The sequence below is a fragment of the Triturus cristatus genome, chromosome 7 (genome assembly GCF_964204655.1).
Source record: "Triturus cristatus chromosome 7, aTriCri1.1, whole genome shotgun sequence".
Lineage (NCBI taxonomy): Eukaryota > Metazoa > Chordata > Amphibia > Caudata > Salamandridae > Triturus > Triturus cristatus.
In genome coordinates, this window is record NC_140590.1 from 1,379,361,171 (window position 1) to 1,379,433,259 (window position 72,089).

Consider the following 72,089-nt stretch of genomic DNA (forward strand, 5'->3'; position numbering starts at 1 on the left):
ATGTATTATTATGTTTGAAATTGTGTTGCCTAGTGCAACAAGCTGTAACTATTGCATTCAAATGTCAATTGCCTATTGTAAAGTATTTAACCTCTTCAATGCCTATGACGAGCTGGTCTCGTCATGGGCCGCGGTTGCGCTGTGCCCATGACAAGACCAGCTCGTCATAAACCCCGCCCGCTAATACAACGGCCGGCACAGGGCGGGGAAAGGGGCAGGCACTGAAGGGGTTAACTAAAGCATCTCATTCTGAGAAAGTATATTTTGATACCTATTGTTGGTTCTAAAATAAAACAACCATATATTTTTATATACGATCCATTGGCCATTGGCCTAGAGTTCAGTTCTTTAGTTCATTTGCTGACTGAGTGTGTACAACTAATGCTTTACACTGTTCTCTGATACTGCCTTACTGCTCGACCAAGCTACCACTTTAGAGAGTAAGGTTATATCTAACTTTAGCCTCTGCCAAACCTCTGGGGACTGTGAACTCTGTGCACACTGTACCTATTTGGGAACAGTATATACAGAGCCACTTTCCTACAGAACCGCTGTAGCTGCTCTTCTTTTTAAAAGAATGAATAGGCAAGGTTTGCATTTCAAGAAGCTTGCAAAGTTCTTTTTTGAAGAAATTGTAATGTTGCAAGTCAAAGGAATTTGCAACATTCCACATCCATAGGTTGAATCTGGAAACTTTATTTCAGTGTTGTTCACTTAGACTATACCCTGGTCTACTTATTTTGCCACAAGCACACCGTTTATGGCCACTAATCCTCATATAAAATTGTTCTAGGTAAATATGGACAGTGGCAATGTGTTTCATAGAGGGGTTCCAAGTGACAGCATGAACAAGCGTGAAGAGGGAGTTGCCTATATAGTACATTTGTATGTATCCTCACTTTTGTGTCCATTCCTCACCGCCCTTACCTGTCATTGTGGGCTTTGCAAAGTAGCAACTGAAAAAAGGTATCCTTGGAAACTTTATATGGCATAAAAGTGTCACAGGGGTTCTGCTAGTAAAGCAGAACTGTGCCTTGGGATGACAGGACGTCAGAATGTTGGAAATGAGTCTCTCTACAAATCCAGTATCTGTCGGCCTAAATACTTGTTAGCTTACAGTGCCTTACTTGAACTCCTAACCTTCCCAGTGTAGCACGTAATTTTGGCAACCTGGAACATGACCCTCTAGACCCCAAGTAAACCGTGGAAACACACCCTCACCTTTCGTCACTTACTTATACACGGTGTTTGTAAGCATAAGAAAGACATAAAGAACGTTTACAATACAGTTATTGAAACCATCATAGTCTATTTTGAAGCATATGTGCAGCAATCATTAGGCAGATAAATCCAAACTAAGTGATTAGCATTACTATCAGCCTGTATAAAATAAACATCCTCACCATGGCAAATTATCTATCTGTCTAGGCCTATCCTTACTGTGAGGACACATGGATATATAATTGGTCTCTGGGATTGGCAAAAGACCCCGTACCTGATGTATGTAGCTAGGTGGTCCCATCATGAGTGCGAACTCGGTTTACGCTAGGCTGCATGTCAGGCTCTGCATGCGTTCCTTCCAGGACAGGTCTCTCTACTGGATTTCTCCTCTCTGCCCCCAAGGGGATGAGACACAGTTTGTATGATAAAACTACTGTGATGGAAAGCTGCAGTTGTGCTACTGTGTTATGTCTAAACTGTTAGGAGCTGTTGCTAACTAGAGCAAAGAAAACAGTACACCGTGTTGTTTTGTATTCCAGATAACCTTGCACAAAATGTGCAGACTGACTACCGAGAGGAATCACTGAATAACAAATAACATGTACAGCATATTCCTCAAATAATGTCATGAAAATGAATGTGTTATGTGTGGCTGTGCAGAGCACAGGCAGCCTAAAACATCTAATACGCAAAACTATGTTTTATATAATAAACTACTGTGTTGGAAAGCTGCAGCTGTGCTACGGTGTTATGCCTAAAACGTTTGGAGCTGTTGCTGACTAAAGCAAATAAAACAGTACACCATGTTGTTATGTATTCCAGGCAAATGTTTACAAAATGTGCAGACTGACTCCCTGAATAAGAAATTACATGTACAGAGTATTCCTAAAATGATATCACAAAAACAAATGTGCTATATGTGGCTATGCATAGCAAAGGCAGCCTAAAACATCTAGGGCCTCATGTAGGTAAATACATTTTACCGGTTCTTAAATACCGAGCCGTACCGAATCGGTAAATTAGAATCGGTAAGTTATATGTAGGTAAAAATTCGGTAACAGTTACCGATTCGGTAACATTCGGTAAATACGAATCGGAATTCACCGATTCGGTAAATACCGAGGTGATAATTACCGATTCGGAAAATACCGAGGTGGAATCTACCGAATCGGAAAATACCGAGGTGGTATCTACCGAATCGGAAAATACCGAATCGGTACGTACGGATTCGGTAAATAACATCACATGACTTGACGAAACAGCTAATCCTGTGCAACGACAGCCCACCCAACCAGGAACTGCCCACACCCAGGCAGGTGTACACAATTAGCCGAAGTGGCCACACCCAGGCAGGTGTACATAATTAGCCGACCCTGGAGAGGCTCGGAGTGCAGAGGAGAGGCAGGGAGCAGTTGCATGTGCGAGCGGGAAACGAACAGCATGTCCAGCCAGAGAACACAGAAAGACGGAGGGGAAAGGAGGAGGAAGCTCAAATTCAGCCCCAAGGAACTCCAGGTGCTGGTGGAGGAGGTGGTGAAGCAGCACCAGAAGCTGTTTGGGAGGCAATCCCTGCAAGTGCCTGAGGCCGAAAAGCGCAACATATGGCTGGCCATCCAGGCGCAGGTCAATGCTGTGGGAGTGACCCACAGGGACATTGAGGTCCTCAAAAAGCGCTGGTATGACCTGAGGATTGTGACCAAGAGGAAGATGGGCGACATCCAGAAGGAGGCCAGCCAGACCGGAGGTGGAACCAACAGGGCACCTGCCCTCACCGAACTGGAGGAGCTGGTGGCGGCCACACTCGAGCAAGAGAGCGTCGTGGGTCTTGGGGACGCCGACAGCTCTGCCAGAGCCGCAACACAGCAAGGTAAGACGAAAGCACAGCAATGTAGCCGCCCCTACCCCTATCCCACATCCCCCATTGTGAAACAAGAATCACACTGCAGTCCACAAGTGTCAGTGCAGACAGGCAATGCATTCCGGGAGATGTAGTCAGGGCAACACTAACCATGACGTAAATGTCACAGGGCAACAAGGCATGTCACGCACTCGAGGCACAAGGAGACAGAGGACAGATTGGAATGTGAAATGATTTATTGTGACGCTTGCAATGCAGCCCTTCGGGGACACTGAGCCAATGTTGTTTTTCTGTCCACAGATGTGACATCATGCAGTACAGGGCATGCTGCAGGGGAGACGGCACACCGGCCACAAAAATCCCCTCTAGCCAGCACGAGTTCAGACCAGGGAGCAGGCCCACTTGCAGCCGCACCACCTACGCAGCCAGCCTCGCCGCACACAGAGCCAGCATCACCTCACCGAGAGCCAGCATCACCACCACCAGAGCCAGCATCGCCACTCATGTTCGATTCACCGGCCACATCTCCGCTTGCAGGTGTGAGAATGAGGAGGCGTCCAGCAGCCAGGCTACGAGCCTTAGACACCTCGTCAGACGACAGCATGGGCCCAGAAGACCGCACCGGGCCCCAGGAAGGGAGCCATCCCACTGTGCCCCACACCTCACAGGCAGCACAGACGGGAGCAAGAGGGCGCCGCAGGTCGCGTGTCCAGAGTCCACCAGCACCCACTGACGGCCATGGTGTCTTCTTGGGGCTCGAGGGCCAAATGTTGAAGCAACAGCGCCTGCAATCAAAGGCAGTAATGTCAGTCCAGAGGCACATGCGGGTGATGAGGACAAGCTTAGTCAACATGGACACAAACATTGGCGGCATGGCTGCGGGCATTCGGGACATGTCCCAGTCAATCCAGCAGTTGTGCAGCAAATTAGATGCTGACATCGAAGCACGGCGCCGGGAACGCCAGAGAAGGGACACTACCAGCAGGGCACTCAACCGTCTGGCAACTGCGACTTCCCTACTTTGCCGGCGCTCTGTGACGATGCAGGAGGGCCTAACACAGTGCTGCAGCGACCTGTCTCGGGGGATGGTGCAGGTGACAAGTGCACTAGGGGTGCTATTGACTAGTCAGGCGTCGACAACTGCTGCAGGGGATGCTGCGGAGAGCATCGACACCAGCAGCAGCATCACACCCCCCGTCCCAGAAGCACGCAGGAGCAGCAGGCGGCTTGGGGTTGGCTCTAGTGAGGATGCACAGGCCGTGCAATCCACCACTGCAGCGCGTATGCGCAAACATTGATGTGGCCCTGCTTATCCACTTGCCATTGGGTGACGTAACCCTGGACATACTCATTGTATAGATGGCATATTGCCAGATTGGCCTGTTCATGTGTTCATGGCGTGGTGCCACATTAAACTACGTCATGACTTCTCACAACTCGCTGTGTCCCCTCACTTACTCAGAAATAGTTGCATGTGATCTCTGCCCGTCTCTCTCTCCCATCGATTGCAGTTGGCACTCTAGCTGCGCTGCCCTCTGGCTGGCCTGACTCATCCTCGTTGTCCTCAAAATATGTTAGTTCCACATCTGTACCTTTTTTCGTGGCAAGGTTGTGCAGCATTGCACAAGTGGCAATTATCTTGCAGCAGGTGATGGGTTTGTACTGGCGTGCGCCTCCGCTCTTGTGGAGGCAGCGGAACCTGCTCTTCAGCAGTCCAAACGTGCGCTCCACCACATTGCGTGTAGATTTGTGGGCCACGTTGTATCGTCTCTCACTCTGGGTTGCTGGGTGTAGGTAGGGAGTGAGGATGAATGAACGGCATGCATATGCACTGTCGCCTGGATGAGTAAAAGGGAACCATCAGTTACATGCCTCTATACACTCTGATTTGCAGGTTTCAAGGGGCGTCACTGTTACTTACCCAGCAGGTATCCCTCTCCGAATTCTCCGGCTCTCAGTCGTGTGTAGATCCCACTATTCTGGAAGATGTAAGAGTCGTGGGTGCTCCCAGGAAACTTTGCAACAATATCTGTGATGATGTTCCCTGCATCACAGATCACCTGCACATTGATGGAGTGGGTGGACTTCCTGTTCCTGTAGATGTGCTCTGTCTCAGCTGGTGGACAGATTGGGATGTGTGTACCATCAATACAGCCGATGACATGGGGGAACTGTGCCATGTGATAAAAGTCTGTTTTTGTTTTCTGCAGTGCAGCCTGTGTGTTTGGGAAGCTTATGTAGTGGTGCATTCTCTGCATCATGGCATCCAGGAACTTCCTGAAGAAACGTGACAGGCAACTCTGGGATACCCCACCCACCGCAGCTATCACCACCTGATAACTGCCGGATGCCAACAGATGTAGGCTGCAGAGCACCTACACATGTGGGGGTATGGCGTGCGCCCTTCTTATTGGCTGGTCCAGGAGTGGGTGAAGGTCCCTGATTAAGTCCATGATGGTTTCGGGGTGTAGCCTGTACCTCTCATGTATCTCTGCATCAGTCAGCTGTAATAGTGTGATGCGCTGTCTGTAGATTTGTTCCTCCCGTCGCCACACCCTCAGTCCTGCTGCCTGTAGACGTAGGCGCCTTGCAATGACGTACATGGCGGCCATGTTGTCCACGCTGTTGCATTTTGGGATTGCTTATGTGCATTGTTGATGGTTACCACCTGCTTTCCATCCGTGTTAATTACCGACTCTTATTTACCGATTTTCCTGGATTTCTTAATTACCGACTGCTCCTACATGTCATTTTAAATTTTTACCACTTCATATTTACCACTTCATATTTACCGATTCGTTAATAATGTATTCGGTAAATATGAATCGGTATTTTAGAATTCGGTAACTATGAATCGGTATTTACCGCCTCATATTTACCGAAAAGTGGTTTTTGGACTCCTACATCTCACTTGTCTGAATACCGGTCGGTAACGGCATATTTACCGAAAATCGGCCGTTACCGACCGGTATTTGGCTACCTACATGAGGCCCCTAGTGTGCAAAACTAAGGGAAAACTAAAGTGGGCCCAAAAGAGAAATCACTACAAAAGCACCTCCTCCTCATGTTACCGTCACAAACCATGTTAATACCTTCTTTCAAGCTTTAGACAAGTAACACCTGGTCTCATTCCACCTTTGATCACCATACCCAAATAATGACCTTGAGTGAATCTCTATAAGTGCATATATCACAAGTGCAAATGCAACAAAGTATGAGTAAGTGAAAAGATATTGAAAACATATTTGTAAGATTGTCTGTGTCTAGAAAATAAATAAAGTCAAATGAAGAGTTGAAGAAGGACACTGTGCTATGGTTACCAACGTTGAGCTCCAGAGGTGACTTGTAGGTTAAATTAAAGCTCAAATGTGGGAGCTGAACTCCAAACATTTCTGAATCCCAATATTTATGCACCCTGAGTTTTCCCTAGGGCAGTTCAACTCCGAGATCTGCTGGTAATCTCGCGTTAAGAAACTGACCAAAGTCCTCATCAAGACAAGCATTAATTTAGCAGATTAAAGTCAAAACAGAAACAAGGACTATTAATAACTGAGTTCTGGTGCCACAAAAGGAAAGGCTCATTAGCCCTACAGGGTTCCATTGGATTTTTTTATTTGATGCAGTGACCTATGGGCACTGTTGCTAACTAAAGTTCTAAATGCTCAGAGTTCTCTTTGAGGAAGTCATAATCGTCCTGATTTTTTAGAAGGGAAATAAAGGAAACCTTGTTATCGGCCTCTCTTGCTTCTGGATCCCTTGCTTAATTTGGCATGATTGATACTTTTTGCTAGACTAGACACATATCCATTGGAAAACAAAGCTATCTCCACTGTTCAGTACAGTTTGAGGAAAGGAATTGGGATGGCAGAACGATGTCTCAAATTGGCATTAATGATTGATAAGTATATGGTAGCCAAGCAGAAGACATTGTATCTGTCTTTTATGGACCTTTCATCCACTTTTGATTTAGTCAACTGTTCATTGTTATGGGACCTATTATTAGATCTCAGGGTGGATTCTGATAGTATTTATTTTATCCCTAAGTTTTATTCAGCGAGGATGTAGCCTTGGTATGTTATGTCCCTAATAGACAATGCTCAGAGCACTTTAGAGTGGGTAGGAGGGTCATGCAGGAATACATACTGGTGCCCTTTCTATTTTTTCTATATATTAATGGTATTCATACATTTCTGATAGATCAATTTTTGGATGCCCCATAGGCTCTCGCTCAGTACCCATTTTTTTTTAATGTAAACAACATCATTTTCATGGCACGTACTGGTAACTCACTGACATTCATGAAGGGCTTAGGGCTAAAAGTCAACAGCGGTAAAACTTTTCTTATGTCAATAGGGCATGGCAAGAAAATGGGCAGGTCCTTCTTTATTCATGGGGAAATAAATTAAGTAGGCAGACAATTTATTTTATTTGGGGGTCACCTTTAAAACTGTTAAACCATTTGTCTAAGCATGTGGCCAATAGGAAATTGTATTTTGAAATAACATTACACTTGTTGGATAGGTGTGTTGCAAGACTGGGGCAGCAGCCAGTCAGAGAAATTCTGAATCTCTTCGAGAGTAAAGCAGTATCTGGTGTTTGTTATGGTGCAGGGTTGTGGAGCCATGTTGGCACGTTACAACTCCAAGTAATGGAAAACAAATTTCTTAAGAGATTACTTGCCATTCGACCCATAACTGTAAATTATATCTGTCACAGGGAGTTGGGAATACCTTTTATTGAGGATTTAGTCTCAATTGCCACTCTTACTGTGGCATGCTGTCCGGTCTAAAGCAGTAGCCGAGTTATACCATGATCTAATTAGAGATTGTTTGTCCCTGAGTGATGTGGTACACATACCTTGTTTTAATTACATTAAGACTCTCAGTATGAAGGCCGGCAAGCACAAAAATATTTTATTAACACATAAGGTCTGCAGAAAATTGTAAGGAAAGCTGTGAGGCTGTCCTTGCTTGAGTTCAGAGAGACTGATCGGGCGAAGGTATGAAATGAATAAAGAAACAGTTTGTTCACTTGTTTGTTTATCGACCCATCCCGGACTCCAACAGTATCCATGTTGGTTGAACAACATGGTTCAACATTTAATGTTGACTTGATTTAATTTAAACCCAATCTGTTTGTGTGTAGCTTTTTATGGATGGAGAAGGAACTTTTTAACTTACCAATGTGTCTCTGACATTTCTGAGCAATCAGTTTAATATCTTGTATTTTTTTGTAATTGTCTTCATGCATCAAAGAATAAGTATATTTTACTCCTGTTGAAGGTCTTACCCTTTGTCTAATGCAGAACAGCTTTAGTATATTGACAGTAGCATCACTCAGACTTTATATGTTTTACTGTAGCAAGTTTTTTAATGTGTGCCTTTAGAACAAGGAAATGCATCTGGTGGGTATTCATATGTAACAGTATCTGAATTACTCTTTTGAGCTCAGATTGTCAACTGATTTATTGTCATGCATTCTGTGTCTATTTGACCTATTTTATTAAATGTTCTAATTTTTTACAATGTGTTGTGTATATACAGTATTTCGGTATCTTTTATACAGTCATGTATACTCCAAATAAAGATTATTCTTGAAATGAAATTACATGAGTTCTAGATCAAAAATAGAGTTAAAAGGGTTTATTACAAAATAATTAATAAAAACGATACAGAGAAATAGATGAATTGCCATAAAGGCTCAGACACAGAATATAGAATCCCAAATCATGGCAATTAAATCTCTCTAAATTGTAGGTCTCAAACTCACAATGTGTACTGACAGAATCTGATGGAGGAAAATAAAGTCTCAAAATAGTCAGTGTCTCAGGAGGAAAACAAAACCCGCCCCTAATCTTTCATAACCAGCGTTTTTTATATCCAAATTATGCATAACAATTAATACTGCAGATTCAGCATGGTATAATCATGATAAAGTCGCATTGGCATAGAAAAAAAACATATGCAATTCTAAAGTTTTTTAACCCATTTCTTAAGGTGAGAGAAATCTTCCCCTTGCTTCCTCAGCAACTGCACTCCAGAGATGTACAACATAATATAAAACATTTCTTAATCCATAGCTCATCGAATTATGTTCTTTTGAACAGCTGCATGGGAACTTTCAGTGGCAATCCTTCAAAATCATACATTAGGTACATGATGGAAAGTTTAATTCATAATACACACTTTCTAATACAATTGCGTCATATGGTTCCTTGCTCTGCGGAAACTGTGGGGAGAGAGGAGTTGCAGGACACTGATTGGGAGGAGGGAAAAAGCTTGAGCAAGATAAGCTAAACTCCAAAAACCGATCCATTTTAAAACAATGGTATCTCTCACAAAAATGTGCCATAACTATACTGCATTCATCACATTTCTAAACAAAATAATCAAGTCGTTTTAACTGCAACATTATCAGTTCATCCCTTAAGACTATCTGCATCAATAGTGTTATTAATTCACACTAATGAATTGTCCCCCAAAATTGCACAGCAGAAAAAAACTTCAACCCGAGCACCAACTGCAGTGTCGCTCAAGGGAGGCCTAGAGAATACCCAACAAAACGAAAACAGTAGAAGGAAAAGAAGGGGGAAACTGCACAACAAGAGGGAGGAATCACTGAAATATGGCACACTATCTTTACAAAGTGAAAGGAAACTCAGGGGCATATTATCAAGACAGGCGATAAAATTATCGTCACTTTAGTGGCAGAAAACTGCAACTAAAATGGCGATAATGTGCTTGATAATATGCTCTATGGAATTCCAATTGAAGCCCATGTTAGATGTGAAGGACATCTAACATGGGCTTCAATTGGAATTCCATAGAGCATATTATCAAGCCCATTATCGACGCTTTAGCGGCAGTTTTCTGCCACGAAACGGCGATAATTTTATCGCCTGTCTTGATAATATGCCCCTAGGTATTTTAGATTTCTTCGAACTGCTAAAAGCAAGATTCAAAACAAATACACTCTTTTGTGCACTCAATAGCTCAAGATAATTATCATTCACATACTTTAAATGCACAATTAATTATGAAAAAATCAAACCTGTAACATAACAGCCTTCCAGTCCTCAGCAGCATATGGGATCTGCTGCTTTCCTTCGTTTCTGTGCATAAGAGGGACTAACCAACTGATCTCACAGACACAAGGACAATATCCAGTCACAAGCATGCGGTTTTGCATGTGTTAGAGAAGTAAAGCCACACATTGACTTTGCCAATGCTTGTGAATTTTGGAATCTGGTTACATGAACACGGACATATTTGTAATAGTCGTAACACCATGATTTTTAGGGGGATTGTGAGGTTGTTTAAGCTCTGTGTAGAGCACTAGTGGTGCTATCGATCTGAAGGTTTAGTGTGCACAGAGCACACAAGGAGGTGACTCAAACAGGTGGTGCTCGGTTCAACCTTCACAGGGTCGTATCCTCATGGAACTGCAAAGCAAATGTACTCAACCAACCTAACCACTATTCCTCTGAGCAGAGGGTGTCTGCCAATTCTGTCGCTCAAGCTGTCACACTGAGAATATAAAGTCCCTAATCCAGAGGCTAGAACAGTTCAACATGGACTGCAGTTGAGGAACAGGTATTGCGTTAGATTTCACTTGCACAATACAAATTGTACCTAGGCCTAGTCGTATTGTTCTGCAAAGAAAGATGGCAGTTTTGTTATGTTATGTTATGTAGGTTTATAACGCTCACAGCTACTCAAAGAGTGTTCTGGCGCGAGTCCAAAGTGGAAATAGCTAAAGGGAGAAGAAACCAGCAAAGCTAAGGAGAGAAGGCTTAATTGAAAAGAAAAAATGTAAGTTTCTTTTTAAAATTTCTGGGATTCTGAAGACTGCATAAGTCAAACGGGAGCATGTTCCAGGCCGCCACCGCCACCGTATAGGCCAGGGAGCTGCCACCTGTCCTTTTAAGGTGGAATCGGGAGGTGCTCGCCCTCAGCATTGTAGACAGATGAAGTTGCCTGGTGGAGGCATAGAACTGAAAGCGTTTCATTAAGTACACCATACGACGCCCATAAAGGGCGGCATGTGCCATTTCCAGGAACTTGAATTCAACCCGAACTTTCACAGCTAGCCAGTGCAGGTTCCAAAGGTGCTGCCTAACGCTGATCCACTTAGGGATGTTAAGGAGAATTCTGGCATGGCGTTGTGGACAACCTGCAATTTATCTAGTAGATAGCCTGGCAGACCGGCATACAGTGCATTGGCATAGTCAATACGAGAGGTGATGAGCGCTCAAGTGACCATTTCCCTTGCAGGTAACGGGAGTAAAGGCAGGAACTTTTTTTGTTTTCATTTACCTAAGCATATTTCATTCAGTTTATTAATCTGGATACCGAAACTTAAATTTCCATTGAAACCAGATCCCTAGCTTCTTGACAGGTTGGCCCCGTGGGGTAGGCACGGGAGGCTCATCTGGCCAGAAAGCATGCCAGTACTGAGGAGTAAAGTTACAGAAGAATAAAATCTCGGTTTTATCCTCGTTGCTTTTAACCTGGGCGGCTGTGAGCCAATCAAACACTGCTGTAAGACAGGTTTTAACACGGGAAGATGGAATCTCATGTTTTTTCCAGGTGAAAACAAGCTGAGTGTCATCAGCATATGTGATGACTTTTGCGCCCAAGCCTTCAGCCATCCAGATGAGGGGTGAGATATAGATGTTGAACAGCAGGGGGTTCAAGACAGACCCCTGGGAACACAGGTCAGGAGATTCTGAGTGTTAGACGCAAAGGGGGGGATCCAGACTTGCTGAGTTCTGCCCTCAAGGAAGAATTTCAGCCACGCCCATTCAGAGCCTGTAATGCCGAGCTCCTAAAGACAAGCCAGGAGCAGGGTGTGCAGCACAGTGTCAAACGCGGCTGATAAGTCCAAGAGGACCAGTGCCGCCCTGTCCCCCGCATCTAATGTTTCACATATGAATTCCGAGGTTTCCACCAGTGTTGATTCCGCACTGTAGGAGTCTCTAAAACCGGATTGAGCTGGATGCAGGTCATGCTGTTCCACAAAAGCGGACAGCTGTTTGATGACCAATTTCTCACAGACCTATGCCACGGCAGGTAGCAGAGAAATAGGGCGATAACTGGCAGAAAGATTGGGATCCAGTGAGAATTTTTCTAGTAAGGGGATAAACATTGCTTGCTTCCAAGGAGAGGGAAATGTAGCTGATGCTAGAGATGCATTAATCAGCGAGTCCATGCATGGATTAATCACAACCGATGCCCGGGTCAAGAGTTTGGTTTGACACGGGTCACTGGGAGAGACAGATTTAAGGGTGGTAAGAGCAGCCAGAGAATCCGCCATCGAGATGTGTTCAAAGGTAATAAGTTTGACCTGTGTGGAAGGTAGTGCCAGTCGGGGGATGCCGCAGCTGCCAGTAGGCTGTCGCAGTCGCCAAAGTGGGATTGCAGCAACTGGACATTGTTTATAAAAAAATTGGAAAGTTTCTTGCACCATCAGAGAGATGGGCTGTGGCTGTTAGTTTCTGCTTTAGCCGTAACAAAGCTTTGTACAATATTAAAAATGTCTTTGCCGTTATTGCCGGATAGGGCAATACGCTCAGCAGAGTAGGTGCTTTTAGCTTGAACAATGGTGGGATAGAAGGCCTTTTGAGCCCTTTTAAGAGAGGCTTTGGCCCGAGTACAATAATCCTGTCTCCATTTCCGTTCCATCTTTTTGCATTGCTGTTTCTGCATTCTCAAGAAGATAGAGAACCAAGGCTTAGAAAGGGAACTTTTAGAGCGTCTTGGCCATGACTCAGGGGTAAGGTGCACCACCGCCTTCTCAATCTAATTATTAAAATTGACCAGTGCGGTATTCAGGTCGTCAACAATCTCAGGCTGAGATTCAGCTAGAGCGAGACTGAGGGCCACTGGATCAATTCTATGAACAGCATTACCCTGAGATGATTCTCTGTGAGCCCGAGATGGCGAAATCTGTTTTGGGTTTGCCATGAGAAGTGAATCAGAAAATGGTCTGACCACGTTACTGGCAGAGTGGCAGCCACCGCGAGTGGGCAGCTCAAGCAAATTACATCCAGTATATGGCCCCTGCGATGCGTAGGTGAGGTTACATATTGTTGAATTGGGCAGACTGCAGAGAGTTAAGAAAATCCCAAGAGTCCGCCAACTCAGCATTATGAACATGGATTTTTAAATCTCCAAGGAGCATAAAGTGAGAGTAGCGGAGTACCCTAGGAGTGATCACCTCGTAGAGTGATTTAAGGAAAAGTCCCATGGGACCAGGGGGTCTATATAGCAGAAAACCCCCCAGAGAGTATTGAGGGGCGACTCCGATGTAAAAATCAAGGGCTTCAACATCTGGTAGCTCCTCAAGTTCATTACACTGACACTCCCATTCTCCTCTCACCACCACAGCTACACCACCATCTGTCCAGATTTCCGATCTACTCTAAAGATTTTAAAGCCATCAGGGATGGGTATCTCGATCACAGAGCTAGAGTGCTCCTTTAGCCAGGTTTTAGTGAGGAAGAGCAGATCAAAGGACTCATCAGTTAGTATGTCAAAAATGTCTTGGGAGTGTTTTGCAACCGAGCGGGCATTAATAATGGCCGCGTTAATCGTAAGTGCCTCACGCCTGCTTCTGGGCATATTAAAACATGGGAGGGGCTCTGGAGATAGACAGAACTTACATTTGTCACAGAAGATAACTATGTTATCAGCCCAGTCCCATCTAGCGATTCCACCACAATTCCAGGTGTTTAATGATAAGGGCTCCTCCCTGCTGTAAGGAATAAGTAGGGACTTACAAAATGAAGTGCAACCAGCAGGGTGGCTAGCGCTGGCTGCTTTTGGGATGCTGACGGGCACAGACGGGCTTGACTAAGGCGTGCCAGTGGCACATCCGCGCAACGCGTATTTTAAAGTAAAATCCCCTTGCACGACTAGAGCATGCACCCACCAAAAATGGCGTTTCTAGTCATTCCAGCAGATAGGGGAGCTGGAGGGAAAACAGTGGAGAAACAGGCTCACACTCTGCCCCGCGAGCTGGATGCGGTAATTCAAATTCAAATACAGATTCGAGGATCGGTAAGAGCAGTATAGCTGACACAAGATAAAACGATTTAAAAAAAAAAGAAAATTAAAAGCAACAGCGTGTGGAAAGTGCAAAGTGCAAGGTTACAAACCACTCAAGACGGCCACCAAGGAGGCTAAATAATACTGCATTGCTAAGAGCCAGACTGTAAGGCCCCGTATTTCAAAAAGGAGAAGCAGATGAAGAGGGCTGATTCATGGAACATTGTTTGTTCCCGACCTAATCTTCTGTTATTTCTAACCTTGGAACCGCAAATGTTTATTCCTTTCAACTTCTCTTCCATGCAAAAGTGGCAAACAGTCACAGTGCAGAAATGTTACTGACTTTTACATCCATAGATTTATTGCATTGTGTGACAATACTGTTCACCTTGCATTTGCAAGACGTGATTTGTTTTGTTATTCAAAATACGCCATCTACTAGTATTCATTTAAGTGTGTGTCAGTGTGGCATGAACCCCAATTCTTGTCTGCTCCCGGAATCAAACTGTCTGCCTGTATTTAAAATTCTCATTTTAAGCATAATAACGTTCACATTTCTAAAGGTATCATGGCCGACCTTCTGAATCACGTGTCTGTATGTTCACGACATTTCACATGGACAGGTTGACTGAAAAGAGAACGGTGCAGACAAGAGAGATAAAATTGTGCGGGGGTTTGGGTCGGGGGGGGGGGGACTTTGAGTCATCACTTGGCTAGGCTGTGAAACTGATTGCGTGCTGAGTAGGGAACACAGATTCTGGTATGAACGGCCTTTTAAAACACCAAAACAGGCTACGTTTACCAAGTGGACAGGTGCAAGGGGGGGGGGGGATGTTGGTGAGTGTTATTTCTTCTGTTTGCTGTGATTTTACAGCCCAAAGGAAATCTGCAGACACTATCGCCTCCCTGCAGTCAATGAGCTGAAATAAGACACACACACACACACACACCTTCGCCACAGTTTGGCCGCATAAAAGGCGTCGGGGGTGGGCGCTCAGAGGTATATATTGGACAAAGCAGTGCTATAGCAATAAAGGACTGACAAGATATGTATGGGGCAGCCTCCAATTAGATTCCATTTGCTGCATTCTAATGGATCCCGTGTGCAGGCGGGCAGAAATCCAGTACACATCTGCAGAGCATACATTTGTCCCAGGAGTCATGCACAAGTGGAAGCAAATACCATGACTTGGAGCCGCATCACGTAAACAATCTGCCGCTCTGCCAAGAGAACAGTAGTTAAGGAGTGCGGGGGTGTTGTTGGTGGATCACAGCATACCCCCATCACATGCCGCCTCCACACACCCTTCATTCCGTCTTGCAATCTCATGCGGGACTGCTGCTCCCGTCAATTTACCGCGTGCATGCTCACATGCCGCAGACTCGTGGCCCAAATGGGAAAAACACCCAGCGTACATCAGTATATATCAATTTACTTAATTCCAAGAGCTCTTCACGAACTCGCAGTAATTGCAAATAGCTATTGAATGTGTGCGCTGTGCAAGTCCCACATTTTGACACTTAAGGATCAGGCCTTCTTTGATACCAGTGAAATTAGGTTGCTTTTTCCTTCATTAGTTCCAAGCAGTACATTTGAATCGTATTATTTATTAACGGAGGTTGTGTTTCAGCGAACATCACTCTTTTCCTTTAATGAACATTTTTTTTCCATAAAGTTATTAAACAACTGTTCTGTTTAGGAGTCACAGTGTGACGGCCATTCTTTATGTATTTGCAAGCTCCTGAATTATAACGTGTTAATGATTTATTTCGATTGCCAGTTGTGTCGAACACTTTCAAAAAGGTTAGAAAAATTCATCAAATCTTTAATCAAGATTGTCTGTAGGCCTGGGCTAAAATTTTGTTCCGTTCGCGGAAATTGCGATAATTTGACATTTTCGGCCTCCGCGGAAAGCGCGAAAATGTCAAACTTTCCGCATTCCGCAGCTTAGCGATAATTTGGTTATTGCTCGCGCTGTAAAATAATACATTCTCTCGCGCGCGCGATCGCCTTACCTGAGTCCCTGCGTTCGCCGACAAGTTTTCTTGATCTGGTCGCGTTCTCCATGAGATGTTGTATTGTTTTTAGCCATTTGCGCTGTCTCACGACAGTTCGCGCCCGCAGTGACGTCATGCATCGCGCGATCACATCTTTCTTCTTGCGATCATGCACCGCGAGACAACTGAAAACAAGATGGCCGCGCCCGCGAGCAACCGCATGGGTAAGTTGGCGAGCCGCAACCATGCAGAAAATCTCGCGAACATGCGTGAAAAAAACTTCCGCATCTTCGCGATATTTCCGCGTGTTTGCGATAATTTTTAACATTTTCGCGATAATTTGCGAAAGTGGATTTCGCAAATTCCGCCCACCCCTAATTGTCTGTCCAGAATAAGGAGCCAAGAGTCATCTCTCCATCGACCTGAACCTGCTTCTTAAACATGGGTCCTTACAAAATCTGTTATACAATAGCTGTCTCTGCAAATATCGGATCTGTATCATTATTACTGTTTTTATCATCATCATTGTGTTTTCTTATTGTCTATTATTATTACTGTGTTTATTTACTCATCTGTTCATTTTTGAAAAATTAAATACAAATGACTTGGAAAACAAAAATGAAAAAAACATTGTGATACACACTGGCATTATAACAGTAACCCCAAAAATACTGGCATATTCTTACTATGAATAATATTACGCCACTGTACAAGTGGGAACACTGAAGACCTGCTTGAGGACCGCACTAAGGAACTCATTTTGAACGCTTCAGTCAAAAGATGTGATGTTGCCCCCTGCAGAAGACCCCGGCTGGAATTTAGGGGTCGGTGTTGGGTGTGGGGGAAGTTAACTGTTGCACATCTCGTCCACTACTCTCCGGTCCACCGCTACCTAGCTGTTTGAGTGGAGGGGTTGCCAGCTTCTGAAGAGTAATTAGCACTCACACTTCCTGCTCTGCATACCGCACCTCCATTTTGGCAGTGGTCTAGTTGTTCTTCTGGCAACTATTTAAGCTGCATGCAGAAGCGCAGGGGACCCTGGTTCCCTACAACAAGAATCAGTACATTTTCCCGCATTGGTTTTAAAAAGAATTTTTCAAAAATATGACTGATACTTTTTATTTGGTGTTTTGGGTGTGTGTTAAGTGGGGGGAAGTTAACTGTTGGACATTTCTACCACTACCCTCTGGTCCACTGCAGCTACATAGTTGCTTTAGTGGAGAGGTGTGAGAAGATGGCTTGGTATATGCTGTCCACTAGTTAAAGTGGGCACCCTGTACCAATCCACACAGCAATTATGATGTATGAGGTCAAAGATAACCTTTATGAAAGCTATCCCAGTGGTAGCTATGGAGAGCAGCCTTCAGGCTTAATCTTGAAGGAATGTAAAGCAGCTTGTTTTACCAGAATATCACCTCCTGGATGACTAAATGAAGGAGAACCACACAGTAGGTCTACAAAAATATATATTTATTAATATAACACTCTCTACTATCCTCTACGCGAGGATAGAACACACAGCACACAATAAAAAATCAATAGACCAGTTGTAAGTAGCACTATACACAGCGGGCTCCAGAGGGAGAACGAACCATATACTAAAATAGTGGTATAACAATCACGACTGGACTAGACACAGTGCCTAGAGCACGTAGAATTGCTGAGATTCCAAGGAACCACCCAAGGTGATGACACATGGGACCCACGGAGGACGGGTGCAGTAAGGAAACACGACCGCGTGCTCTGCACAACTCAATGGGAAAGTAGCGGTTGCCAAGTTAAAGTTTAAGGACCCTTCTAGGAGGACTTCAAGCAAACCCTTCAGAACTTGAGAGTTTAAAGAGCCATCCCACCCGTGGATACCGTATTATCAGATTTACCTAACCCAGGGAAGCCGGGTGTATAGATCTGAAGTGGCATCAGAAACTCTTGTTGTTCATTATGGAAGGAAGTGAAGAAGTACTGCTACAGTGAAGGTGAAAAGGGTCCGGAGGAATCAAGCCTGGATTCTGGATGGGAGGAACCTGGAAGCAGAGGGGACAGAGTCTGGGTCACTTTAGAGTGACAGGGGGCTCGGTAGACAGATGCCCACCGATGTTGGGTGCTTCAGGTGCGAAGAAGGGATGCTTGACTCTGAACCACGAAGTTCCGGAGGCACCGAGGATGACCAGGAGTCAGAGTTGAGCTGTCCCACTAAGGATGTCGAGGGCTGAGGGGCCGGTGTCCGGCAGGAGCACCAACAAGCCTTGGCAACAGCAACCCACGCAGGAAAGACAAACAGGTTACGGAGTAGACCAGCAAGGTCCAGGGGTCTCCCCAAGCAATGGAGAGTCAGGGTACATCTGGAGCAACCAGGAAAGTCCAAGAACAATCAAGATGACCCTCAGGAGGACCCACAGGGTGAAGGACCAGGAGTCGCGAGGGGACCTCGTGCAGGATTGCAAAGCACCAGCCCACGGAGCACACGGTGTGAGGAGGCCGGAGTTCTTTCGTGCAAATACTGCTCAGGGTCAGGAACATATGGGGTCCAATGCACAAGCTCAGGAATTGTTAACAAGCACATGCACTTGCAAATGGATGCTGTACACAGGAGTTTGGGTTACGCAGCCCCCACAAGGGATACTGGCCTCAAACTAGGTGAGAGGGCAGATCAATCTCAGGGACTTTCAGGAACCCACCTCCTGTGTTGCTGAAATCCTCGAGTCCGCGGGAGCTCAGGAGCAGCTACCGGTCAGTTGCGCTTTAGGTGCCTGGAAACAGGGGAGTGACTCCTTCACTCCAAGGGAGATTCTTCAGCTGTCTTAAGTGGCCCACAGGTCCTGCACGGAGCCTGTATGGAGTCACGGCACAAACTGAGCTTCAGATGGAAAGGGGTACGAAGTCAAGCCCAGCGAAGTCCAGGTGTCCAGATGATTGAAGGTCAGTGGTTTCTTCTTGTAGAATTTTGTCCATGTAAAATATAATGTCCTGTAGCTAGGTAACCCATTTTATACCCACGGGAGAGGGTTGGACAGATTCAGGGGACCCTCCTAGGGAAGGGGCAGGACAGAGGGATGGCTACACCCATGTCCTTTGTCCAGTTTCGTGCCGAAGCAGGAGCGAATGGCTCCCAGAACTGGTTTGAGCTGGACTATCCACAGGGATACCAAATGTGCCCCCAGTGCAGACTTTCAGGCACTCTCAGAGTGCACCCACCCAGCCCCAATACATTAAACCCTGTCTGGGAGGTGGTCACACCTTTTTGTGACAGGATGCCTATTGTGCTGCCTTCCTCTGCTCGAGCTTGGCTCAGCAGCAGGAGGGGGAAAATGTGTCTCTGGCTGGCAGCATCCATATTGTACTGTCCGGGTCAAGAAGGCTGACACCGGGTAGACCGGTGACCCCACGAAGCTTGCTTCAGAAGGGTGGAATCATACCTCCCACACCAGTTACTGGTGTGAAGGTATGAATCCAAGGTGTTTCACACTAAACTCGATATTTTTCTATGCAGCCGTTTTTGAGATAGCATTTACCATGAGGTTATAATGCACCTCTAACCATATGTCCGGCTGAGTCAAAAACAACCCTGGAGAATGGTTCTGAAGGCTGAAGAGGGGCTCTGCTCAATCAGAGGCACCCTCTCACATAAAACTCAGCACTCTGCTTTCAGGATTGATAAGGCCTGCTATAGGGGTGACTTATAAGTTTTAAGTGTAGTGACCATTAGATATAGTAAACCTATATCTAAAGTAGGTGGTGCAAGCACCATCTTACATAGGCTGCAGTAGCAGACTTAGAGTTCCATTTTGTATGGCCTCTCACGGGTGGCATAATATATGCTCAGCCAATGAGAGGCCTCTGGGTTATCTATGCCCTGGGTACATGGTGTACCATATACTAGGGACTGATAAGGGTACCCCAGTTTCCAAAGTACATGCATGTCAATTTAAGGGAGAAAGCAGATAGGCTGGGGTCCTAATTAGCAGGATCCCATCCAGAATAGTCAAAACCAGTGAGACATCAAGCAAAAAGTGAGGGTAACCATAAGAAGCAGATCCTACTTTCCTACACAATTCTCCCCAAACGAAAGGACATTATACTAACCTTGACCAGTTGAGTCTTCATGTTCTAAGTGGAAATATCTGGAGAGTACATCTGCATTGGCATGGTTACTCCCATGCCTATTTTCCACTGTATAGTCCATCCCCTGTAGGGAAATGGACCACCTCAAAAGTTTGGGGTTTTCACCCTTAATCTCTTTAAGTCATAAGAGGGGCTTATGGTCTGTCTGAACAATGAAGTGAGCGCCAAACAAGTATGGACTCAGCTTCTTCAGAGGCCAAACCACAGCAAAGGCTTCCCTTTCAATAGATGACCAACGTTTCTCTCTGGGGGTCAGCCTTCTGCTTAGAAAAGCTACTGGCTGATCCTGACCCTCTTCATTCAGTTGTGATAACACAGCCCCTACCCCCAACTCAGATGCATCAGTTTCAATAATGAATTGTTTGGAATAGTCAGGACTTTGCAGAATGGGAGCAGTGCACATGGCCTGCTTCAGGTCATCAAATTTCTTTTGACAGCTAACTGTTCACTGAACTGTTTTAGGCATTCTTTTGGAAGTCAGATCATTCATAGTGGTCACTATGGATCCATATCCTTTGACAATCCTCCTGTAGTACCTAGTCTGGCCCAAGAAAGCTCTGACCTGAGTCTGGGTGATTGGAGCAACCCATTCCATTATGGCCTGGATTTTGCTCTGCAATGGTTGAACCTGTCCTCCACCCACAAGGTGGCCTAGATATACAACCTTACTCTACCCTATCTGGCACTTAGTGACCTTGATAGTGAGGCCTGCCTTTTGCAGGGCCTCCAAAACATTTCTCAGGTGGACCAGATGATCCTCCCAAGTGGAGCTAAAGACAGCAATATCATCAAGATAAGCTGCACTATAGGCTTCCAGGCCTGTGAGAACTTTATTCACCAACCTTCGAAAAGTAGCAGGTGCATTCTTCAAACCAAAGGGCATCACAATAAATTGATAATGCCCCCTAGGGGTTGAGAATTATGTTTTGGGTTTAGCATCCTCAGCTAGTCTGATTTGCCAGTAGCCAGCTGTGAGGTCAAATGTACTTAGAAACTTGGCTGAGGCCAGAGTATCAATCAGTTCATCTGCTCTTGGAATAGGATAAGCATCAGTCCTAGTGACTGCATTGAGCCCCCTGTAGTCTACGCAAAACCTCATCTCTCCTTTACCACCCTGGGTGTGAGGTGTGGGTACCAGGACTACGGGACTAGGTCTAGGGCTATCTGAGGTTTCAATTACTCCCAATTCCAGCATCTTTTGGACCTCTGTCCTGATGCAGTCCCTCACATGGTCAGGTTGTCTGTAAATTTAGTTTTTTACAGGTAAGCTCTCCCCTGTGTCCACTTCATGGGTACACCAGGTGGTCTGACAGGGAGTCAGTGAGAACATGTGTCTATACTGATTGAGGACTCTGCTGCAATTAGTCTGTTGCTATTCAGTGAGGCTGCCTGCCAAGGGGTTCTGTGAGAGGAGGTCAGGGAGTGGGTCACTCTCTTCCTCCTGTCCCTCATCAGTAGCCATGAGCAAGCCCATGTCTGCCCTATTAACATATGGGTTGAGCCTGTTCACATGGAGCACCCTGTGGGGGAACCTGGGAGTTCCAAGGTCTACCAGGTAGGTAACCTCTCCCTTCTGCTCAAGTATGGTAAGGGGCCCACTACACTTGTCTTGGAGAGCTTCTGGGGCCGCAGGCTCCAACACCCATACCTTTTGTCCTCGCTGGTACACAGTCAAAACAGGCTTTTGGTCATGCCAAGCTTCCTGTAATTCTTGGCTAGCCTCAAGGTTTTTGGATGCCTTCTTCATGTACTCAGCCATCCTGGAGCGGAGACCCAACATATAGTCCACTATGTCCTCTTTAGGTGGTTTGAGAGGTAACTCCCATCCCTTCTTCACTAGACACAAGAGAGCCCTAACTGGATGTCCAAACAGAAGTTCAAAAGGGCTGTAACCAACCCCATTCTGAGGAACCTCTCTGTAAGCAAATAGAAGGCAGGGCAACAGGACATCCCATCTTCGCTAGAGCTTTTCTGGGAGGCCCATGATCATGCCATGCCTTTCAGGGCTTTGTTGAACCTTTCAACTAACCCATTGCATTGTGAGTGATGGGGTGTGGTGAATTTGCAATTCCCTTCACACTCCTTCCACACAGCAGTGATGTAACTTGACATGAAGTTTGCACCTCTGTCAGTTAGGACTAGGCTTGAGCGGTAAAATCCGCTCTGCTCGCAGAATTTTTGCAATTCCGCGTTCCGCAGAGAATGCGGAATTGCTGAAAATTCTGCGATCTGCGGCGTAGCGGAATGTTTCCCTTGTTCGCACTTTCAAAATGCGTGATCGCGCACGGGGTAGCGACTTACCGGGATCCCTGCATTCACTGACGAGTTTTCCTATCCGTTCGCTTGCACCATGAGATTTTGGTAGCCGGCCGCATGATCCCGGGAGAGTGTGCGATCGCGAACACATCATTCGGACGCGCCATCGGAAATCCGTGTTCTAGAACAGGAAACACGCACCGCGAACGGGCGGAACAAGCAATTCCACGTGCTCGCGGAATTCCGCATAGATGTCGGAGAATTTTTACACCTTCGCGGAACTTTGCGGAACGTGACTACGCGAATTCCGCTCAGGCCTAGTTAAGACCTCATTAGGGAGACCCACTCTGGAAAAAATTCCCAAGAGGGCCCTGACCACCACAGGAGATGAGGTCGTTCTAAGGGGTATAGCCTCTGGATACCTAGTGGCATGGTCCACCACCACTAGTATAAATCTGTGCTCGGATGCAGTTGGAGGATCCATGGCACCAACAATGTAAATCCCAACCCTCTCAAAGGGAACCCCCACCACAGGTAGTGGTATCAAGGGGGCCTTTGTAGAACCACCTGTCTTACCACTGGCTTGAGAGGTGGTACAGGAGCGACAAAACTCCTTTGTGTCCTCTGACATATGAGGCCAGTGAAAGTGAGGGACAAGCCTGTCCCATGTCTTACTTTGGCCTAAGTGTCCTGCTAAAGGGATATCATGTGCTAGTGATAATAGGAAACCCCTAAACTTCAGAGGTATGACCAACCTCCTGGTGGCATCAGGCTTGGGGTCTCTACCCTCTGAGTAAAGGATAACCTCATCCCAATGTGGGACCCACCGGCACTCCCAACAGCATCAGCAGCAGCTTGCTGTCTTAGGGGTTCAAGAGAGGGGCAGCTGTGCTGCTCCAGGCTCCGATCTGCCCTGGAAGGGCCCCCTGTCCCCAAGAACTCGACCTGATCAGGCTCAAGTTCCTCTGAGACAGTTCCTTCACAGGGACTGGGATCATTTTCCTCAGGAGACTGATCCTCACTCTGAGTCTGGGAGGGAAGACACTGCCTTACCCTATTGCTTCTTCGCTTGGAAGGCACGTGGTCCATTTTTCCAGGGTCCGGGGCCTGTTCAGTGGAAGACATTTTTGCCTATGACCTGGTCACAGCAAACACATCTGCAGAGATGTCCAACATTGCTGCTTGTGTCCTGAGTTCCACCTCAGCCCAGGCTGAAGTTTCCAAATCATTGCCCAGTAAGCATTCCACAGTGAGGTCTGAGCTAACAACAACCATCTTAGGGCCAGTTGAAATTCACAACTGCCAAGGAATAGTCTGTCCTGACATTGCTTGCATTGGTCACTTGGTACATTTCACCAAGTATGATCTGATCATGTCTCACAAGATCCTTAGTCACCATTGTGACACTGGCTCCTGTGTCCCTGTATGCCATGCCCCCCTGTCCATTAATTAAAGGCTGTTGCCTGTATTTGCCCAGATTACTGGGACTGACAAATAAGGAGGCAATATCCATACCTCCATCACAGACTAGAACAGCCTGGGCTGGAGTTCTGACTAGGCCAGAACCCATCTCAATTTCCAGGGTTAACCCTACTAAACCCTTGTTTACAGTACCACCACTAGTAGCTGCACTATGGGGAATAGTTGCTTTAGGGGCAGTGGTGTTGGTAGGAGGATCCTTGGCACTGGCACAATTGGCATCCCTAGGCCAATGTGTCTTGTCCTTACACAGGTAACACCAAGGCTTCTTTCTGCCTTTTCCCTTTTTAGATTGTGAATCACACTCAGATGCAGATTTTTGGGGCCCTGAAGAAGTCTTCTGGTCTTTACCCTTCTCCCCACCATTATCTGCTGGTTTAGAATCAGATTTCTTTTGGGCACCACCTTGGTTCTGAGTTTTCTGCTTCACCCTGATTCTGACCAATCTATCTGCCTTCTTTCCCAATTCTTGGGGAGAGGTCCGATCAGAGTCAACCAGGTATTGATGCAACAATTGATTTAGGCAATTATTAAGGATCTGCTCCCTCATAATTAAATTGTACAATCCCTTGAAATCATTCACTTTACTGCCAAGTAACAAGCCTCCAGAGCCTTAGTAGCACAATCTACTAAGTCAACCCAGTCCTAAGTTTGTGCTTTCTGGGTGTCTCTTACCTTAATCCTGTATTGCTCAGTGGTTATGCCAAACCGATCAATGAGAGCACTCTTCAGAACTGATTAATTATCAGAATCTTCTTCTCTAACAGTGAGGAGCTTATCTCTACCTTTGTCAGCAAAGGAGAGCCACAAGATAGTTGCCCACTGCTCTTGGGGACCTTTTTACCTTACATGCCCTCTCCAAGTCAGTTATCGATTTGTGGATGTCATCCCCACTATGGTAGGGAGGGACTATCTTGCTCAGGTTTCTATGGTCATAAGTATAATCCTTAACCCTAGGGACACTGTTGCTGCCAGCATGGGACTCTAGTCCCCATCTCTTTGTAGCCCTCTGGAGCTCTGGGCATTCCCTGTCTAGGGCCAATTGCTCTTTCTTGAGCCTAAGCTTGACTTTCTCAAGCTCTAGAAAATGGCACTTTTCTATCATAAGAGTTATCTCTCTTATTGGATATGGAAGTCTCCACAGAAGTTCCTGAGTGTCAAGATTCTACAGAGGGAGATCTAGATATCCTAGGTAAACTCTGTACTCTTCCTGGTGCAGTAAAGAGAGGGCCACTGGGGCCTTCTCCCCTACCTACTGGAAGATCTAAGTTGTCCAGGTTGGAATCATCTTCATCCCCCTGGTCAGGGTTTGAGTCCAGGACAAAGAATGTTTCACTTCCTGGCCTCTCCTCATTCCCTGCACCACCTACTCTTTCTACCTCATCAGACCCTGGGGTCTTTCTAAGATCATCTAAGAGTAACACCTCAATGAGACGTTGGGTGTTTGCATTTTTACCTGTCCTCAACTTCCTAGACACACACAGTGTTTGCATTTTTCCCTGTACTCAACTTCCTGTACACACACATGGCTTTCTATTCCTGGAATGAGAGGCCATTGTACCTAGTTGGCAGAGAGCTACTGGCTTCTCCTCTAGAAGACATAATACTGTTATGTGGTGTTGGCACCTACCTAACCTAGTTGGAGAAAGGGTGTGCTAGACCCTTGACTTACCCAACTCAAAGTTCAGTACAACTTACCCATTCAAATCTTGAAGTATTATATGTGACAAATTATTTTAGAGGTTTTTAGTTAATCACTCAATGAGATTTATCTGGTAAAGCAATAGCAAGCTTGAATCCCAACCGCTGTACACCAATGTGGGAAATTGGCTTGGTATATGCTGTCCACTAGTTAAAGTGGGCACCCTGTACCAATCCACACAACCCTTATGATGTATGAGGTCAAAGATAACCTTCATGAAAGCTATCCTAGTGGTGGCTATGGAGAGCAGCCTTCAGGCTTAATCTTGAAGGAATGTAAAGTAGCTTGTTTTATCAGAATATCACCTCCTGAATGACTAAATGAAGGAGAACCACACAGTAGTTATATAAAAATATGTATCTATTAATATAACACTCTCTACTATCCTCGACACGAGGATAAAACACTAAGCGCACAATACTGAATCAATAGAAGTTGAAGTTGAAGTTGAAAGTGCTTATAAAGCGCGCTGTGACCAAGCGGTTTCCTGGCGCTGGAAGATTACATGAGTCGGATGGAGGGGTGAGGGGGATCAATGAGAGAGGAACGCTAGGGTGAACAAGTGAGTCTTGAGTGCCTTCCTAAAGTGTGGGTAGGAGGTAATGGATCTGATGGAAAATGGGAGGTCATTCCAAAAGCGGGGGGCAAGGACAGAGAACCTAGTGCCACCTGCTCTCGACTTGCGAAAATGGGGAATGATGAGGAGAGCCTGGCTGGAGGAGCGGAGAGTACGGCTGGGTATGTAAGGGGTAATCAGTGAGTTGATGAAGAGAGGGGCAGTGTGGGCCCGGGCCATGAAGACTATGCAACCCATTTTGAAAAGGGTACGGTGCATAATGGGGAGCCAGTGAAGGGATTTAAGAAGGGGGAAGGCGTGGTGAAATTTGGGGAGCTGGAGAATGAGGCGAGCCGCCTGATTCTGGATGGTTTGAAGGCATCGCAGCTCGTAGGCGGGAACACCCGCATAAAGGCAGTTACCATAGTCTAAGCGGGAGAGGACCATGGCTAAAACAATTATTTTGAGAGCGTCTACAGAAAAAAAACGGGAAATCTTACGGATGATTCGTAAAGAGAGTAAACATGAAGAGACAACGGAGCTGATCTGAGGTCGCATGAAGAGATCCTTACTGATTTTGATACCAAGGGTTCTCACTGAGGCAGAGGGGGCCGGGGGGGAGCCAAGGCTGGGGGGCCAGAAGGCGGAAGACCAAGGGTTAGAGGTCCCACCAGTCAAGATCAGCTCCGTTTTGTCTGGGTTGAGTTTAAGATGGTTTAGACTCATCCAGTCAGAAATAAAGACGAGTGTACTTTGAAATTTGGGGAGAGGGTTAGAAGAGGAGGAAAGATCAAATATTAACTGGAGGTCATCCGCGTAGTTATAGACGGAGACCTCCAGTTTGAGCAAAGAGGCAATGAGGGGGTAGATGTATAGGTTAAAGAGGAGAGGGGAAAGAGAGGAGCCCTGGGGGACCCCGCATGACACCGTACGCGGTGGGGCAGAGAAGCCAGAGAGCTGGACAGCCTGTGACCGGCCCTGGAGGAATGACGCAAGACAAGAAAGGGCGGTGCCCTGGATGCCCGCCGCCCTGACACGATCGAGAAGGATGGTATGGTCGACCGTGTCAAAGGCGGCGGAAAGATCGAGGAGCACCAAGGCCTGAGGGCTGTTGGAATCTGCCTTGTTCTTGAGCTCGTCCAGGACTGAGAGGACCACTGTCTCCGTCGAGTGAACCGGGCGGAAACCAGCTTGGTGGGAAGCCAAAAGATGGTTATCTTCAATGTAAGTGGACAGGCAAGAGGTAATATAACTCTCGAGGACCTTGCCTAAATAAGGAAGCAGGGAGATCGGCCTGAAATTAGAGGGGAGGGTGGGGTCAACTCAGAACCGGGTTTTTTTAAGATGGGGATGACCGTAGCAGATTTGAATTGAGACGGCACGAGTCCCTGAGAAATAGATGAATTTAAGAGGGCCAAAGGGGGGTCAGGGCAGCCAGCGAGTAGTTCTCTCAGGATGCGAGCTGGTCCGCAGTCGGCTGGAGAGCCCGATTTGACCTTCGTGAGCAGAATCAGAAAGGATTCTTTAGAGAGGGGGGGAAATGGGTGAGAGAAGAGGTCAGAGGGGGAGGGGAAAGAGGGAGAGATTGGGAGGAAGGTGGCAAAATGTTGGATTTAATAGTGGTGATCTTGTCGAAGAAATAATCATTGAGAGATAGGCAGAGAGTATGTGAAGGAATAGGGTTGGGGTTGGCTCTGTCCGATGCGGCCAGGTTGTGGACGATGGAAAAAGCCTCCTTGGGTTTGTTGGCTGCTAGTAAAATTTTGCCGGAGAAATAGTCAGATTTAGCCGATAGGATCGCTCTCTTATAGTTGGCTAGGCGGGACCGATATTGGTCCCTCAGGGCGGGACAGTAGTTGCGCCTCCATTGGCGCTCTGACTGGCGAAGGGCCAGTTTGAGGATTTTAAGGTCGTTGAAGAACCATTTGTTAGCGTCGTGGAGGCGACAAGCTTTGACCGTCCTGAACGGGGCGATCTGATCGCATGAAGTGGAGAGCCAGGTGTTGATGGCGTGTACTTGAGAGTCAAGGGGAAGGGCTGACGGGTCCGGGGCGGATATAGTCAGAGAGGAGTGAAGGGAGTTGAAGTTGAGCCGATTCCAGTTACGGGCAAGGACATTTTTGGGCAGGGGGGGCTTGCAAGTGACTGTTAAATCAATAGAAAAGGAAATAAGCGAGTGGTCGGACCAGGTGCAAGGAAGAATGGTGGTCAAGGAGAGAACCCGGTTGGCTGACCAAATCTGGTCAAGAATATGGCCATGGAAGTGAGTGGGGGCGTGAATATGGGGAATGAAGTTGAGGCAGTGGAGAGTGTCAGAGAAGTCCTTGGAAGCATGGTCTTCCCTGGGATCACCGGGCCAATAATTAAAATTGCCCAGCAGGAGGACTGATGAATTGTTGACCACGAGAGTAGCTAGAAGTTCCTGTAAATCGGGGAGGAAATGGGGCGTGGTGTAAAGCGGACGATATACAAGGACTATGGTGAGAGGAGAGGCCAGGTTGACTGAGCGAGCCACAACAAAGTCGATTTTGGGTATGGGAGGAAAGGGCAGGGGCTGAAACTGATAAGCGGACATATTAATCAATGCCACACCCCCACCGACTTTCTCGTCAGGGCGATCCACCCGAAGTATGTAGTACGAGTTAGGGAGAGCAGATAGGACATCGGGCTGGGAGTCAGCGGAGAACCAAGTTTCCGTTAGACAGAGGAGATCAGGGTGTTCAGTGTCCAGGAGGTTGTAGAGCTCCAGCTGATGTCTGCCTGCCGAGCGAGTGTTGAGAAGGAGGGCAGAGGCCGACGGCGAAGGATGAGGGAAATGAGTAGGGGAGACAGTAGCCTGCTGGCAGAGTGGAACGACGATAGGAAATGAGATAGAGGGGGCAGCAATGTTCAACGCCTGAATGCAGTTGAGAGTGACAGGGCTGAGAGGCCATGGACCCTGACATGAAAAGAGCTGGTCAAAGTTGTAGACAAGGGCAGAGGCAGGGTTTGTGGCCCCGGGTCCTGACCGGGTGCGGACTGGCGCAGACGGGCTTGCCTTTGGCGCGCCTTCGGCGCGCCGCTGGCGCGCCCGCTGCGCCCGCCCGCTGCGCCGTCAGGGAGCGATGAGCATTTTATAGGAGGAGAAGAGGGTGGGAGGCAGCCGCGACTAGAGCGCTACCCCTGCCTTCTCCCAAGATGGCGATCCTCGTCTTTCCTCGGCGCTGGATCAACCGGGCATGGGCAGGAGCAGAGCAGAGGTAGGAGCGGACAATGGGCAGTGCAGAGAAGGAGCGCTTCTGAAAAGGTGAGCAAGCGCGTGATGTCTAAAACCAGAATTGAGCTTGAGGGTGGCGTACAGCGTCAATTTCAGTGCAAGCAACAAAATAAATGTTTAAAAAAAGAAAAGCACACACACTCACTCGCAGCCCCCGGCTTCCGCCTCAGGGGTAAAACACAAGTAATCTGTGTGGGAGTGGGTGTGAAGGTTTTAAATAGTCCGGGAGGGCGGGAGGCAGCCGCGACTAGAGCGCTACCCCTGCCTTCTCCCAAGATGGCGATCCTCGTCTTTCCTCGGCGCCGGATCAACCGGGCGTGGGCAGGAGCAGAGCAGAGGTAGGAGCGGACAATGGGCAGCGCAGAGAAGGAGCGCTTCTGAAAAGGTGAGCAAGCGCGTAATGTCTAAAACCAGAATTGAGCTTGAGGGTGGCGCACAGCGTCAATTTCAGTGCAAGCAACAAAATAAATGTTTAAAAAAAGAAAAGCACACACACTCACTCGCAGCCCCCGGCTTCTGCCTCAGGGGTAACACACAAGTAATCTGTGTGGGAGTGGGCGTGAAGGTTTTAAATAGTCCGGGAGGGCGGGAGGCAGCTGCGACTAGAGCGCTACCCCTGCCTTCTCCCAAGATGGCGATCCTCGTCTTTCCTCGGCGCCGGATCAACCGGGCGTGGGCAGGAGCAGAGCAGAGGTAGGAGCGGACAATGGGCAGTGCAGAGAAGGAGCGCTTCTGAAAAGGTGAGCAAGCGCGTGATGTCTAAAACCAGAATTGAGCTTGAGGGTGGCGCACAGCGTCAATTTTAGTGCAAGTAACAAAATAAATGTTTAAAAAAAGAAAAGCACACACACTCACTCGCAGCCCCCGGCTTCCGCCTCAGGGGTAACACACAAGTAATCTGTGTGGGAGTGGGCGTGAAGGTTTTAAATAGTCCGGGAGGGCGGGAGGCAGCCGCGACTAGAGCGCTACCCCTGCCTTCTCCCAAGATGGCGATCCTCGTCTTTCCTCGGCGCCGGATCAACCGGGCGTGGGCAGGAGCAGAGCAGAGGTAGGAGCGGACAATGGGCAGTGCAGAGAAGGAGCGCTTCTGAAAAGGTGAGCAAGCGCATGATGTCTAAAACCAGAATTGAGCTTGAGGGTGGCACACAGCGTCAATTTCAGTGCAAGCAACAAAATAAATGTTTAAAAAAAGAAAAGCACACACACTCACTCACAGCCCCCGGCTTCCGCCTCAGGGGTAACACACAAGTAATCTGTGTGGGAGTGGGCGTGAAGGTTTTAAATAGTCTGGGAGGGCGGGAGGCAGCCGCGACTAGAGCGCTACCCCTGCCTTCTCCCAAGATGGCAATCCTCGTCTTTCCTCGGCGCCGGATCAACCGGGCGTGGGCAGGAGCAGAGCAGAGGTAGGAGCGGACATTGGGCAGTGCAGAGAAGGAGCGCTTCTGAAAAGGTGAGCAAGCGCGTGATGTCTAAAACCAGAATTGAGCTTGAGGGTGGCGCACAGCGTCAATTTCAGTGCAAGCCACAAAATAAATGTTTAAAAAAAGAAAAGCACACACACTCACTCGCAGCCCCCGGCTTCCGCCTCAGGGGTAACACACAAGTAATCTGGGTGGGAGTGGGAGTGAAGGTTTTAAATAGTCCGGGAGGGCGGGAGGCAGCCGCGACTAGAGCGCTACCCCTGCCTTCTCCCAAGATGGCGATCCTCGTCTTTGCTCGGCGCCGGATCAAGTGGAGCGGACAATGGGCAGTGCAGAGAAGGAGCGCTTCTGAAAAGGTGAGCAAGCGCGTGATGTCTAAAACCAGAATTGAGCTTGAGGGTGGCGCACAGCGTCAATTTCAGTGCAAGCAACAAAATAACAGAACAGTTGCAAGTAGCACAATACACAGCGGGATCCAGGGGGAGACCGAACCATATACTAAAATAGTGATATAACAATCACGACTTGACTAGACACAGTGCCTAGAGAACGTAGAATCGCTGGGACTCCAAGGGACCACCCAAGGTGATGACATAGGGGACCCACGGATGACGGGTGCAGTGAGGAAACAGGAACTCGTGTTCCGTACAACTCTATGGAATAGTCGCGGGTGCCAAGTTAAAGTTTAAGTACCCTTCTAGGAGGACTTCGAGCAAACCCTTTGGAACTTAAGAGTTTAAAGAGCCACCCCACCCATGGATACTGTAGTATCAGTGTTAGCTAACCCAGGGAAGCTGAGTGCATAGGTTTGAAGTGGCATCGGAAACTCTTGTCGTTCTCTATGGAAGGAAGTGAAAAAGTACTGCTGCCGTGAAGGTGAAAAGGGTCCAGTGGAATCCAAGCCTGGATTCTGGATGGAAGGAACCTGAAACAAGAGGGGACAGAGTCTGGGTCACTTCAGAGTGACCAGGGGCTCAGTAGACGAATGCTCACCGATGTCGGGTGCTTCAGGTGCAAAGAGGGGATGCTTGACTCTGCAGCCACGAAGTCCCGAATTTGTCGAGGACAACCAGAAGCTGGAAATTAGCTGTCCCACAAAGGATGTTGAGTGCTGAGGGATCGGTGCCCGGCGAGAGCACCAACAAGCCTTGGCAACAGCAACCCACGCAGCAAGGACAAACAGGTTACGGAGTGGACCACCAAGGTCCAGGGACTCCCCAAGCAATGAAGAGTAAGGGCACATCTGGAGCAACCAGGAAAGCCCAAGAACAATCAAGATGACCCTCAGGAGGACCCACAGGCCAAAGGACCAGGAGTCGCGAGGGGACCTCAAGCAAGATTACAAAGCACCAGCCCACGGAGCACACGGTGTGAGGAGGTCAGAGTTCTTTGGTGTAAATACTACTCAGGGTCAGGACCATAAGGGGTTCAATGCACAAGCTCATGAATTGCCAACAAGCATATGCACTTGCAAATGGGCACGGTGCACAGGGGTTCGGGTTACGCAGCCCCTACGAGGGATACTGGCCTCAAACTTGGTGAGAGGGCAGATTGACCTCAGGGACCTAAGGAAATACACCTCCTGTGTTGCTGAAATCTTCGAAGTTGGCAGGAGCTCAGGAGAAGCTACTGCTCAGTTGCGCATTAGGTGCTTGCGAAGCAGGGGAGGGACTCCTTCCTTCCAAGGGAGATTTGGCTGTTGTCTTAAGTGCCCCATAAGTCCTGCACAGAGCCTCTATGGAGTCATGGCACAAACTAAGTTTCGGACGGAAAGGGGGACAAAGTCAAGCCCAGTCGAGGTCCAGGGAAGTCCAGGTCAAAGTTCAGTGGTTTCTTCTTATAGAATCTTGCCACATAAAATCTAATGTCCTGTAGCCAGGTAACCCATTTTATACCCATGGGAACCTCCTAGGGGAGGGGCAGGACAGAGAGGTGGCTACACCCATGTACTTGGTCCAGTTTCGCACCAGAGCAGGAGCCAATGGCTCCCAAAACTGATTTGAGCTGGACTATGCACAGGGATACCAAATGTGCCCTCAGTGCAGACTTTCAAGCACTCTCAGAGTGCACCAACCCAGCCCCAATACATTAAACCCTGTCTGGGAGGTGTTCACACCTCCCTGTGACAGGATGCCTATTGTACTGCCTTCCTCTGCTCGAGCTTGGCTCAGCAGCTGGAGGGCAGAAATGTGTCTCTGGCTGCAGCATCCATTTTGTGCTGTCTGGGTTAAGAAGACCGTCACCAGGTAGATTGGCGACCCCACAAAGCTCGCGTCAGAAGGGTGGAATCATTCCTCTCACACCAGTTACTGCTGTGGAGGTATGATTCCAAGGTCTTTGAATCCAAACTCGATATGTTTCTATGCAGCCGTTTTCGAGATAGAATTTACAGCGAGATTATAATGCACTTCTACCTATATGTCCGGCTGAGCCACAGACAACCCGGGAGAATGGTCTTCGATGGCCGAAGAGGGGTTCTGCTCATGCAGGGGCACCCTCTCATGTAAAACCTGCTATAGGGGTGACATAAGTATTAAGTGTAGTGACCATTAGATATAGTGAACCTATATCTAAATTAAGTGGTGCAAGCACCATCTTACATAGGCTTCAGTAGCAGACCTAGTGTTCCATTTTGTATGGCCTCTCAAGGGTGGCATAATAAATGCTTCAGCCAATGGGAGGCCTCTGGGGTATCTATGTCCTGGGTACATGGTGTACCATATACTAGAGACTAATAAGGGTTCCCCAGTATCCAATCTGGAGTGTAACAAAGTACATGTATGTCAATTTAAGGGAGAAAGCAGATGGGGCTGGGGTACTGATTAGCAGGATCCCAGCCAGACTAGTCAAAACTGTGAGACATCAAGCAAAATGTGGGGGTAACCATAAGAAGCAGATACCACTTTCCAACAGAGATTATCTCCTTCAACACAGCCAGCCAACCTAGGTATGTTATCCTATAGAGCTTGAGTGAAAATGGAAGAGGTCACTTTCACCCACTGGTGTACTTGTGCAGTTTAGGCCAGGGGATGGGGCCAGTTGATTTCGGATAAAAGAATGAGAATGGAAAACCAGATTGTCTGACCATACAAGTGAAATTGGGAGGCCAAGCACTAGCTGGGCCACATTGGAAAAGACAGGATCTAAAATATGCCCCGGCCTGTGCGTAGGAACAGAATCAAAATGGAGGAGCTGTAGACCCTCTAGATCCACCAGCAAGGCTGCTGCTCCTGTGCACCCTAACATCAAAGTACATGTTAAAATCCCCAACAACCAAAAAGTTGGCATAGTGGAGGACAAAGGAGGCCTATTATCTGCAATAAAGGTGCAGAAATTAGCTAACAATCCAGGCGGATGGTAGAGCAGGATCCCTGAAACTGAGAAATCCTTTGTGAGGACCAGGGTAAACAAAGCAGCTTCCCACCCTTCAATAAAGCACTGTGAGAAGAAGCATTGCAGAGCTTGTTTAAAAATGATTGCAATTCATCCCCCTATATGAGAGAGCCTATCCTGTCTCACTATAGTGTAGCCTTGTGGAATGGCTTCCAGAATGGCTGCGGAGGGATTGTCAACCAGATCTCCGTCACAAAGGCAGCATCCGTTGAATATTCCTCCGGAAATCCTTGATCTCTAGTTGGTTTAACTAGAGGCCTGCAATTTAGTGAGACAATTTGGCAGACAGCATACATGGAGGTGTGACACTAACCTACCTACTCGGAGCCGGTGTGGTCACAGTGCAAAACCCACACTTATCATAGCTAGTCTACCCCCTCAATAGATCTAAAACATGAAGACACTTATCTGTTGCTGATGGCACCAAGTTCCAGAGTTCAGCGGAACAGAAATGTTTGGGAGCTGTATGATTCCACCATTCTGAAGCGAGCTACGTGGGTTCACTGGTCTTACCAGTGCCAGGTTTCTCGACCCGGACAGCACAAAATGGATGCTGCCGACCAGAGACAGATTTCTGCCCTCCTGCTGCTGAGCCAAGCTCGAGCAGAGGAAGGCAGCACAATAGGCATACTGTCACAGGGAAGTGTGACTACCCCCCAGACAGGTTTTAGTGTATTGGGGCGGAGTGGGTGCACTCTGAGAGTGCCGGAAAGTCTGCACCTGGGGCACATTTGGTGTCCCTGTGCATAGTCCAGCTCAAACCAGTTCTGGGAGCCATTGGCTACTGCTATGGTGTGAAACTAGACAAAGGACATGGGTGTCCCCTGAATCTGTCCAACCCTCTACCGTGGGTACAAAAGGGCTTACCTGGCTGTAACACTTTAGATTTTCCATGGACAAGATTCTACAAGAAGAAACCACTGACATATGACCGTTTGGACACTCTGGACGTCGCTGGACCTTGACTGGGCTCAACTTCATCCCCCTTTCCACCCGAAGCTTAATTTGTGCCTTTGCTCCATACAGGCTCCATGCAGGACCTGTGATGCACTTAAGACAACTGAAGAATATCCCTTGGAGTAAGGGAGTCACTCCCCTGCATTCGCAGGCACCAAACTGCAACTGACCAGTCTGATGCTCCTGAGCTCCTGCGGACTCTGAAGATTTCAGAAACACAGGAGGTGGGTTTCTCAAGGTCCCTGGGGTCGATCTGCCCTCACCAAGTTTGAGGCCAGGATCTCTCGTGGAGACTGCATAAACCGAAGCCCTGTGCACCGCGTCCAGTTGCAGTTTCATATGCTTGTTGTTGATTCCCAAGCTTGTGCATTGGACTCAGTGTAGTCCTGACCCTGAGCAGTATTTTCACCAAAGAACTCTGGCCTCCTCCCACCGAGTGCTCCGTGGGCTTGTGCTTTACAGTCTTGCTCGAGGTCCCCTCGCGACTCGTGGTCATTCGGCCTGTGGGTCCGCATGAGGGTCATCTTGATTGTTCTTGGGCTTTCCTGGTTGCTCCAGATGTGCCCTGACTCCCCATTGCTTGGTGATTCCCCTGGAACTTGCTGGTCCACACCGTAACCTGTTTGACCTTCCTGCGTGGGTTGCTTTTGCCAAGGCTTGTTGGTGCTGCCGCCAGACACCGGCCCCTCAGCAAGCGACATCCTTTGTGAGACATCTCACCTTCGGCTCCTGGTCATCCTTGACATTTGCTGGTCCTTGTGGCTGCAGAGTCAAGCATCCCTTCTTCGCACCTGAAGCACCCGACAATGGTGGGCATTCGTCTTCCGAGCCCCTGGTCATTCTGAAGTGACTCAGATTCTGTCCCCTCTGCTTTCAGGTTCCTTCCTTCCAGAATCCAGGCTTGGATTCCAATGGACCCTTTCCACCTTCACGGCATCAGTACTTCTTTGCAGCTCTCCATTGAGATCGACTGCAGTTTCTGACACCACTTCAGATCTATGCACCCGGCTCCCCTGGGATAGGTAACTCCGGTTCTTCGGTATTCACAGGTGGGGTGGCTCTCCAAATTCTTAAGTTCCAAAGGGTTCGCTCGAAGTCCTCCTAGAAGTGTCCTTAAACTTTAATAGTGTAACTGCGACTTCCCCATAGAATTGTACAGAGCCCATGGTCGTGTTCCCACACTGCACCCGGCCTCCGTGGGGTCCCTGTCTACTCACCTTCGGTGGTTTCTTGGGGTCCCAGCGATTCCACGCGTTCCAGACCTTGTCTTGATCTCAGTCGTAACTGTTATACCACTATTTTAGTATATGGTTTGGTCTGCCCCTGGAGCCCACTGTGTAATGTGCTACTTACAACTGTTCTATTGATCTCGTAATGTGTGCTTTGTGTTCTATCTTCGTGTAGAGGATAGCAGAGTGTTTTATATTAATAAATACATATTTTTATGTAACTACTGTGTGGTTCTCCTTCATTTAGTCATTCAGGAGGTTATGTTCTGGTAAAAGAAGCTGCTTTACATTCCTTCAAGATTAAGCCTGAAGCCTGCTCTCTAGAGTTACCACTAGGATAGCTTTCTAAAGGTTATCTTTGACCTCATACATCATAAGGGTCATTTGGACTGGTACAAGGTGCCCACTTTAATTAGTGGACAGCATATATCAGGCCAACTTCTCACAATCTTCTTCTGGAAAACTGAATTGTTGGTGTTTTAGATTGAATTGCTCCTCTGACTCAAAGGTCTTTTCAGAGACAGAAACCATCTGCTGAATAGTTTAATGAGAAACTCATGGAGACAAAAAAGAATTGTAGGTGGCTTGAACACATTTGGTGGAGGGCACATGCTCCTGACAGTAAAACAAACTGTGTGGTGGAGCTCAAATAATATCAGGGAAGCATCAACTAGGTTTGTCGGTATTATTATTGTAATGAACTTCTATCGGCACAGAACTCAACCCGAAAAGTGTTTACCATTGTAATATCTCTTACATCTTTGTCTCGAGTGTCAGCATCCACCGTACCTTCAGAGGAGGGTTGCAATACCATCGCTCAGTTGTTTTTAGACATAGCGACAAGTATTTAGAACTCTTTTTCTGTGAAGGTTAGAGAATTTGCCTGCCTAAATTCTTGGCTTGACCCACAGAAGATAGCTTGTGGCTGTAGCATTTCAAACTGGTTGAACTGGAGGAGATGTCTGCTTAGCTGGCATCTGTCAATTCAGGCTCTTTACTTGGTTAGATGCCAACCTATATTCTGGGTACTTGTGGTCCAGAAGCTAGTGAATAACTGCCTAGCAGGTTCCAAAAAAGTGGAAGCAGACAATGGTGGTTTCCTTGCTTAAAAAGGCACTGCTGGATCCTACTAACCCAGAAAACTACAGACCTGTCTTTTGTTGCCATTGCTGGCTTAAGTTACTGAGAAATATGTGACTCAACAGTGCTCCTAGTTCATCGAGACTAATGATCTTCTTCATTGGACACAGTTGAGATTTCGTCCATCCTACAGAACAGAGTCGGCCCACTGTTGGCGTCCGAATCCATTCATTAAATCTTGAATGCAGGATACACTGCCACTCTCTTGATGTTAGATCTTAGTGTGGTGTTCAACACTGTATCACACAATTTGCTCATTAAGCGCCAGTGGAGATGCAGTGTCAGACACATAACCTTATGGTGGGTGGCTTCCTTTCTTCAGGGATGAACGTTCCAGGTGTGTCAAAAACCTTATAATTTGAGGGTGTTCAATCTGCAGCAGGGAGTTCCACAGGGCTCCTCCCTGAGTCCAACATTATTTAATTTATATATGCTCCGCTTGACTAAGATCATTGCACTCCATGGGTTTACAGTAATCACCCATGCTGATGAATGCTAAGGGCACCTATGCTGATGAATGCTAAGGGCACCCAGCAGATAATCACCCTTTCCCAGGATTCTTCAACCACGGCTCTGAGGTCATGTTTGGAGGAGGTTCCTGGGTGGATGGAGCAAAACTGTTTAAAACTAACCGCAGGGAAGACAGAGGTCCTTATTTTGGGCTAACAACACAAAATGTCCTTGACGTCTTAGTGGCCTCAAACACTTGGCCGGTGACCCACTCCTAAGCCCAAGGTAAAAAACCTGGTTTTATTGTTTAATCAGAAACTGTCCTTCCACAGCAAAATCACATCATAGGCTGGGAAATACTTAGGAGTCCTTAAAACCTTGAAAAATACCCTCGATGTGCTCCCAGATACTGCAAGGGAAACTGCGGTGTTGGCCTTAATTATCTTGAGGCTGGACTACTGCAATGTGTTATATCTACCGGTGTCACATTCTCGCATGATGAGTCTTCAACGAGTGCAGAACCCGGCAGCTCGTCTACTACTTAGTCTTCTGTACCACATCTCCATTGGATCCTCACTTGCCAAGTTACATTGGCTACTGGTAAAGTGGAGGATCTCGTTTAAGGCATTATGCTACTGTTATAAACCTTTGACAAACAGTGGACCTTGGTATATACAGCCTTTCATCCAACCCTATACTCCTCTGAGGAAACTTCAATCCTCAGGGGCGAGTAGGGTGTGTATTCCGAGAGTGAAAAGAGTGTGCATCAGTGGCAGCTCCTTTAGTTTTTTAGCATTAAAACTTTAGAATGTACTGCCTGTATCCATGGAACAGGCCCCTTCAGAACTCCTTTTTTAGAAAGAAATTGAAAACCTGGCTGTTTAGGCAGATTCAATCTGCTGCTGTTGAGAGTGTTTATCACATAGGAGCCTGGAGTCTAGCACTGGGGCACCTCGTTTTGAGGTATTTATGCGACTTATAGATTCTATTATTATTATTATTATTATTATTATTATTATTATTACTGCACCATTGTGGATTCTGAAGGTTGTAATGGGGGCAATACAACATGCTTTCCGCCTTTTTAGCTGGTAATATTTTGGTATTTCTCTGAACAAATTTTGCCAGGCTTTACCTTGTCAGATGTTACACCTAGAAACAAATTTAGACAAATTACTATTGTGAGTTGGATCACGTTGGGATCACGTTGGGAAGCATGCAGAAAACACAAGGGTGAATGTTTAAAGTTTGATCAAGGTCTTTTAATTATGGAAGCAGGATGAAACTTGCACAGTTGTATTCTCTGTCTTAATTATGTACACAGTTTTTACCGCCCTGTTATACAAATGCCTAATTGGTAACACACCCTAAACGCATAATAAATCAGACCACGACCTATTTGAACTTTATCTCACTCTGCATCACCTCACCGACCACTGCTACTTTTTGCCTATCTATCTCTACAACTCGTGTTCCAGACCTACCAGCCCACGTTTTACTTGCTTACCTACTAGTCCTTCACCATTATAGACCTAGTAATCTTCAGGCCTGTCTACCTTCATTTGTTCCTGTCCTGCTGATTTCAAATGTTATGTCTATTCCCTCTGTCCATTTAATCAATTTAATCTATAATATCAATCACCCCTTTGTTTTCCTTTGGTTTTGCATCCACCGAGAAAGGCTACACAAGTGGTGTTGTTTCTGTCAATCTTGGTGTCCAGCAATGACAAGTGAACCCCCTAACTGCCAAAGAACAAAGGGTTCTTTGACAAAATAATTAGATGTACCTGCCCATGTGAATCTGCTTGCAGAAATCTGATACCTTCCTGCTGATCTCCTTACAAGCCCTATTGGTAGCTGCTATCTTCCACAGACCACCATTTGTTTTGTAGAAACAGTGCTAAACAAACCACTTAAGTTCCTGGTATATTTCCAGGAACCTTTGATTTGGTTCAAAAGCTGAAGATCTCTTACATGCACCAGGTCATTCTTCCCGAAATGAGTCAGGAGTAGCCCTTGTCCAGGGTTTCAGATGGCTTGAATCTAATAGACTCGATCATAGCTGACCCTGATTTATACCCCCTTGTCCATCCTTATGAACATCTACCACTTTGCTGGATAATCCCAACTGCCTTCTTTATATTATCTTTCTTACATATACATGTGACCACTTTGCAATGGAATGGTCACAGATCCAATCATACAGTCTTCCTTTCTCTTCACTTTCGACTTAAGTCCTAAGTAACATAAAAAGTCGATCAGAACGCATTCCCCGATCCACCATCACATGTCTCAATGTGTGTAACTAGAATACCTCTCTGATCTTCTTTTTTCCAGTTCCATTAATCTTTTCCTTCTTACACCCAACCTCTTCTACTGCAAATCATCTTTATCCAGAATAACTGTTTCCTAAATTCTTTTTGGTCTCTCCTCCCTGCTCTCAAGCACTTCATGAGCAACCCTGATATCTGACGTCATGTCAGTGCAGCCTATAATCGCTGCAGTAGCTCAGAGAACATTGAGTGTTTCTGCCAAATTCCCTAGACTGAAAAGTTTGTTCTCTTGATTGATGCCATGCATAGAGGATACTATAATATTAACATTCTTAGATTAATGCAAAACATATACCTAGGTACTAGGGTCATTTAGAGCTGAAAGTGTGTGCTAAAACAGACAAGATGTGAGCAGTGTGAGCTGCCTCAAACAACAGTCCTTATCCTTGTCTGGGTGAACCACAAAAGTCACTAAATCAACCTCTGCTTAACCCTCTTGAAGCTTAGCACAACATCAGTCAGGCTTAACTTAGAGGCATTGTGTAAAGTATTTATACAGCACACAAATAGTAATTAAGTTAAACACAACACAAGAAAACAAACGCACCAAATGTAGAAATATTGAGTAAAATTTGATAAATTGTTTAACACCACAACAACAAAGATCCAATCAGTAGAACTGAAGAAATGCCATTTTAAAGATTTAGGCCAAAATAACACTTAAAAGTACAAAGCAACACTCATGGTCATCTGGTCGTGCTAGACTGTAGAAAAGTCACAAGTTCAGGCCGATTGCAAATAAGCACGGGCCGGATACATTAACCAAGTTTGTCCTGCTGAAAAAGTTACCTTCTCAAAGTCTGTCGCAAACAGTCCTCGAGTTCCCGAGGGAGGAGGCCGCAAGGACACCGTCATGGATGGTCATTGCTGTAGCATGAAGAGCAGGCCTAGCGTCATGAACGATCTTCACTGTAGCATGAAGATATTATCAGGTGTTGTGGAAGGCCCTTGCTAGAGCTTTTCTTTGGAGGTCACCGTGGGCTGTCAGACAGAGTGTGAAATTCTTATCCTCTGTGGGGTAATTGTTAGGAGTGCAATGTAACTGCTTGTAGAATGCACTCACAAATTATTCAATGTTATAAGAGAAGGTAGATGTTACAAGAAACATCAACCAAGTAATATGCTTCTAGGAATTTAGTATGTTCTAATATAGGGATTGATAATTTGTGCTGGAAAATGTAACCAATGCAATTTGTTTATAGGTCTTATTAGTGAATGTGTTTCAGTGATATGTTAATTGTGGTAGATGTTTTCTAGGCTAATGATATAGGTGCAAGACACATATTTATGTATTTTAAGGAATTATTCCTATTGAATGCTAATTGTTTATGTAATTTTTAACCTATACAGCAACAGCATGGTGAATTCATTATTTTAGCCTAAGTTGTAGACCCAGATTTGCAGCACATTTAAATGTCCTTGTTTCTGAAATGAATGTTTGAATTCTTATGTGAGTTTGCAGAATGCTTCCTGTCTCACATTTGCATTTCAGGTGGACAACATTTGCTAGTGAAGAGTAGGGGTATGGTTTTATTATACAAGGTTGTGGAATGTAGGAGTGACAGTTACCCTGGCCTGAGAAAGATAAGGTGGAGGGAGGTGTTTTCTCACAGAAGAAAGAGAGACAGCCAAGGACCAACTGCTACAGAGGGGTGTGCATGAAGAAGGCCGTGAAGGGAGTCAACGTCATGGAAATGTTTGTGGCTGAGCCCATTCTGGAATTCTTGAGAGAAAAGCATTATGAGACAATTGCTGAATGCAACTTTAAGTATATGATGCATTGTAGAGAGTGATAGATACCCGATTCCTGCCTGCCATCTCGACAGAGAGCACCTGAGTGCTAGCTTGCTTCCCTTTCCCATTGTGCCTTCATACCTCAGACCCATCTCATGGTGGAGTGACTTCTTAGGCAGGCCCTACCTGCTGAAACCTTTTCTCTAGCAAATTCTTTGCTTGTATGCTAATTTAAGGATTCCACTTTCAGAGTTAGAGTAGGGATAGGTAGAACTCAATGCTGTATAGAGAATAAGTACCAGTACAAGGGGACTTGAACTTTTGCTTTCTCATAGAAATTATTGTTCTTTTCATGCTCTACTGAATGAACATTTTCAGAAGGTTTGTTTATCTTCTGTTTCCCCTGTATTTTTATACTCTCATGTTAAGATTTGAGTATGTCCATCTATTTGTAAATTTGTAATAAACTTGACTAACCTTCAATTGGTTGTCAATTTGGGTTCTTGTGTAACCGTTGGGGTTACACTGTATTTCAATTGATTTACGACCTTTTACTCCCTTCTTCATTTCTATGCTGCAAAAAAAGAACCATTGGAAGACCAACACTGGACTGGAACTGAACAGGTGGACCTATCTCCTTCACCATGAAATGCAGATCTCCCATTTCCGGTTGTCGTTGGTAGTCACTGAAGCACAACGAGTCGGGTTCACTGGAGCTTTGCATTGGCTGCTGTCGTGAACGTGCCCGCTCTAGTTGCAAACTTCCCAAAACGTCAGGAGTTCTTCCAGGAAAAGCTCAACTGATACCATCCAAGGGCCATGGACCTCGAGAGGCACCTTTTGGGGATCAGCAACTCACTCCAGTAGAGGTCAGAGGGCTCAGGCGGGACCAGTTGAAGGTCCAGTGCTGTAGATCATCTGGACAGTTTTAGGAAGGCGTCCGGGACTTGTTATGTCCCTGTAACTCTGAGCAGGAGGTCAGTCAGCTGACCCTTTGAGTCATGTCAGATAGCCTTGGAAGAAGGGTGCAGGTCAAGTCTTTCTTTGAGAACAGAATGACAGGCCTTAAGCAACAAGGCAGTCATGTAGCAGCAGTAGTATCCACAGGCCCAGGAGTCTACTGAAGAGCTGGCCTGAAGGTTCAATATTTATACCTGCTGCCAGCTTTGAAGTGAAATAAACTTCTAGACTTCCCACCCACTGGTGGTTCTGGAACTTGCTTCCTTCCCCTGGGGTTGACAATAGACGTGTGTGAAGTCCTTTGTGAGTTTGCTGAGGCAGTCCTTTTGAAGTGCAAGTGATGGAGGTGACTGCTCTGCACCTCCCATCTGCTCAGTATGGCCAATCCTGCCAACATCCTGTATCTGAGAGAAATACACTAAGGCACACCTACCCATGTGACCCAACACACCGGCACCAAATAGGCTAGAAAAAGAAAATGCCAACTTTCTAAAAGTATCATTTTCAGAGATGTAAATTAAAATCTGACTTTACCATTAAATATCTTAAATTACAATTCTATAGACATCGAACATGATATTCTACCTGTTCCCAAACAAAAGGTATCACTTATTAAATCTAATAAGGTAAACAAATGTTATATTATAGGGAGAAGTAAGCCTCACAGTTGTGAAAAATGCATTTTTGAGTTTTTCACTATCAGGGAAAGTAAAACCTAAAAGCACAGGTCCATCTTTTTAAATACAATGTAATATACCCTGCCCAGTGAGTTGTTTGGGGTCTAACTCAGGAGTGATTTATGTGTATTAAAAATAGAATTTTAGGCTTGGGAAAAGGTTTATTATGACAAGTGAAATTGGCAGTTTATAACTGAACACGGCCTGCAATGGTAGGCCTGAGACATATTTGAAAGGGCTACTTAAGTGGGTGGCACAATAAGTGCTGCAGGCCCCACTAGTAGCAGTTGAATTATTGACTCTGGGTATATGGTATACCACTTTACTAAGGATTTATAAGTAAATTAAATATGGCAATCAGGTGTAAGCACAAACTCACACAACCCGAACCCGCCGCATACCACGCCCGGATAGGAGAGGCAAAGCCTCTACTTAGAGACCGCGCCGGATCCACCGCCGCTGTAATCTATGCCAGCAATCATGACCATGTTAGCGGACCATGCAGCGCATCAGCTGCTGGACTTCAGCCAAAAGTTGGACATCAATCTTTTGGATAATGTTGTGAATTGCCTTTACCATGGAGAAGGTGCACAGAAACCTTGTGCATCAAACAGTGAGGGAGGTGTAATTTACTGCTATACAGAGCACATGATTAATATTTGAAAGTATGAGATAGTTTACCGTTTACACCACATACTGAGGTTTAACCTATGCCCTATGTGCTTGGAATCTTGTAATATAGGAGCTCTGATGAAGTTTCCTCTGGCAAAGAATCGGGAACAAAACGCGTTGGCTGTGTGCCAGTTTTAAAACATCTATTGAATAAAAGGACTTAACTGTGGAATAACGATTCACGTTGCCTTATTGACTTCGGAACGAGTGCACCTTCCATCTTTCTTTTTGAAGTAAGCCAATTTTCCCATTTTTTGAGGATTGAACCCTATGACTTTACCACTGGTTAGTAGTGGTAAAGTGCAGAGAGTCTTATGGCCAACAGAAACAAATTCAGAAAAAAGAAGGGGGAGAAGCAAAAGGTTTGGGGGGAAAACCATACTGAGGATGTCAAGTCTAATAGTGGCACTTGACATTACAATCCTGAAAATAAGGCAACCACTAGCTAACTAGAATTATACTTTATGTGTTTATCTTTCACCCACAGTTCTCCTTCACACTTCCAGTACTGTCTCACAAAATATAAGGGTACCCCCAGGTCGCTCATGCACAACTCCAAAATGCTTCCCACGCAGGTTTTCAAAACATGCAACACTCTTCCAACCAGGCACTACCCCAGCAGAGTACCTTTCTGTAGGTACAATAATGTACTTCACACTCCATAATGGAACATGAACCACTATATGAATGCCACAATACAATTTAATACAGTACAATCCAACAACATGCATCAAACGTTCATTTGATACCAAGTGCATGTGTTATTTCTCATTTATTGTTCTAATCCTTAAATGTGGTTCATGATTAACTAGTGCACTAAACGTAAATCCATTTTGTACTGAGTGATTTTTTAAAACGCTATGAATTATAAGATCGATTGATATTGAATGTTGTTTCTAAATGACCCTAGGAGATTCACATTATTTGTTTTAAAAATGCATCATTTGTAATGTCATGAGAAGAAGATACTAATATATATGCTGAACTACCTTTAACATTCAAATTTATATACACAGACCTGGCAAAATATCAATTACTGGTGCAAGCACACATTTTTCTATTGGTCAAAAATTGTTCCTCATTTTTACTAATAACGTTTTTTGACACATGGAAACAGTTAAATTCTGAAAAATACAATTTCTTAAATGGAGAAAATATGAAATGTTTTGCCAGCAAGCATATGGGGATGGAAAATGGGTTACTGGTTGAGGGGGGTGAAACCCTACACAGACAGAAACCACAATCTCTGTCAGGATGTGCACAAGCAACCCCAAATTACCCTGTACTTAACCTTCTGGTAGAGGGCACAAAAATGGCAGGCTTAACTTACATACAAAGTGGAAAGTATTTTTGCAGCACTTCAAACAGTAATAAATTGAAAACACACCACAAGAAAAGTTCCACACCAATTTAGAGGAAAATAGTAACATTTTATAAGTTGCCAAATGACAAAAACATAATCAGTAGAATAGTAGATATGCAATTTCAAAGTTTTAAGTAGAAATAGTGTCTAGAAGCACAAAGCACTAACTATGGTAATCTGGGCATGTTGGATCGGGACAATGTCACAAGTTTAGGCCAACCTTGGTGGAGTGCAGGTAAATACAGAGACCAAGTTAGGCACACAGAACAAAGTACCTTAGATCCTAGTTTGAGAAGAGTTGCAGAATCATGCTTTGAGGATATGTTGCACAGCAGTGGTTTCCGAGGAGCTGTGAGGTTCTGTATCATCATAGAGGATGCTGTCGATGAAGGGCCTTGTGATACAAAGTCCTGCATCAAAGATGGGTTACACACCTGTGGTTGTAAAGAAGCGGTAGGACTGTGATGCATAGTCCTGCAAAGTCATTGAGGATGCTATCTACGAGGGACTTGCCAAGTGAAGGGCTGCATTGAGTATGCGTTGTGCATCGGCGGTTCAAGGGATACTGCAGGTTGTTATGTGAGTTTTGACGTCGGAGATGCATTGTACTGCGGTGGTTCCAAAGTGTGGCTGCAAGGTAATGCATCACATTGTGTCAGTTCTGACCACAGCAGGGCTGGCAGAGCATCTTCTGGCCCAATTCCAAGGGTCCAGTACTGAGGTGGCACCACTTGGGGGGCAAGAATAACAGCAGACTGAGTCTAAATGCTGGGTTCAAGGTGGTTGGAGCCTTTTCTGTTCCTGAGCCTCTGCTGCGGTGGCACCACTTGGGGGGCAAGAATCACAGCAGACTGAGTCCAAATGCTGGGTTCAAGGTGGTTGGAGCCTTTTCTGTCCCTGAGGCTCTGCTGTGGAGGCCAACCAACCTTTAGAGTCACTCTGGAGTCCTGGGCTCAAGATTCAGGTCCAGTCTTTTTACTCAGGCAGCAGGGCAGCAGAGTAGCCACCCGTCTTGCAGCAGAGCAGCACAGCAGTCCTTCTGAGTCTTCTACAGGTCCTGAGGTATATTGAAGAGTTGGGTCTGAGGGCCCAATATTTATACCTGGTGCCTACTGTGAAGTAGGAGATGATTTTGGAGGTTTCCACCCCCCAGAGGTGTTTGGAATTTCCTGCCTCTCTGACCTGGCCTCAGGTTGTCTGGGGTTATAATAGACTGAGTGCGCTCAGGCAGACACTTTGATATGTGCAAGTGTGGTAGGTGATAGCTCCTCCCCCACATCAAGTCATAGGTAGACCATACTGCTAACACCTATGCTCCTTTGTCTTACTGTCTAGGTGCAATAAACAAAGACCAACTGCCTGCTACACCTATTCATGTGACCCAGGAAACATGCTGCAGGCAGCAAATTGCATGAACAAGAACATGCAAACTTTCTAAAAGAGGCATTTGCAGAAATGTGACTTAAATCCAACTTTGCCAATAAAGAGGGTTTTAAATTAGAATTCTTTAGACTCCAAACTCGACATTTCGATCTGCTCCCAATTGAAAGTTAGCACTTATTAAATGTAATGTTATCCCAATGTTATCCTATGAGAGAGATATGCCTTGCAGTCGAGAAAGACAAAATGAAGAGTTTTTCACCGCTAGAACATGTAAAAGTTTAAAGTACATGCTGTACGTTTTAAATACACTATTTCAAAAGACAAGAGCGACCCATACGTCCTTTTGAAATGGGTATTTGCAAGAAACAAGAAACAATGTTCACAAGGAACTCATTTTATACACCATTATCAATAGATCAAGCAAAAATTAGTCGTAATTAATTAAGTCAATTTAACCTAAATTATGTTGAATCACGGCAATGATTAATTACCAAATCTAATAATTGTAATTTAATACACAGTTGAAGCCCAAGAAGAAAATGTCATTTACTTCAGCCGAAGTAAATATGATTTATTTCTTATTCGTCAAATACAAAATTAAAATGTTATTAATATACTACAAGCACATATAGTGAAAAGGTGAAGTGAGTCCCAGTGAAGTGATCTGAGCCTAAAAAGTGAATTTCAGTGAAATTGAGGAAAGATCATTAAAAACAGCAAAGAGGAGCTTTCAGTAATATGATGAATCTTTCTCGCCCTCTCTTTGTAATGTCGACGGCGTTTCGACCCACTCTGCTTATGGGGTCTCTTCAGGACAGCTTATCTGGGGACTAATATGAAAAGGAAATCAGTGTGAGTAGTGAATATGTGATGTTAATGGGCTCGGGGCGCTTAATGGCTTACCTATAAATTTGTATACGGCTCTAAGTGTTTGTGCCCACAGCTGGAAACAGGACCTCTGGACGATGCAGGGTTGTGTTCTACCAATTCAGGGCCTACACATGAGAAACAAGGTAAGTTTCTATTGTACACGCATTGATTCATGCACACCAACCTGATAGATGAGACTAACATTAACTAATTAATTGCTCATAAATAAGTCCAGTGTCTATCATAAGACAGAGGACAATGTAAATATAAAAGGCTAATGTGGCACATGGTGAAGTACGAGAATATGGTCTCCTAAATTATTTCAAGACTGGCATGTTCACTGATACTAATATGATACATGATGTCTCACATTATTGAAATAAGGCACTTCTCTTATGAGGGTCACGTTTATATAACTCCTGCTACGCATAGTCGAATTGTATTTATAATGAGGTTTAATAAGTAAATTATAATAGCTAATTACTAGTGGGTGACCAACAGGCTAGTAATGACGCCTCAATTTCTGTCAAAAATAGCATGTCTTGTTAAGAGGACCATAACTGTATATTATCTTGGGCACAACCAAAATAAGACCTCACACGAATTCGAGTTGGCGTAACTCTGAAGATACAGGTGCCGATCACGATCCTGTAAAAATCGGGTACGAACCGTCGGACGGAGCATATTCTCCGTCCGTCGTCAAAATATACAAACATGGAATTACGATTCGCACGGAAACACCATTTCCGTACGAATCATACAAAACCCCGACCGACGAAAAGAAACATACAAATGTGATCCGGGAAAGCGCCGACGTGACGTCGGGACGCATGCAGCCTGCCATTCACGAACCAGGAATCACGATTCGCACCGACGTCATCCCGCACGGTGAATATTTTCCGGCTGCCAAAAACTGCCGGTAAATCAGGACGACGTGAACAAGGAGTACCTGTACGCGACGGACAGACATGGACCCGAACCTACGTGTCATCCCGGCCCTCATAGCAGTCGACCTCCTCTACAGGTTCGGACGCAGACGCCGCAGAAGGTCAGAACAACAAAGGGAGGGGGGAAAGGGGGGGGGCAGGACCAGGGGCAGGCCACAAAACCCCCACCAAACTCACACAGCACACATGCCCTGGACATACCTGACCCCCAGGCCCTGGTCACTATGAGGGGGTGGGGGCATGTCCAGCAAAGCCAGCGTCCACCACAACGGAAGTGCCTGACGACGCAAACCGGCAACACAACAATACAGATACGTCCCGTACCCATGCCTTAAGAGCGTGGGTACAAGTCGTACCCCGCCCACACCTACGTCATCCCAACAATGGCGTGACGGCTGTACCCATGTGGCAAAGGCCTGGGTACGGCCCGCACAAGCATCAAATAGCGTGGGGACGCATATGTACGGACCATAACCCCACCCCCGTATGCATGGAGCGTACCCCCAACCGCAACAGTGTAAGTACGACCCGTACCCTCACCCGCGTACGTATGGAGCGTACCCCCCACCCCAACAGTGTAAGTACGACCCGTACCCTCACATGCGTACGTATGGAGCGTACCTCCACCCCAACAGTGTAAGTACGACCCGTACCCTCACCCGCGTACGTATGGAGCGTACCCCCCACCCCAACAGTGTAAGTACGACCTGTACCCTCACCCGCGTACGTATGGAGCGTACCCCCCACCCCAACCGTGTATGTATGACCCGTACCCTCACCCACGTATGCATGGAGCATACCCCCACCCCAACAGTGTAAGTACGACCCGTACCCTCACCCGCGGACGTATACGTCCCACCCCAACAGTGTAAGTACGGCCCGTACCCTCACCCGCATATGCATGGAGCGTACCCCCCACCCCAACAGTGTAAGTACGACCCGTACCCTCACTCGCGTACGTATGGAGCATACCCCCCACCCCAACAGTGTAAGTACGACCCGTACCCTCACCCGCGTATGCATGGAGCGTACCCCCACCACAACAGTGTAAGTACGACCCGTACCCTCACCCACGGACGTATAGAGCGTACTCCCCACCCCAACAGTGTAAGTACGACCCGTACCCTCACCCGCATATGCATGGAGCGTACCTCCACCCCAACCATGTATGTACGACACGTACCCCCACCTCGTATGCATGGAGCTAACCCACACCCGTGTATGTTCTAATCGTACATATCGTGAAATAGGAGGGGTGGGTGCAGAATCCTCCCAGCAGTGCCCAGAGACAGGAGGGGTGTGTGCAGAGTCCTCCCAGCAGTGCCCAGACACAGGAGGGGTGTGTGCAGAGTCCTCCCAGCAGTGCCCAGACACAGGAGGGGTGTGTGCCTATCACTCATAGCAGTGCCCAGAGACAGGAGGGGTGGGTGCAGAGTCCTCCCAGCAGTGCCCAGAGACAGGAGGGGTGGGTGCAGAGTCCTCCCAGCAGTGCCCAGACACAGGAGGGGTGGGTGCCTAACACTCACAGCAGTGCCCAGAGACAGGAGGGGTGGGTGCAGAGTCCTCCCAGCAGTGCCCAGAGACAGGAGGGGTGGGTGCCTATCACTCACAGCAGTGCCCAGAGACAGGAGGGGTGGGTGCAGAGTCCTCCCAGCAGTGCCCAGAGACAGGAGGGGTGGGTGCAGAGTCCTCCCAGCAGTGCCCAGACACAGGAGGGGTGGGTGCCTAACACTCACAGCAGTGCCCAGAGACAGGAGGGGTGTGTGCAGAGTCCTCCCAGCAGTGCCCAGACACAGGAGGGGTGGGTGCCTATCACTCACAGCAGTGCCCAGAGACAGGAGGGGTGGGTGCAGAGTCCTCCCAGCAGTGCCCAGAGACAGGAGGGGTGGGTGTAGAGTCCTCCCAGCAGTGCCCAGACACAGGAGGGGTGGGTGCCTATCACTCACAGCAGTGCCCAGAGACAGGAGGGGTGGGTGCAGAGTCCTCCCAGCAGTGCCCAGAGACAGGAGGGGTGGGTGCAGAGTCCTCCCAGCAGTGCCCAGACATGGGAGGGGTGGGTTCAGAGACCTCCCAGCAGTGCCCAGACACAGGAGGGGTGGGTGCAGAGTCCTCCCAGCAGTGCCCAGACACAGGAGGGGTGGGTGCCTAACACTCCCAGCAGTGCCCAGACACAGGAGGGGTGGGTGCAGAGTCCTCCCAGCAGTGCCCAGACACAGGAGGGGTGGGTGCCTATCACTCACAGCAGTGCCCAGAGACAGGAGGGGTGTGTGCAGAGTCCTCCCAGCAGTGCCCAGAGACAGGAGGGGTGTGTGCAGAGTCCTCCCAGCAGTGCCCAGACACAGGAGGGGTGGGTGCAGAGTTCTCCCAGCAGTGCCCAGTCACAAGAGGGGTGTGTGCAGAGTCCCCCCAGCAGTGCCCAGTCACAAGAGTGGTGTGTGCAGAGTCCTCCCAGCAGTGCCCAGTCACAAGAGGGATGTGTGCAGAGTCCCCCCAGCAGTGCCCAGTCACAAGAGTGGTGTGTGCAGAGTCCTCCCAGCAGTGCCCAGACACAGGAGGGGTGGGTGCAGAGTCCTCTCAGCAGTGCCCAGTCACAAGAGGGGTGTGTGCAGAGTCCTCCCAGCAGTGCCCAGTCACAAGAGGGGTGTTTGCAGAGTCCTCCCAGCAGTGCCCAGAGACAGGAGGGGTGTGTGCAGAGTCCTCCCAGCAGTGCCCAGACACAGGAGGGGTGGGTGCAGAGTCCTCCCAGCAGTGCCCAGTCACAAGAGGGGTGTGTGCAGAGTCCTCCAAGCAGTGCCCAGTCACAAGAGGGGTGTGTGCAGAGTCCCCCCAGGAGTGCCCAGTCACAAGAGTGGTGTGTGCAGAGTCCTCCCAGCAGTGCCCAGTCACAAGAGGGGTGTGTGCAGAGTCCTCCCAGCAGTGCCCAGACGCAGGAGGGGTGGGTGCAGAGTCCTCCCAGCAGTGCCCAGAGACAGGAGGGGTGGGTGCCTATCACTCACAGCAGTGCCCAGAGACAGGAGGGGTGGGTGCAGAGTCCTCCCAGCAGTGCCCAGAGACAGGAGGGGTGGGTGCCTATCACTCACAGCAGTGCCCAGAGACAGGAGGGGTGGGTGCAGAGTCCTCCCAGCAGTGCCCAGAGACAGGAGGGGTGGGTGCCTATCACTCACAGCAGTGCCCAGAGACAGGAGGGGTGGGTGCAGAGTCCTCCCAGCAGTGCCCAGAGACAGGAGGGGTGGGTGGCTATCACTCACAGCAGTGCCCAGACATAGGAGGGGTGGGTGCAGAGGCCCCAGCATTGCCCATGGAAAAAATATAAGGGTGGAGTACCCACAGATCAAATTGCCACAATTGTCAGGCAGGTGCACAAAGACCCTGCAGTACATGTACCACATGTGTGCGAGGCTGGGAGTACACACATGCATAGCGCCTAAAAGAGAACATGTCCACATGAAGTCTTGTCAACAGTCTACATACACAAGTACAGTGACCACCAAGGATGCCACGAATGATGCAGGTGGTCACACCCCCAGCTGATGTAGACACAGCTCAGCACCACATAGTGGAAACACCCTGCAGGGAAGATGTCAGGGTACACAGAGGAAGGAACACACCTTGGGACAATTTCACCATGCAGTAACTGCTTACATGAACAAAGACACTTAGCTAACACCTTGTGATGGCACACAGATACCAGGGTCCCCCCTATGACCAGCACACTACTACATTTCCCACACACCCAACACATGTTCACCACCCAAAATCATGTAGCAGCCCCACCAACAGCAATACCAGAAAAGCAGTAGTGATCTAAGGGAAAAAAAATGGCTTTATTCAGCGTTATCAAAAAATGTTTGTGTGGATAAAGTTCAATATTTACAAAGCCCATAGGGCAGTCCATGAGTCACAGCTGGATGGGGACACAGTGGGACGCGTGTCCCCTAGCTTGCCTGCACAGTCAGACTCCTTCGTCTTCCACAGCGGGGAGGGCATCATGTGGGGGGGAAGGACCAGGCACCGCAGGGACATGAGGGCGAAGGGTAGGCGTCGTGGGTGCAGGGATGGAGGACTCCACCACAGGGGGTGGGGCAGGGCCAAAGGCGGAGGCCAGGATGTCGCTGCATACCTTAGCAAGGTCCTCCAGCGTCTCCCCTGCACCCGAAGGAACCACAGGCCCCAAGGAGGGGGGGGGGGGGCGGCGGGATGGGTCGCAGCGCCACTGGGGGAGGGTGTGGACAGGGGGGGGACTCAACCACCCTGACCGGGGACTCCCTTGACCGCTTGCGGGGTGGTGTCACAGTGGGGCTCAGGGACAGAGCGGCCATGAAGGAGTCCTTGCAGGACATGTGACCAGGAGAGCTGAGGGGAGGGGATTTGGAGGGAGTGGATTGGGTGGAATGCGGACTCCCACTCTGGCTGCATGACTTACGTTTGCCCCCCGACCCAGTGGGTGTGCCTACTTCACCCTGTGTGTGCATGCCAGGAGGTGTGCGTATGACCTTCCCTGCTGGTGTGGTGCCTGTGTCTGTTGTGGTGGGTGCATGCTGACGTCTAGGTGTACGTGGGACAGGCATGGGAGTGGGAAGTGTGGATGGGGCAGGGGTAGGGGGTGGGACGTAGCGCTGCAGGAGACCCACTGCTGCAGTCAGTGTTGAGTCTATGGACCTCAGCAACTGGCGTTGGTCAGCCTGCGATGAAAAAATGCCCTCCAAGTATGCCTCCATGTTGTGCAGCACTTGGCTGTGGCCATGGAGGACATTAAGGATCGCAGCTTGACCAACCTGCAACTGCCGCTGGATGTCCACAGACTCAGCATTGGCGGCAGCAGTGGAGACAGGGGCAGGGGGTGCGATGCCCGGCAGGAAGGAGACATGTGGTGACCGGGCACGCTGGGAAGGGACACGAGCAAGTGGGAGGCGGCTGATGGCAATGGAGGGGGCGGGGTGCAATGTTGTGCCGCTGTCAGCTGCTGGTACAGCCTCCGCCCACTCGGAGAGATCATCCTCGGACCCGTCAGCTTCATATTCTGTCGTGCCAGTGGACAGGTCCTCGGCCTCACTCTCCTCCGCCTCAGTACCACTCAATGTGCCAGCCACGATGTCAACGCTGGCACTGGTGCTCGGTCCCTCCGCTCCGTCTGTGCTCATGTCTCCCTCCGTGTCCCCCGACGATGCTGTGGGCAAGGTGAAGAGACAGCAATTAATCACACACCTGTATACATATGTCACATGAGTCCAATCTACATAGGTTACAGTGCATAGCCTGCAAAGAAAGATCAGTAACACCTACAAAACAAGGTACAGATGTAGGGCATGCAACACACAGTTGGTTGACCCACCATGCCAATGAAAATCCATGGAGAGCATGACACAATAGCAAATGACATGAAATGGAGTTTGACATAGGAGCCAGGCCCTGGGGACAATCCAGCACTGCATCTGCACCACACAGCGTTGCTGAAAATAGGGATGAGCAGGGACCATATCCATGAACTTGAGGCACATGCAGCATAGATAATACTGAAAACATGCCCACCATGACTGGCTCACTGCACCTTGAGTGTATGTCCAGACAAACAGCACACACTGGCCAGACCTAGCAAGGAGATTTCAGGTTTTGACATGTAGGCTTTGCCCGCACCAACCACCCCCTACATGAGACAATTTGTTGAGACACAGGAAGCACTTACATCTCTTAGTCTGGGTGAAATACACATGGGCTGGAAAAATGCAAGATTTGACACAAAATACCCAAGGTGCGCCTGTCCAAATAATCATGTACAAAATGGCCATCATCAGATGATTGTAACAAGACACACAGGCACTGGCCACCGTGAGTATGAACAAGGAAAATCAGGTCAGGCTGTACAGTGGACACTTGTACTACATTTTACGTCAATATACATGGCGCCAGGGGACAATGGCACAGAGCACAACCTATGCTGTAGACACTGAGAGTGTCCACGTTTTGTGATGACACACATGACACCTAGGAAAATATGCCCCAGGGGACAGTAGTGGCCACACAACTCCATGGTCCTGAATGGGAATGACTGCAACACACGCCACCATCCCTGCACCATGCGTATCGCACACTCATGCACATCATGTCACAGGCCACAACATAGGACATGCGCGCTGTAAGGCATGACACTTGAGAGACTAACTCCCATGTCTGGACTCAGCATCAGTGCCAACTGACATGGAACCCACATGTACTGAACTGGACAGGGCACAGGCAAGGTCCCAAAACCTGTTACACACCACCCCCACACATGGGGCATAGTTCACGTGGAGAAAGCGCCAGCCTACATTACCTTGTGAAGGAGTGACTACACACAGACCAGGGAACACATTGCAAGGAGGGGAAGGGAAGCAGGAGAGCACAGCTATACTGTGGGTAACTGGATCTGCACAGCACCTTTAAACCCTGGCAGTGTATCCATGCGACTGTGCACTTACAAATGCTGGTGACACACAACAAACACACATGTACCTACCCCCTTCCTGCTGCTGCTTCTCCTGTAAGCGCCTCTCCAAGTCTGGAAATACCACTGCCAGCACACGCTTGTGGATGTGGGTCAGACGGCGGCGCCCGCGGTTCTTATGGGTCTCAGGTGAGTCCCCCAGCAGGACCCGTGCGATCCTCCGCGTCCAGCACCGGATATCCTGCCAGCGTTTCCTCACCTGGGCCAGGCGCCGCTTGCGACCATCCGCACTCCTCACCGCACTGACGGCGGTCAGCCATATCTGCTTCTTGGCAGAGGCGCCTACCTGTGAGGATGAACAAGTGACACTACATCAATACACCAGGCACATGTCACAGAGAGACATATTTGAACAAATTTGCTGTTTACAACAAGGCATAGTATGCATCCAACGCATTGCACCTTTGTCATAGGGACATGATCCTCGGGGGAAGGGCAAAAGCAGTACGTGCCATTGAAAGTACACAGGTTGAATGAGGGCAACCACACAGTCAATGATCCAGGCTCACACTGTGCATCACAAGCTACACCAGGATAATGTGCAGCACCTCAAAGCAGTCACATGCCACAGGCCACTGACGCTACCGCAGCAGAGTACACAGACACACACAGGCACAGGACATTCACCTGCCATTGCCAAATGCAGCGACAAACCTCACTCTGCACATGTGCCACTAGACGGGGGGCTCACAGGTGTGGGGCTGGCTCTGCACCTCAGACACACAGCACTGCTCCCTGCTCACATCACATGGGCAGGGTATCTCCATCCCTTATGCAGCCCGGGTGCTACACTCCACATATGCACCCACCCACATGACAGGGGACTTACACACACACAGATGTCCAGGGTACGAACACATCATGTGGACACTCTCAGCACAGGTACACAGAACTAACACACATCTGTGGGTACAGTCACCTGTCACACTGGGCTGACCACATAATCACATGAGGACTGTAGAGGCCACATTCCCAGGAGGACAAGACAGGCAGAATGTGGCATGCACCATGCAGTGATTGTCACAGTAAACACAATGCAAGTGAGGACGGCAGACATGCACCACAGCATGCTCTGGCTGGGAGACATCAGGCATTACCCCCCCTGGGACCCCCCCTACAGTACATAGCATGTGTGTCACACCTGGACACAATGCCAGAAGTCATAGTCACAAAAAAGGGACACAGTCTGTGCTAGTAGACTCTGCACTCACCTGATACCCTGGTCGCCCATACAGCAGGGGGTACGGTGGGAGGATCACATCCAGCAAAGCCAGGTTCTCCTCCAGGGTGAAAGGCTGTGACCTCTCCACAGACCTTGACATGGTTCCAGGGAATCAGTAGCAGCAGCTGGGTCGTCGAATACAAAGATGTGCAGGCAAGTGCTCCCTCATGGGACCTGGCTGCCTTATATCTGCCTTGCTGTCCTGTTTCATGCACAGGAGTACAGAGTTATTGGTCACTCACATTTGCATCCTATGTTTCCTCCAATCCCTTCAAACCTAGCACAGTCAGTGGGTTCTTATTGTGTTTTTTTCTTCAGCATGATGTCACCTCCAGAACCACATTGCAACAAAGTAGATTCATTCAAACTGACTACTGCTGTGCACCTGCTTAAAAACATTCAAACTTTAAACTGGGTCTCCATGACAACCAGCATGCATGTAGGCCTTAATACTTGTCCCACATGTGTCCCCTATGTAATTTGGAGCTCCACACACAGGTACAGTCCGTCCCGGGGCCCCAGGGCACCCCAAATGCATATCAACGGCCCGTACAGGCGTGTGTACGGTCCGTCTCATTATGGGTGTGCTCGCGTATGCGTACTCATAGTGATAGTGAGCGTACGCACGCGTGTACGGTCCGTACCACTATGGGTACGCATACGCGAGCACACCCATAGTGAGACGGACCGTACACACGCTTGTACGCTCACTATCACTATGGGTGTTCTCGCGTATGCGTACTCATAGTGGTACGGACCGTACACACGCCTGTACGCTCACTATCACTATGGGTGTTCTCGCGTATGCGTACTCATAGTGGTACGGACCGTACACACGCCTGTACGCTCACTATCACTATGAGTACGCATACGCGAGCACACCCATAGTGATACGGACCGTACACACGCGTGTACGCTCACTATCACTATGGGTGTTCTCGCGTATGCGTACCCATAGTGATACGGACCGTACACACGTGCGTACGCTCACTATCACTATGGGTACACATACGGCAGCACTCCCATAGTGATAGGGAATGTACACAGGCCCTCTTAGCGGAAGTACGGTGCCTTTCACACATCACAGTGGTGACAGGCAGCACACAGGAAGGAATAGGGCTGACATACTTGTCCATGGATGGACATCAAGGCATTGTCTGGCCAGTACTACATGTGTGGGGCACAGGTGTGAAAGGCTGTGATGTGGCACATTACTCCTGAGTGGAGAAGGCACCAGATGTATGATGAGATGTGTACAGATGTTATGTGTGACGGTGCAATGTGTGCCAGGCATGCCCTTAACTCCTTTGACATGTGTGCATGTCGTACTGCACACTTGGGATGAGCGTCACTGGCATGGCACAGTCAACAACACACGCAAGTGTCCCCTGATGCCCGCTACAGGGGTTACCACACCAGACATGTCACTACCCACGGTGCACGATGTGTCTATGTCATGTATGTGTGGTGTGTTCCCATTAGGTTGATGTTGGAGCTCCCTCAAAAGCATCAGCTGTTGCAGCAACCAACATGTGTCTGTGTGTAGATGGACATGGCACACAGTTACGCACACCAGGCCACATGTGGTATCGGATGTGAGGTGCGTATGTATGCATGGGACACGGAGTAGCGTAACAAGGACATGTCTGCATCCTCTCTATGAATGTGTGGTGAGTCATCACATGTACACCTTCATGGCAAGGTGTGTGGGCTGTCCTAGTGTAATGTCATGTGACCTGTGGCTCTAGTGTTCCGCTACCAGTCTCTGCAATCGACATCCTACTTCTGCTGATTTGTGGATGTATGTCACTCCTGTGTTGCGTCTGGCTGTTCACTTACACTGGGACACAGCTAATCCCACGCCATGGCATGTGGAGGTTCACTATCTCCGTGTGTAGCTGGGTCTTGGTAGGAGTGTCACCTGCCAGCCATACGTGTCCAGGGCATGTGGCACATACCTGACTCCATATGTCGCATATGTGTATTGACAGATTAACATGTGCTCAGCACCAAAAAATTGTTGTTGTAGTGCACTCACTCTTCCTTGTCACTTCCAAATTACTGCAGAGCGCCGCCTCTTCCCCAAGCAATTCCGGACTTGGCTGACATGCGGGAGAATGACTGTATCCGGTGCTACCGCTTCCCCCAACCGTTGATTCTGGAGTTGACGGTGAGGCTGGCACCACACCTGCAACCGCTGCACAGGTATCCTACGGCACTGACACCCAAGCTGAAGGTAATGGCAGCCCTACATTTTCTTGCCACGAGTACCTTTCAAAATACCATAGCTCATGTTGGTGGCATGTCCCAGAGCATGTTCTGCAGTGTGCTGCATGATTTCTTAGAGGCCATGTTGCTTCACCTGGATGAGTTCATCCATTTCCCAACCCCTGAAATGTTGACTGGGGTCAAGCGTGGATTCCATGCCCTGGGAGGGATGCCCCATGTCATTGGGTCCATAGATGGGACACATGTGGCTTTGGTACCACCACAGGCACAGGAGGTAGCGTACAGAAATCGCAAGCACTACCACTCCATCAATGCCCTTGTGGTGTGTCTGTCCAACATGGTGATTTCACATGTCTGTGCTCGTTTTCCAGGATCAGCACACGATGCCTACATCATGAGGCGTAGCAGGGTGCCTGAAATGATGACGCAGCTGCGCAACGAACGAGCATGTGTCGTTTGTGGGTACACTCTGTCTGTCCTGTATTTGGCGTAGACTTCCAGCCCGACCGCTTCTCCTGTCCTACTTATGTCCATGTGCTTTCCATGTAGGGGACGCTGGCTATCCCAACATGCCATGGCTGATCACACCTCTCTGCAACCCCATCACGCTGGCCCAGCTCCGCTACAACACCGCCCATGGCCGGACAAGGCGAGTGATAGAGAGGACATTTGGCCTCCTGAAGAGCTGATTCCGATGCCTCCACAAGACCGGCGGCACCCTCCCATATGCCCCGGCGAAGGTCTGCAAAATCTTCATGGTCTGCTGCATGCTGCACAACATGGCAGTTGAGAAAGCTGTGCCACTCATCCTGGATCAAGATGATCAGGACCATCCACCCGTGGAGGACGAAGGTCTTGGCAATGGGGCTAGTGATGTGGAGGATGTGGTTCTGCAAGAGGACATCCGGACTCGGCTCATACGCGACTTCTTTGCTTAGTGGTGAGTACCAGTGTCTGTGTGTGCACGCATTGGTCCCCGTGTGGTATGTGTTGCGATGTGTGTGTCCATCTGCATGTATGGCACGTGAGTCAGAGGTGTGTGTGGATGTGTCACTGGAGTGATGGTGCCAGTGATGTGTATTTCCCCAGTCATAATTGTGACCTGGCATGTTGTCATCCTTACATGTGTCGAGTACATGCACATGCAAGTGGCTGTGCTTTTTGTGGCTGACTTCTTGTGTGTCTCTCATCCACAGGTACTTGCGCATGCCGTCTGCTGGTTGCATTGTTGTGGCACTGCTATTCCTCATGGACACGTCATCGTGTGCTGACTCAGCATTACACGCACGGACAAGTTTGGAAGTCTCCTTAGGGTAAGGGATGCATCAGGGGTGTATTGGGTGTGGCAGTTGTTTACGATGTATGCACACTGCCCCTGTCGATGTTTGGTTCCTCTGCAGACATGTCGCATCACCATGGTACACATGACATGCAGCTGGGTACACCTGAATAGATGGTCAGACTTGTTGACAGTCATCAGTGATGGGATTGTGGAATGTGATGATGGCATCAATGTGTGTTACACTGCCCTCGGACACATACGGTTTGCATTGGCTTGACATGGTGTGGGACATCCACATCAGCGGATCAATGGTGTATGGCAGTCTCTCCGTGAGCAGCAGGGGGTGTTTAGCTGTTAGCCGACACTTGTGTGCCAGTTCCATGGCTATCACGCATTTGTGCTGCAGAAGGGGGGTGCCAGTGTTGGACCCACATGTTACTCCACATGACCCGTTCATGTGTACTCCGAGTTGCCTCTGCAATCCCGAATACATGACTAATAAAGGTGTCCCTATGCCTCCAAGGTGCCTCTTCTCAGTCAATGCTGGTGTGTTGCCACGGTGCATCCGGCATGTCTGGCATGGTTTTCCGTGATAGTGGCTATGTGTCTATGTGTAGAGTAGCAAGATGCAAGCTGTTTGTGTGGGATTAGACTGTGTATTGTACATGATGTCCATGACTGTGTGGGTATTGTGACATGTGCCATCCCCATGCATCCAACGTTGACCAGGCCACCATTCTCTGCATCCACCTGACTCAAGCTTGCAGGACATGGTTCTGCCACCTGTCCACACATACCTGGGTGCCCCCTAGGACACTCCACATGATCCCTGACCTCTGCGCATGGCTGTCGCTGTACTCAATATGTCTGTCGGCACGGTTGTGCGGCCACCCCCTCAGCTGGTTGGGCCCATCACGGGCGTGTATGGTGCTCCATGTCTGTCTTGCCTAATACAATGTGACCCATGTGTGTCCGGGGCCAGACTCAGGCCCCAGGGTGTGGATGGTTGAAGTCAAATGAGAACTCAGGCATGGTTAGACTTTACAAGACACATGTAAGGTAATAATGCAATCAGTAGGCATCTTCTCTTTATGGTGTGACTCTTTATTTTGGTTGGGGTAGGGGGGGGTTGACATGAGGGGCTTTCCGGGTGTGTGGAATCCAAAGTTCACTAGGGGAGTTGGTGTCCTTGCCATTTGAAATCCTCAGAGTCCATGCCACAGTCTTTGTCAACATTGGTCAGACAGTGACCAGCAAGTCCATGTGGAAGAGAATGTCTTTTGCTGCTGTGCTGCTGTTGGTCCAGTGGGCCAGGTGCCAGGCCAGGTGTCCTGGGAGATGGTGCTGTTGCGCCGACCCTCACGGTCTTTTCCGTGGACGACCCGCCCTCCTGCGGGGACCCTCAGAAGCAGGCCGTGACGATGTTTGGGATGCTCCGTCGGATGTCTCCTCCTCCTCCTCCTGATCCCTCCCTGTGGGTGGTGATGTTCTACGCCTGATGGCACAGGGAGGATTGCCCATGTTGTCGGCCATCCGACGGAGTGTACTGTGAATTCCCGTGAACACCGTCACGAGCTCAGCCTGTCTGTCCTCCATCCGCCGTTGGTGTCGCAGTAGTCAGGCATGTTGCTCCGCATGTTGCTGGGCCTGCTGGGTCTTGATCTCATCGAGGGTCCCCTTCATATCGTTGAGGGTGGACACAACCTGGGCCATGCCCGTGGTGTCCTGCCGGTATGTGTCCAGGATGTTTCGGACATGGGAATATACCGGTTCCCCAGCCAACCGGTCAGGCTCGCGCCTCTGCCGTCCTCCACTCCCACCACCCCTGCCCACTTGCACCTGGCCTGCCCTTGTGGGCACATCGGGTCTCCGGGACCCTTGAGGGGTGGCATTGGCGTTGTCGCCTGCCTCCTCCTGGGTGCCCGGGACACCGTGTCCCTCTGGCCAGCCTGGCTGCATTGTGGTGGTGGGGCAGGGATCCTGGGTGTCTCCTGGGATGTGGCAGGAGTGGGGGTGGTGGTTGGCCCAGTTGTACCTGATGCAGGTGCTGCAGGTCGTTGGACACCAGAGGGGCCAGGTCGGTCGGGGTCGGGTTCGTCCACAGAGTGGTGAGAGTCGTCGCTGCCGGTGGCTCCGTCATCCCGCCGAGCCGGGTCCTGTGAGTCTTCCCCCCCCAGTGTTGGGGGGTGATCCACGACGTTGACCTGTGTGTGAGAGAGACAATGTTAATTTTGTTCCATGCAACATACATGTTTCATTGGTTTCAAAGTTGGCACATTTCCTCTGGGAATTTGGATATGTCTTGCATTCCACTCACAGTGCACTTGTGCATGGGTATGTCCCTTGGGCACAGCTTTTGCGACTTTACCTATGTGTGGCACAGTCTTACTTGCTGCGTCAATTGTGACTGCAGTCAGCAGTGGAGTGGCCAGGTGTGGCGAGCCATGCATTGGCGCCTTCCGTGTAGCACTGTACGTGGGCACATGGAGTGGTTCCACACACTTAGATAATGCAGGTAGCTGTCGTTGTGCTCGTGCACAGGTTGTGACATGGCCCTGTGTTTTGCCATGGAGAAGAGGGGGGGTTCTGGCACTGGCCACCCGTGTCAGCCTCCTCCCTCTGTCCATCTCCCTGTGTCTCCCTCCCTCTCTGTCCCCCTCTCCCTCCCTCTGTGTGTCAGCCTCCTCCCTCTGTCCGTCTCCCTGTGTCTCCCTCCCTCTCTGTCCCCCTCTCCCTCCCTCTGTGTGTCAGCCTCCTCCCTCTGTCCGTCTCCCTGTGTCTCCCTCCCTCTCTGTCTCCCTCTCCCTCCCTCTGTGTGTCAGCCTCCTCCCTCTGTCCGTCTCCCTGTGTCTCCCTCCCTCTCTGTCCCCCTCTCCCTCCCTCTGTGTGTCAGCCTCCTCCCTCTGTTCATCTCCCTGTGTCTCCCTCCCTCTCTGTCCCCCTCTCCCTCCCTCTGTGTGTCACCCTCTGTCACCTCAGCCCAGCTTCCTGGGCACACACTGTTAGCAGATCTTTGAATGGCCCTTGGATTGTTGATGTGAGTGTGTTTCTGATCTCCAGGCACCCATTGGGTGTAGTGTCTGTGTCTGCGCTGCTGCTGTGGTGGTGTGTGCTGCCACTCTTTCACAGTGTTGGCTGTTCATTAGCTGCTGTCATGTGCAAGAACGTGCCGTCACCCCCATGTGTTGATGCAAGGCGTCCGCCATTTGGTGGCAAGTCATTCCTGTGTGGGGACACACTGTTTGTCTGGCTGTGACCTAGGCCATATGGGCAGGGGGCATTGTTGTCTGCTTCTGATTTGCACTATGTGATTTTTGTGGCCCACCCTCCCGCCATCCGGCTTACCGTGTCATGTGTTGGTGTTTTCTTCGGCCTGTGACTTGACATTGTCCAGCTGGGTGCATGGGGCATGGTGGCGCCAGTGGCATGTGCGTGTTCATGGAGTGTTGTTGAGTCATGCGATAGCTTGGGGTGGCTGCGTGCCTGATTGTGAGTTTGGTTGTGGATGACATTCCCCCCATGTGAGGTGAGTTGTTTGTGTACTCACCCGGGTCTCGGAGTCCTTCTAATCCGTCCACTGCCACCACCGGCAGTATGGCCATCACCCTCTCCTCCCAGGGATGGTATTGTACGGTTCTGCGGGGCGGCCCTCCTCCAGTGACGTTGGCCTGGTTGTGTTCGTCGGTCATTTTGGCTCGGACCCTCCTCCGCAGATCGTACCACCTGGCTTGGCATTCATGCCTGGTCCTTCTGGTGTCCGCAACAGCATTCACAGCATCGACGATCGTCTGCCACATGGCTGTTTTTTCTGAAATGCTGGTCTGTCTGACCAATGTTCCAAAGAGGTGTGGCTCAACTCTGAGGATTTCATCGACAAGGACCTCCAACTCTCGGCTAGTGAACTTTGGATTCTTGTTAGTGGGCATGGTGAGGGGTGTGGGTGTGGATGGTGGGGGGGTGTGTGGATGGTTGTGGGTGTGTGGGTGTGGTTGTGCAGGTGTGTGTGTGAATGTGATGAGGGGGTGTTTGTGAAGGTGTGTGTGTGAAGGTGTGCAAGTGTAAGGTGTAGTAAAGGTTCTAGTATGGTGCTGTAGGTTGTCTGTGGGGTCTGGCAGCAGTGAGTCTGTTGCAAAGGCTCATGGTTTGTGTGTGTGGGCCCTTTTTATTGGTCCATTGGTGGGTGTGGCTGTGTTTGAAGTTTGGGTGGGTGTGTTATAAGGAGTGGTTGTGTTTTGGGCCTCTGTTTTGGATTTTGGCAGTTGCAGGTAAGTGAATGTGTTGTTTTTGTGCTTGTTGGACATGTTTTGTGGCTTTGTGCCATTCGAATGGTGTATTCTTGTGTTGTTTTGCTTTGTCCTGGTTGTGTACGTGCGTTTTTAGCGTGTGTACGGTGTGTACATGGGCCATTTTGTTGTACAGTGCTGTCCTTGTGTCTGGCTTGGTACGACTCGTACATGCGCGATGTTGTGTGAAGGTGGTGATGTTGGGGCCTGGGGTGCACTCCGTACTTACACTGTTGGGGTGGGGGTACGCTCCATGCATACGCGGGTGGGGGTACGCGTCGTACATACACGGTTGGGGTGGGGGTACGGTCCGTACGTACGCGGGTGGGGGTACGGGTCGTACTTACACTGTTGGGGTGGGGGTACGCTCCATATGTACGCGGGTGAGGGTACGGGTCGTACTTACACTGTTGGGGTGGGGGGTATGCTCCATACGTACGCGGGTGTGGGTACGGGTCGTACATACACGGGTGGGGGTACGACTCTAACGTACACGGGTGTACATACACGGGGGTACGACACGTACACGGGTGTACATACGCGGGTGGGGGTGTACATACACAGGGGGGGTTTGACTCTAACATACACGGGTGTACATACACGGGTGGGGGTGTACATACACGGGGGGTTCGACTCTAACGTACACGGGTGTACATACACGGGTGGGGGTGTACATACACGGGGGGTTCGACTCTAACGTACACGGGTGTACATACACGGGGGTATGACACGTACACTGGTGTACATACACGGGTGGGGGTACGACTCGAACGTACACGGGTGTACATACACGGGTGGGGGCACGACTCGAAGGTACACGGGTGTACATACACGGGTGGGGGTGTACATACACAGGGGGTTCGACTCTAAGGTACACGGGTGTACATACATGGGGGTACGACACGTACACAGGTGTACATACACGGGTGGGGGTACGACTCGAACGTACACGGGTGTACATACATGGGTGGGGGTGTACATACACGGGGGGTTCGACTCGTACGTACACGGGTGTACATACACGGGTGGGGGTGTACATACACGGGGGTACAACACATACACGGGTGTACATACATGGGTGGGGGTGTACATACACGGGGGGGTTCGACACTAACGTACACGGGTGTACATACACAGGTGGGGGTGTACATACACGGGGGTTCAACTCGAACGTACACGGGTGTACATACACGGGGGGGTACGACACATACACGGGTGTACATACACGGGTGGGGGTACGACTCTAACGTACACGGGTGTACATACACGGGTGGGGGTGTACATACACGGGTGGGGGTACGACTCGAACTTACATGGGTGTACATACACGGGGGGTACGACTCAAACGTACATGGGTGTACATACACAGGGGGGTACGACATGAACACGGGTGTACATACAAGGACAAGGGTGGGGTATGACTCGAACGTACACGGGTGTACATACACGGGGGTACGACACGTACACGGGTGTACATACACGGGTGGGGGTATGACTCTAACGTACACGGGTGTACATACACGGGGGTACGACACGTACACGGGTGTAAATACACGGGTGGGGGTACGACTCTAACGTACACGGGTGTACATACACGGGGGGTACGACACGTATACGGGTGTACATACACGGGGGGCATGACTCAAACGTACACGGGTGTACATACACGGGGGGTTCGACACATACACGGGTGTACATACATGGGGGGTTCGACACGTACACGGGTGTACATACACGGGTGGGGGTACGACTCGTACGTACACAGGTGTACATACACGGGTGGGGGTGTACATACACGGGGGGTATGACTCGAACGTACGGGGGCTGGGGGGGTCGGCGCGTATGCGGGCACATGTCTCCATGCTTGCTATGGGAGTTCGTTGCGGACGGTGTTTTTTCCATACGGTTGTAACATCGGACGCACGGGATGGATCGTGATTCCGCGGTCAGACTTCACTTTTCACATTTGTACGGTAAATCGTCCGGGGATGTGTCGGACACATTTTCCGACCCGAGGACGTGTGGGGAATTATTCCCAATGCGATTCGTATGGACTTTTTACCATGCGAATCGTGATTGGCAGTTTGTACGGCACTTGTACGATTCGTACGGTAAAAAGACCGGATACGAGTCGTACGGGGAATTTTTTTACCGTCTCGTGATCGGCACCACAGTGTAGAATATATAATAAGCATATGATGATTCATACACTGCAAGAAACAAACATTAACAAATTAATTAATGAAGGGTCAGGGTAGTCAACACTTACTCATAATAAACAGTGCCACAATGCATGTGACTGAAAGGGAGGGGGAATAATAAATAAAAACGCCACTTACACATTAAAGTTAGCGCTTCTCCTTAATTTATCAATTTCATCATGAAGGACAGGTTATAAGGGGTGACGAGCTGAAACGACACGTAAGAATAATTACTTTGCGTTATAGATAGAGGAGAGGTGGACATGCTACAAGTGAAGTATGCGAGTACTTGCTTAGGCATCAGCCGGTCGGATATCTCTGTGGAGGGTCCCTGATAGACGTGAAGACTATGGTTACCCGGAAGCATATAAGCAGAGTTTCCTTATTGCCACACATGCGCAAAGGAAGCCGACAAGGAGAGTCATCAAGCGGCCATCTTGGAATGGTCAAACTACCATTCTTTATCTGACTTATTACGTGTAGTTACAAAATAGGAAGAATGAGAACATGAAAAATTATATATATAAAAACGCTACTTATATTTCAAAGTTAGAGCTAGCAAATTGATCATGGACGAAAATGACAATTTGTATTGCACGTAAGATTAATATTATGTGTGTTAGATGGAAAAAGGAATATGCTGAGGAATATGTGAAGAAAAACATCCAAAGTATCTCGGAATTCTCAACAGAGGGTCCCTATTTTACTAGGGGACTACTAACTAACCGGAGGTGCATAACTGAATTTCCGTATTAGTCGCACAAATGCAAAGTGAGCCGACGAGAAAGATCATCAAGCGGCCATCTTAAAGTGGCCAGATTACCATTCTTCATATGAGAAAATCCTAGTAATCACAATTATTAATCATAGTGATACCATAAGTTAACATAGATCAAAAATCACGAAGGTGTATACAGATAATCAAAATTTAGATGAGCACATCTATATATTTGATTATCCATCATATACTTATGTTTTTAAACCTCATTACAGAAAGCTATCGTACATGTGCCTACATGTTATATGCAAGCTTGTTTAGCAATTTATTATCAGTTCCCTTCATATTTGAATAACCCAAAAACTTAATAACTAACCCTGGGCGTAGTGGGCGTAGTGGGGCTACGCGGAGCATCACGGAGCGGGGGCAAATCTACGCACACCCGCACACTCCACGTGGCCCCACTACGCGCCACCCGGCTCCCTCCCGCCCGCTTTTAAAATGCAGTAAGAATGATCCTAAACTTTTAAAAAACAAGCTTAAAGTAATTTAAATAAATTACCTGTGCTGCGGCGTCCCGGGGCTTCCTCTTCCTTCTCTCACCGACTTCTTCCTCACAAATGCGCATGCGCGGCCGCCCGCGCATGCGCATTTCTCGTATTTATGTTCTTAATCATAGGGTGATAGGTTATTATAAGCCTCTTTCCTTTACATTTTTTTAACTCACAATTAGCTGTATGGCATTGATGCACTATTTGTATTAGGAGTTGTATGTATTATTTGCATCTTTAATGGTTTAAAGGAACCGAAATAAAGATTTTCTGAACTCTGAACTCTGAACATGAGCATTATTTGTGCTCATTTTGCACATATAAGTACCTACAAATATATATATTTTCCATGGCAAGTGCCACCAGATAGTACATCGTTGTATCAGCCTGCACAAAGAAGTAAGGACAATTCTTGCCCAACTCCTCATAGGTACTTGTGCTAAAAAAGTCATACATTGCCTTTCCAGCCGATCTAGAATTATTGGATGGCGCCATTAATATTCTTTTTGTATTCCCTGATGTTGAGATTTTCAATATTCATGACTGAAAAGAATGAAGTGGGTACTACAATTTCTAAAGTTAATGGAAACTAAATTGTAAGTAATTTGAAGTATAAGTGCAGCCATTAGAAGACATTGAAAATGACAAATTAATAGGAACATGAAAAGAAAACTGTGAATGTAGTTAGTTCAAGATACCCACAAACTACTAATGACTGCAAACGTGCAGCATACAGTTTTACAGAATCTGGCAGTAACCTTATGCATTAAATCATAATAAAGCACTCGGTATCATGTGGTTTAAAAAACTCTGCACATGCATATATAAATGATTGCCCTGGTGTCAAAATAATAATGTTAGTTATTGGGTACCTAATGTTCCAGAGTTCTCCCCGCTTGAGGCCAGAATAGATAGCATTTTCCGATCGATTTCTCATCCAGATTGACATTATCTGTATTTCACTTGGAAGAAATATGACACTATTAAGCAGCTCTTATGGAGTATTAGGATTTGACACTATTTCTCTGTATCTTTCTTACTTAGAATGTTTATGCTGCATCTGTGTATTAGACAGAGATGAAAATAAGCTGAGAATACAGAAAGATAGCATAAAGAAGACGCTTGAAATAACTGAATCTAAATAAATATGGTTATACTTGCCTCACACCTTCCTAGGCAGCTGGGTAATGTGGCGTCGGTGGGTACCTTAACTAACTACAGCAACCCACTTGCCAAATGCCAACTCCATCTAGGGCTTGCCAACTCCACCTCAGACAGTCCACTTTTAAGGTTCTTGCTGCTGTGTGTGTAAAGCAGGAGAGGGGGCTCTCATCTACTGAGGAGTTAAACCTGTGGATGGGATGATGAGTTGATCAAGCTCCTGCTCATATAAATAAAACCAACATGAGGTGGTGGGAGAGGTAAATGTTCTAGGTATATATTGAGTAGAGTTGTCACAACAATGTAAATGAAGCTCTTACTATAGCAGGTGTCTCCACCTGTAGGTTAAATGTAAGGTTTAAGGTGACCAGCATGGAAATACTCAGATGCATAACATTGTTCTAAAAACTGTAAAATACACATGAGGCTCGCTAGAGCACATGTTATTGGAAGCTCTGGCCCTGGCTTCCCTAAAGGAAGACCACTTGCTATACCGTGAGATCCCCTCTTACCTGACGGGAATCTCACGCCTTCAGAGCAACCACGGATGCAGTGGCCACTTTGAAAGTAGAATTATTTGCCAAGTGGCGCATTGTTGTTGTAATCTCGCTTGGCAAAGTTTGCAGTTCTCCCGAATCAAACTACCAAAGTGGGAGTTTTTTTTCAAAATAGAAAAACAATGGCCCTTGTGCTTAGGGGGTTTTCCCCCTGCAGGTCTGGATCAATGTTTGATTCCCTTTGATTTCTCTGCGTGGCGGTTCCAGGCACGGATATCACATTACAGTGGCTCCGTACTAGTGAGGCTGGAACTGTCATCAGTCAAGTCGTGAACAGGTGCTCCAGCGGAAAAGGCAAATTTGCATATCCTCCCTGCGTCACAGACCCGTCATCGCACTAACTTATTCATACATGCATTCATTGGTGGGGCCCATAACACCAACACTCATACGTCTCACTCCGAATCTGCACACAGGAGGAAAGAAGCTCTGGACATGTGGGGGTACCTTATTACCTATAGGAAGAAAAATACTTTACATTATATACATTAGTACGAATAGAATCCTAACTTTAACATCAAGGCATTCCACCACTTGGTCTATGGACCAATTAGTTGGACTGGTTGATGGTGATTTAGAACCAGCTAAAACACATTAAAGCTTCGGAACCTTTGATTAATCAATACCTTGTTAAAAGAATCACAAACTCATTTTCTGTTAATCAATGTTTCGTTTATCTAATTAATTCACTTTCATTGGCATAGTCAGCATTTTAATCAATCAGAATTTTCAATGAATATTTTGGCACAAATTTGCATAGCAATTTTATTTACCTAAATGTTGACACCGGTGACCATTTCCCGAAACATGTAAACCCTGCATAACTCAAATCCCTTCTGGTGAAACGTCCAATCAAATGCAGGCTAAGACCCAAATAAGTCCGGGAAAGTTATTTCGCTCGACACGACACAGTCCCAAAGGTATCCAAAGGACCAGGCAATCGTGCAAGCAAATCGACCCTCCTCACCAGCAGGCACCAACGGAAATTCGGAACGCACTTCTACCCACCCTCTTCTAAAGTTCCACTTATATAGTAAATTCTAGGATGATATGCAACATTTTCTAGGAGTTGAAGAGTCCTGATTGACTAAGCCCCTAAAATTTGAAATATTGAACTCTGTTCTCAGGTTTTCTTGGTTCTCAGGGAATTGAACATGTCATCTTTTAGTTTGTTCAGTTCTCATGCGAAAAGTTCCGAAGTAACAACATGTAGACCTCTCGATACAGGTCACCATTGTCTTTTCTGTCATTCACACTAGCTAAGTCCTGGCAATCCTCCACGTTCTTATCCTTGACAAGGAACACGTATCGATTTAGAGGTCGCCTGGAGATCTTCAGAGCCATCTGAGTCTGTGCAGTAGACATCGCGCTCACATGACGGTGGCCACTTCCGAACTCCATTTTGAATATCGCGGCATAGTAGGCCCGAATGCCTATTAATAAACAAAATGAAGATTCTAATGTTAAAATCCACACTAATCCCAATATATATTAGTATTTTCCTAGCTCATAGCAACATTTAAAGCAATAATACTCACCATTCGGCGATACTGGAGCAGAAACCAGTTCAAAAGCAACATATATCGTGCAATTTCTATTACAACACATCCTACGGTTAATATGCGTACCACAGTTAATCAATAGAATTATTAGGCATGCAATTAGCATTCTATTCCCACATGTAATTTGTGTTTATTAAGGTGCATATATTGATTAATAGTAACACTCCAAACAGTTAATATAGGTTAATATTTAGAATAGTTACGTAATTAGTATTTTGTCATGCACATAGAGAAGGTATACACATTTTTGCTTTACCTGCTCCACCAATCCCCCCTTTGGTGATTTTTAATATCACCACAAATCCCACTAAATTTCAAGTACATTTTTTTTAATGGAAATTATTTATCAGTTGTCTTACATTTTGTTACGTCACATCATTGTTTTCCCCATCTCATCCTCTCTTATTTTCTTATACATATTTTCTTTCCATTCTTTCAATTCTATATCTCCCATTTCTCTTTCCTTTGTTTCTTTCTCTCTTCTCTTTGCAACTTCGCTTTTTAGCTTATTTTGTAATTTTCATCTTTTTATACATACACATCCTAGTCATAAAATCAATATTAGTATTACCACACAAGTCACTGGCATTAGAATCTTACCTACAAATGAACTACCTAATTTGATTAAGAAGCTTTTTATAGTAGAAAACCCTTTACCAAGCCTTTCCCAAACACTTTCAACCTCCAATGGAACAATTTCCTCATGCAAATCTGTTATCTTCTTAATATATTTCTTTGAATTTTGACTCTCGTCAGGAATGTAAGTACAACAATGTTGCACCTTCAGCATTCCGCAGACTCCTCCCTCTTTTGCCAA